The following is a 72,089-nucleotide window of genomic DNA, read 5'->3' as shown; positions in this document are numbered from 1 at the left end:
AGAGGTTGGCCCAAAGATTTGTGCCAATGGCTTACGCACCTGATGGATTGATTGAAGCGTTTTTTGATCCAGATGCCTATAATCCTGAAGAGGGTAAGTTTATAATGGGACTCCAGTTCCATCCGGAGAGAATGAGGCAGCCTGATACCGATCAATTTGATTATCCAGGATGCCCAAAGGCTTATCAGGTATCTATGAGATGTTTTTATATGACATTAATAAATTGATTTATTATTAGTCTACGTGTTTGGAGTAACATGAAGATGCATGCATGCAGGAATTTGTGAAGGCCGTAATTGTCTATCAGAAGAAACTTAATAGCACTACATCAGTGCCAAAGCCTATGAAGCTAAATCAAGAAATGGAGAATAAAAGAAAAGTTATACTATGGAGCTTCTCATTTGCAAGAAATATGTTTACTACTGGCCAAGAGCTGCACCCATCAAAAGAATCAGAGCTGAAAGCTGGAGCAGAATTTCCACAGGTATATAAATTCGATTAATTAGCTCCTCGTTCTTTTCAGAAATTTTAATCTTATTCTCCATATATCTCACTTAATCAATTTATCATTGCAGTGCAACACAGCTTTGAGCCAACAAGAGAATAGGCTAGAGCAGATAGGAGCAACAATGAGGAATGGTGGATCCTACATTGAGAGATTGCAGTTGAATGAGGAAAGTGAAAGCCTAGCAAAAAATGTGATGGGAAAAATGTCGAGGGAGCAGTTATCTGATCTCCTGTCTTTCTACCACGTGATGGGCCAGATTTGCTCTGAGGTCCTGGAAAGAAAGCTTAACGGCATTAATTGTCAGTGAGATGGCTTCCTGATATATGTGTCCTTTTATTCATCACAGTACTTAATTCACAGGAATCGCCTGGGATATGGATTCCTGGGTTTCTTTTCACGTGTGAATGATGCAAAAGAGCAATTATCTCCATTTTCCTACATGTGTGCTCAAAATGAGCAAAAGATCAATGTCTTTATTCATAAATTATTACAAAAGCTTGTTCTCTACTTAATTCAATTTTATATTTTACTGATTAATTATTGAACTTAACATGAATTGGAATACTGTTCAAAGAAGTGAAAGGGAATGATTTTACCGCTGAGGAATACATCCGATGCAGACCCATATATAGCTACTTTGTACGTGTTTATTGATGTCGTTTTTATCAACTAGGAATATTTTTAGAATATCTTATTCACCTAATTACACTAATAAACGTATATTTTATTACAGTTTTAACTTGATGATAATGGAGTCGTTTTTAGACTATAAAATTGTAACACCCTCACATTGGATAGTTCCGTACAGTCTATTATTCCGGTGACTGATGCCTGTTCGGACAGTCAGGATATTCAGAACCATAATTAAGTAACCTAGAAAAGTCATAGATAAAAATAAATAGCAATTACATGAAGGTAAAAAGGAAATGAAGAAAACAAAGCATAATGGGTTAAATGAGCCAAGGCCACCGCGATGGGTGACCGTACTGGGAAGTGACTGCGAGTTCAGTCGTTACCCTGATTTCGTGTGGGACCCTGTGACACTGCAGGCCTAGGAATATACGAAGCTAGGGGAAATGTTAAAACCGCAGAAAAGAATTGAGAACAAGCTCAAATAATTGGATCAGGGTTAAGGAAGCAATACAGTGTTATTAGAAAATCAGATCAGACCAGTAAAGGGCAATTTGGTCAATTCATCCTTAGAGGTGACTCTTGGCCTAAATGTCTATTAAAATATGTGAAATTAAAATTATGAAAAACATATTAGAAATGAAGAGGCTGATGGAAAAAAAAAAAAGAAAACAAAAAGGAAATTAAATAAAAGAATTATGACATCATCATGATGATGCAAACATGACATCATAAATAATTATAATTTAATTAATTAGTTTGAATAATTCTTCAACTTCATCTTCTTGTTGTCCCTCTCTCATGCTCTCTCTCGTCCATTTTGAAGCTCACCCAAGCTTGAATTCTCACTTATTTTCCATGAATTTTTCAATTAAATTGTAGAAAACTTCTAATCAAGCTTCAAAGTAAGGGTTTGGAGAAAAAGAAACAAGAAAGATTGAAGGGATTTGAAGATTAGAAGAGCTTCATAAGAAGTAAGCTAGCTTTCAAATTTATTTATGGTTGAATTTCTTGAAAATAGGTTTAATTGAGTAGAAATAACTAATCATGGATGTATGGGAGCTAAGGAATTTTCAGCAGTCATGGAGTTGAGAGGAATTGATGTGTTTTAATGCAATTAAAGATGTGTGCAAGCTTAGAGGATTGGGTAAATGTGATTAGTATGTTTTGATTGCATGAATTATGATGATTGGAAAAATTAGGGTTTATGGCACTTAGGGTTTTGGGAAAAAATTGGGGATTTTAGTAAATTGATGCCAATTGACCTAATTGATCCTTAAATTGGTCAATTGGTGTGCTTATGAGTACATGTGAATGCATGGAAATTGAATTGGGATTGAATGTGATGCTGCCCCAATCTGGACAGCTTGACCCTTGTCCCTTTAAATGGTTAGAACTGAAATTTTGTTGCTCCAATTGGTGTGAGGTCAATTGGAGATGAAAATTAAGACCTAATGCAACAATTTTCATACAGAAACCTTGCCCTAAAACTGACCACAAGTTAGTGTAAAAATTGGTTAAATTCGGATTAGGTACCCTGTCACTGGACAAAACTGACCATATGGACAGTACATGTTCAAATGGTCATAACTTGGAGTAGAAAGGTCCAAATGACCTGATTTTTAAACCATTAGAAAGCTATGACATAGTAGAACAACTTTTGTGAAGAACACAAACCCAAATTCTGACCAAAACCAAATCAAATTACCAACCAAAATTGGGTTACTAAACCTGCCAGAACCGTAAACTTGCCCAGAAATCTGGACTTTGTAAATCCAGCCAGTTATGGTTAAATCGCCATAACTTGAGCTACAAAACTCCAAATTGAGTGATTTAAATAGTGAATTAAACTAGACACACTAAGGAACAATTTTAATGGGGGAAAGTTGGCCAAATTTCCATTGTAGAGAGGTTCAATAGAATAGTGAACATAGGACACAAAAACTGAAATTTTGGAAATACTCTTAGGGAGCTTTGAATTCCAATTGACAACCAATGCCAATAAAATTGTGACCCAAAATGTGGTATGTGGGTGTAATTAGAACTAACATACCTATTAAAGATGAAAAAGTTAATATTTTGACTTGAATAGTAAAATGAATGGTAACCATAAATACAGCAATTGTAAAGGACCCAAAAGTGTATAAATCTTAGTGGATAAATTAAGTGTATAAAATTTAATTGTTAGATTTATTGGTTAGAAATAAATTGAATAGATATTGAAACACTCTAATTTTGTGTTTCAGTGAGAAAAAAACCTTCCAAGGAAGGAATTAGAGAAGATTGAATTAAGGCAAGGTAAAAAGGTTTGTGCACAACTAGTTCTTAACTATTAATTGTTTTACATATTTCAATTGATTTAAATGGTTTGATTTTCTTCATGTATTATGTTCATTAAATATTGATTTTTATTTCAACAATTATTGAAAATTATTATGGTGTGAATGAATTTGATTTTGAGAAATTGTGATTTAAATGGGGTTTGCATGGAAAATAGAAATTTAATTTGAATTGTGGCTTGCATGAAAAAACTTTGATTACTGAGAATGGCATGGAAATGATTTGTGTTATGATTTTATGCTCACAAAAAGGGGCAATGAATGTTCGGATGTTAGTTTGTATCTCACTACTAATGCTTGATATGGTTATTACCCGTCCCTCATTTATTGAGAAGACACTGGTGTTAGCTTTGTTTGATTACCATGGTATGTGCACATTGATGATTTGATCTTCCTCATATAAGAGGTTAGATCTACTTTGAAGATGGCCCTTTTTAGAAATTAAATTGTTATGGTGTAATAGATGGAACGTGCACGATTTGATCTTTCCGACCATAGGGAGTGAGAATCACTTTGAAGATGGCCCTTACGGATTAGTCTTGCATGAAGTTAGTGAGAATAAGAATAGTTTTGGAAAGTGAGCAATGGTGATTGTAAAAGGATAATTATGCATAAATGATTTAAAAGAGATTATTTATTTTAGTTGGTTTATGTTTTTACGCTTTTATTTATTTTGTGAAATTTAATATTTACTTCCATAATTGATGGAAATATTTCAAATGTCCATCTATGATTTGGGAAAATTTAATTATTGATCAATCTCATTTAAATACTTGCTTTGTACTATTGAAAATATTGGCTTTGATTTTATGGATTACGAAGAAATTGACATTTCTAATTTTTGTTATGGTTTGTTAATGTATATTTTGTATTACATTTTAAATTTATTAGTTGTGCACCATTGAGTACACTGCTCAGCAATAGCTTTGTATGCTGTCGCAGGTGAAAGTAAGGATAAAGCAGCTGAGTGTGATCACTAGAGGCTGTGACTTGAAGACGTATGAAAAATAAATTTTCAGTGTATTATAGGTATATCCCTGTGCATTAGATTTTGATGTAATCATGTAATTATATGTATATAATTTCTTTCGAACAGTTGTATAAACTCTTTTGTAATATTACTCTGAGATTTTATTTACTTGTATATTTTTGAAAAATTAATCTTATTACTCCAATGAATGAAATGTTTAAATTTCTTTCTAAGTTTTGCAAAGGATGAATTAGTTTCTTTATACTGAAATTTATGAGAATGTAATGAGATATTTTAGTGTTGGATTTAATGCAAATTGAGTTGCTTGTGTTGCATTATGGGATGATATTGAGTTTACTGGAGTTATGGATAAATAAAATATTGGAAGTGTTTTTCACAGGTTTTTGAAGAACTGTTTTCCCAAACTATAGACGACACTGTCACACCTTACCCCTTCGTAAGGCACAACATGATCCCGTAGTATACCTAATGAATCACCGAATTTCGTCTACCGATAATTCATTAAATACACTACAAGGAATTTTAAACCAATTTTCATTCCTTTTTAAGGTGGTGAGCAATTTTGGTAGATATTAAAAACCTTTAATTGGAGTTTAGCCATATATCAAATATTTAAGCAATTTTAAGTTTTCACAAATTTTATAAAAATTTCGACAGAATGCTGTCTATAATTAGGAAAAACCAGCTCTTCAAAACCTATGAAAACACTCCCAATAATTCATATTTCAACCCCAACCTCTAATAAAATCTCAATTCAACACAGTCCAACCAAATTTCAATTCAAAATTCACAACTTAAGATATTTTCAAAATAATTCAATAAACTCGATAACATTACATTGAATTTAATTTACATACACAAGCCTTAATATACAAAAAAAAAAGCTAAAAGTAATATTATTACAGATTTAAGTGTACAACTGCTCATTTACTACATAGATACATATGAATAATATCATATTTATATTAAACAAAATTACATTGGTATAAAATAATACCCGTACAAAAACTTAAGTGGGGTCCTTGTCAACTTAGCAGCTCACTCTGCTGCTTTTTCATTTTCCTTATCTGTGATAGCAAATAAAGCTATTACTGAGTACTGTTTACTCAGTGGTGCACAATAAAAATTTAAAGATGCAAAAAATAAAATATTCATTGATAAACAGTAATTCAAAGCCTTTCACAATCACATTTCATAAATTTCAAATCACATTTATAGTACCATTTTGTCAAATAATTTATAAAGCACATTATTGCCAATCCATACACAACTTAGGCCATGACACAAAATTTCCGATTAATATCGTGTTGTACACCATGACAAAGCAATCTCAACCCCACTAATCGAAATCAATGAGGGAGGTAGCTAGCTAGCTATATGAGTACTCATCCGATCTCGACCTCAACTGGTAAGCCAGAGAGGGAGGAATATAGTCGATCTCAACCCCGTGAGCGAAGGAGGAATATAATGATACTATCATGCTAAGTGTGTCACACCTTACTCCTCGTAAGGCATAACATGTTCCCGTAGTACACCTAATGAATTACTATACTTCGCCTACCAATAACCCATTAAATATACTACAATGGATTTTAAAATAATTTCCGTTCATTTTTAAGCTGGTGGGTAAATTTTTCACAAATATTAAAAACCTTTTATTGACACTAAGTCACAAATCAAATTTTTGGATATTTAAAACTACCGTAATTTTTACAAAAATTCCAGCAAAGTGCCGGCTGTATTTTAATAAAACAGTTTTTCAAAACTTGAAAAGAAACACACTTTCAATATGTTTTCTCAACCACAACTCCAATAAAAATCATTTTTATATCCTAATTCAACACAATCACTCAATTCAATTTTCAAGTCATATATGGGTTTCAAAACTCAAGAGGAAATTTGAATATCATACTCATTAGGATAATAAAATTACTATTACAAAATATACAAGTAAAGAAATTCTCAAATTAAGATTACAATAATTCGATTTCATTACATACCAAAATAATATTACAAGAGTTTTTGTACAACTGCTCAAATAATTTACATACATATAATTACATGCATACATCAAAATCTAATGTATAAGGGTATACCTCTAATATATCCAAAGCCAATCCCAATGAGTCTTCAAGGCACAACTACTGAAAATCTCATTCAGCTGCTTTATCTTTACTTTCACCTGTGACAGCATACAAAGCTATCGCTAAGTGGTGAACTCAGTGGTGCACAACTATAATTTAAAATATAATATACAATACCTTGCTAAAATTTTAGCTAAGAATTTGGAAATCTTGAAATTCAATCAAAATTCTAAAAATCAAAATATTCGTTGCCAATAAAATAAATCATTTGTTAAAATTACTCTGGTCAAGAATTTCAATTTATCAAATCATAACTGAACATTTAAAGCAATTCCAATAATTTATGGAAACAAATCTTAATTTCAATAAAATCAATTATGCATAAATTCCATTTGAAATCACAATTCTTACTATTCAAAACCCATTCTTTATCTCACTAACTATGCAAGACTAATCCGTAAGGGCCATCTTTGGGGCGATTCTAAGTCCTTAAGATCGGGGAGATCGAATTGGGATTCTAACTCCCTATGGTCGGGAAGGTCAAATTATCGTGCATAGTACACAACACAATAATGAAACTTCCGAAAGGGTCAATTAAAAACTTAGACCCAACCTTTAATAAGAGGAGAATCTAAGCCTGTGCACGTACCATAGTAGTCAAAACAAAGCTAACTCCATTGTCTCCTCAACAAATGAGGGAGACGGGTAATAACCTAGTCAAGCATTGGTAGTGAGATATAAAATAATATCATGAATTTCTTTGTCTTTTTTGTGAGCATAAATCACAATACAATTTAATTTAAAGTCAATTCCAATATCCTATAAGTTTTATGCTCATCACAATTCAAAACATAATTTGTATTTTTTTCATGCAAATCCCATTTCAATCACAACTTTCTAAAACTGGATTCATTCAATCCATATCAAAAATATAATCATAACTTAATCATTTTCCCACAACTAAACTCATTTATATCATAACACATTTCAATAATCATTGAAATAAATTCAATAATTGGTAAACACAATACATAAAGAAACTAAAATCCTTTAATCAAATAAAATATGCAAAACTTTAATAATGTAAAACTAGTTGTGCACAAACCTCTTTGTCGACTAGTTTACTCCAATTTTCGATTTTTTCTCGAAGATCCCTTTCCAGTTTCTTTTTCAACTAAAACACACAGTTTACAGTATTTCAGTATCATATCTCATAATAAGTTCATTAATTTATTTTATGCCTACTTAATTGTAGTATTAAATTTGCTTAAAATGGTATTCTTTAAATTTTGCATTTTTGGGTCACTATTCATTGCACTATTCAAGTCAAAATGTTGATTTTTTCCTACTAAATAGGTTTATTAATTCTAATTGCACCTATATACCACATTTTGGGTGTCAATTTTGTTGGCATTGTTTGCCAATTCAATTTCTAATTTCCCTAGGTGCAAATCCAAAAATTCAGTTTTGGGTCACTGTCTTTTATTGTTCAATTGGTTTGGTTACTATGAGAATTTGGCTAAATGTCCTTCATCAAAGTTGTTCCTTAATGTCTTAAATTTAATTTCTTTTTTGAATCACTTCATTTGGAGTTTTGTAGCCCAAGTTATGCATATTTTTCTAAGGTTGGCTGGATTGGTCCAAACCCAAAAATTCTGGGCAATTTCTGGTTCTGGCAGTTTTTGTGACTCAAATTTGGGTGACAATTCGACTTAGTTATAGGCAGAATTTAGGTTGGTATTCTTCATAAAAGTTGTACTACTATGTCATATCTTTCCAATTCCACAAAAATCAGGTCATTTGGACCTTCCTAGACTAAGTTATAGCGAAATGAACAAACATTGTTCATTTGGTCATTTTTGTACAGTGGCAATGTGCCAATTCCGGGTTTGACCGAATTGTTCACTAACTTAGAGTCACTTTTTGGGCATAATTTCTGCATATAAAATGTGTCATTATGTGTCTACTTTCATCTCCTAATGGCCTCACACCAATTAGAGTGGCAGAATTACAGTTTTGGTCCCTGAAAGGGACCTAGGCAGGCTGTCCAGTAGTGATCCCTCACCAATCCGAATTTGACTTAACTTCTCTCCATTCAAACACATTCTAAATTACACCAATTAACCATTTTAAACCTCACTTAGGTCAAGGTACATCAATTTACTAAATTCTCAAATTTTCTCCCCAAACCCTAAGGGTCGAGAACCCTAATTTTTCTAAATGTTGTAATTTATGCAATTCACACATACAAATCACCTATCCATCATCAATTCACTAAGAATTTATGTTTAACTGAACTAAGTACCATCACTTCCAGTTATCCCTAGCATGACCGAAATTCCCTAATGGTCCACCACACATGATTTTATTAAAATTTTCCACAATTTCAAGCTTAACTCATACACATAAACATAATTCTAAAGAGAAATTAAGTGTTTAATTATTAACCTTTGTATAACTTTTCAATCTTCAATTTCTTCAACTCTTTCTTCTTTCTTTCTCCTTCAATCTTCTTTCCAAGGCTCAATTACTAGTTTTCTTTAAGGAAAGTAGGGGATTTAGGATTGAAATTAGGGTTTAGGAAGCTTAACCATAAGCTTCCATGGTGGAAATTAAGAGAAATTTGTGAGAGAGAGAGAGACGAATGAAGTGTGGCAGCAAAGAAAGGTGGAAGAAGACCAAAATTATGCTTTTAATTTTCATTTTATTTTCTTTATACTTATCCATAATTAGTTAATTAAATTATAATTACTTTTTTGATGTCATCCATAATTTATTTTCTTTTCTTTTCTTTTCTTTTCTTTTCCTTTATTTTTCCATAGTTCTTTAATTTAATTCTATATTTCAAAATTTTCATTTCTCAGATTTTATTAGACAATTAGGTCGTGAGTCACCTCTAGGGGTGAATTGACCAATTTGCCCTTCGTCAGTCTGATCCAATTTACCAATAATACTGTATTTTCTTCCGGAATCCTAACCTAATTATTTGATCTGGTTCTCAACCTTTTTCTATGATTTTCACATTTTTCCTAGCTCCGCGATTTTTCCTAGGACTGCAGTGTCACAATGTCCCGTACGAAAATAGGGTTATAACTGATCTCGCAGTCACTTCCCGATACGTTCACCCATCGTTGTGACCCCCGGCTCATTTAACCTTTTATGTTCTATTTTTCTGATCTATATTTAATCTTTTAATAATCACTATTAATTCTTGTTCATGGCTTTTCTAGATGACTTAAACATGGTTCTAATCCTCTTAATTGTCCGGACCGACACCGGTCACCGGAACAGTGATTTGCATAGGACTATGCATATAGGGGTGTTATAATTCCCCCCCCCCCCCCTAAAAAGAAATTTCAACCTCGAAAATTTTCCCACTATCAGTCCTTAATCATCTGTATGTGTCGTTTTCTCATGTCTCTTTCACATTTCCATGTAGCCTCATAATCTGAATGATGGTCCGTAGCACTTTAGCCAATAATATTACAGATCGATTGCTCACCTCGTGTGTCAAGTTTCTTATGAGCTTCTGTCATAAGTTAGATTCAAATTCACTTCAATTTTAGAGCTAAGCAAATCTATGTGCTAGTGGATTTACTTTTTCTAGGACCTCGTATGATCCTATAAGTAAGAACTTAGTTTTACTCTTTTCTTATCAAATCTCTTGATCATTTGATGTAACCTTCAGTTTTGTTTGGAATATTTTAGTCTTTTCTTATTGTTGTTTTAGCAAGTATTTTCCTTTCTAGTCTCTCTCTCTTTTTTTTTTAAATGACCTTGCTGGTCATATATGAGCTGCTTATCTCTTTATTGGCCATAGGACCACAACCATTATCTTACCAATCTATTTATGACCCAGGCCTATGTGCCATTTTGCACTATCTTCTTTGCTTTTGTTTAACTTATTCTTTCTTGATAGAATAGTTCGGGATATCGTTATGCTTCTTAAGTCAGTTGTTTGCCCTGGTGGTAATTCCTCAACTAGTGTTTTTCTCATTGTTATAACTTAATTGGATATTATCCCCATACTACTTACTATAACTTGAATTGGGGATAACAGAGGTTGACCTTTATTCTACAATTTTAAACTCCATGGTAGGGCTATTAACACTGTCCCAAATTAACTTATTCCGATGTTTGCACTTTTATAACATAATGAATATTTTTCCTGATGTCATTCCTTTTTACCATACTCATCCTTACTTTCTATTTACTTCTCTTTCCATTCTACAGCTTAACTTAACTTTAATTAATTCCTTTATCAGTTTTATCTTCTTCCTTGACTCGACTGTAGAGTCAAAGTTTAGCACCTTTTATCGCCCCTAATAAATCCGCTATACTTCAATATTATTTTGATTTGGTCCTTTGACCATTTTAGTCAACACTCTGACTAATATTTGTAACATTTCTTTGTTACATTTAAGCCAATTATTCCAATTTTCATTTACACCTTTCTTTTATATATCTGTATTCTATAGCTTATTTTTCACTGATGTGTAATCATTACTTCCTTATGTACTGAACTATAACCTTTCGATAATCTAACTTTAGAGTTTTAAATCCCGGGTTAGGATTTTCAAGCTCCCTTCCAATAATAAAATTTTGTTCTGGCAGAACTCTATAAAAACAGATGTCATTTGTAACTATTCTTATCTTGGTGTACTATCGGGTAGTACGTAGCTCTACATAATAATCCTAAGTTAGTACTATAATCTGTAGCTTACAGTATAAATATTAAGAACATTGCATAATTACTATGATATATTCCAATAGTTCAAACTTTCCTACATTTTATTCTTTTCAAACTTACTAATATTTGAAACTCATTCTGATTAAAATATCCTTTAACAATTACTAACAGTAACATTTTTTCCCTCATCCAAAGCAATTCTATTACTGTAACTTACTTTTAGGTCCTCTTGCCTTACAGTAAATAGGCTCACCAATGAACTTTATAAATTATGGTGTGTTAGAAAATACTTTTCGCTAACAAACTCTTCCAAAATTAATGCTAATCACACTTGTTGTCGTAGTTTATATCTTAAAGGACTAGTTACTAATGCTTCAAAATTTATTCTTATGCAAAGGAATAACAGCAAAACATATAATTCTAACACTAACATACAAACAAGTAGTGCTGGGGTCAAATAATAACTAATTGTTTCTTCCAAAAATTAAGAACTTACCAGCCACCACATCGGAAGTTTCTGCTCTTTCTCCCTGGTGCCTAGAGTACACCCTGACTGGTTCACTACTCTGTTCAGGTTGATTTACTGTGCTTGGATTACGAGGAGTACCAACTCTATTTCTATCTCGACCTCTACTGACTGTCTGTGAACTTCGGAGAGCAGATCAAGGTTCTCTAATACAATCTCTAGCAAAGTGTCCAAGCTTTCCACAATTTTAGCAAGCTCCAGTGGCTTTACGACAAATGCCCCCATGTAGTTTGCCACAAGAGTTACAGATGCGAGGAGGATATGAGCTTCTAGTTGTTCGATGGCTGGACCTTGGTGGCTTCTGTTCTGATAATCCACTTCTGTCATATCCCTAAGCTCGAGGTTCCTTAAATTCTTTTTTCTTCCCTAAATTACTATTCGAGCTCTGACCACCTGGTTTCTCACTCTTCTCTATTTCATGTTGCCCTTGTGAGGGTTGGGTCTGTACTTGGGCTTGAGCTGACAGATTATCAACCATTTGTTGAAAGAAGATGGCCAGTTGTTAGGCCATTTGTACCGGTAGAACTGGTATAGTTAGGTCTGAGGAGCTGAGGCCTCCCCTTGTGCCTCAACTTTAACTGGTTGTTCTACTATTTTATCTCCCTCTTCTATTTCTATTCACAAAATCTTCTTTTCTCGGGACAACCTACACAAGGAGATTTCTCTCCATTAGTACATATTTATGATGTAAATATACTATATGTATCAAACATTTGAGTAGTTGTATTTATTAACAAAATATTTCAAATTCATAGTTCAAAATTTACTTTAAAACCATTGCTTTGATACCATTAAACATGTCACACCCTACTCCTTGTAAGGCATAACATGTTCTCGTAGTACACTTAATGAATTACCGTACTTCGCCTACCGGTAACCCATTAAATATACTGCAAGGGATTTTAAAATAATTTCCGTTCATTTTTAAGCTGGTGGGTAAATTTTTCACAAATATTAAAAACCTTTAATTGACACTAAGTCACAAATCAAATTTTTGAATATTTAAAACTACCGTAATTTTTACAAAAATTTTAACAGAGTGTCAGCTGTATTTTGAGAAAATAGTTCTTCAAAACCTGAAAAGAAACATACTTCCAATATGTTTTCTCAATCACAACTCCAATGCAAATCATTTTCATATCCCAATTCAACACAATCACTTAATTCAATTTTCAAGCCATATATGGGTTTCAAAACTCAAGAGGAAATTTGAATATCATACTCATTAGGATAATAAAATTACTATTACAAAATATATAAGTAAAGAAATTCTCAAATTAAGATTACAATAATTTGATTTCATTACATACCAAAATAATATTACAAGAGTTTTTGTACAACTGCTCAAACAATTTACATACATATAATTACATGCATACATCAAAATCTAATGTACAAGGGTATATCTCTAATATACCCGAAGCTAATCCCAATGAGTCTTCAAGGCGCAACTACTGAAAATCTCACTCAGCTGCTTTATCTTTACTTTCACTTGCGACAGCATACAAAGCTATCGCTAAGTGGTGAACTCAGTGGTGCACAATTATAATTTAAAATATAATATACAATACCTTGCCAAAATTTTACCAAAGAATTTGGAGATCTTGAAATTCAATCAAAATTCTAAAAATCAAAATATTCGTTGTCAATAAAATAAATCATTTGTTAAAATGACTCTGCTCAAGAATTTCAGTTTATCAAATCATAACTGAACATTTAATAATTCCAGTAATTTATGAAAATAAATCTTAATTTCAATAAAATCAATTATGTATAAATCCTATTTGAAATCACAATTCTTACTATTCAAAACCCATTCTTTATCTCACTAATTATGCAAGACTAATTCGTAAGGGCCATCTTCGGGGAGATTTTAACTCCCTATGGTCGGGGAGATCGAATCGGGATTCTAACTCCCTATGGTCGGGGAGGTCGAATCATCGTGCACAGTACACACCACAATAATGAAACTTCTAAAAGGGCCAATGAAAAACTTAGACCCAACCTTTAATAAGAGGAGAATCTAAGCCTATGCACGTACCATGGTAGTCAAAACAAAGCTAACTCCATTGTCTCCTCAACAAATGAGGGAGACGAGTAATAACCTAGTCAAGCATCTATAGTGAGATATAAAACAATATCTTGAATTTCTTTGTCTTTTTTGTGAGCATAAATCACAACACAATTTAATTCAAAGTCAATTCCAATATCCAATAAGTTTTATGCTCATCACAATTCAAAACATAATTTGTATTTTTTTTGTGCAAATCCCATTTCAATCACAACTTTCTAAAACTGGATTCATTCAATCCATATCAAAAATAAAATCATAACTTGATCATTTTCCCACAACTAAACTCATTTATACTATAACACATTTCAATAATCATTGAAATAAATTCAATAATTGGTAAACATAATACATAAAAGAAACTAAAATCCTTTAATCAAATAAAATATGCAAAACTTAAACAATGTAAAACTAGTTGTGCAAAAATCTCTTTGTCGACTAGTTTACTCCAATTTTTGATTTTTCCTCGAAGATCCCTTTCCAGTCTCTTTTTCAACTGAAACACATGGTTTACAGTGTTTCAGTACCATTTCTCATAATAAGTCCATTAATTTATTTCATGCCTATTTAATTGTAGCATTAAATTTGCTTAAAATGGTATTCTTTAAATTTTGCATTTCTTGGTCACTATTCATTGCACTATTCAAGTCAAAATGTTGACTTTTTCATAATAAATAGGTTTATTAATTCTAATTGCACCTATATACCACATTTTGGGTGTCAATTTTGTTGGCATTATTTGCCAATTCAATTTTTAATTTCCCTAGGTGCAAATCTAAAAATTCAGTTTTGGGTCACTATGTTATACTGTTCCATTGGTCTGGTTACTATGGGAATTTGGCTAAATGTCCTTCATCAAAGTTGTTCCTTAATGTCTTACTTTAACTCCCTTTTTGAATCACTCCATTTGGAGTTTTGTAGCCCAAGTTACGCCTATTTTTCTAAGGCTAGCTGGATAAGTCCAAACCCAGAAATTCTAGGCAATTTTTAGTTCTGGCAATTTTGGTGACCCAATTTTGGGTGGCAATTCGACTTGGTTATGGGCAGAATTTGGATTGGTGTTCTTCATAAAAGTTGTATTATTATGTCATATCTTTCCAATGCCACAAAAATTAGGTCATTTAGACCTTCCGAGTCCAAGTTATATCCAAATGAATAAATACTATTCACTTGGTCTTTTTTGTACAGTAGCAGTGTGCCAATTCTGAGTTTGACGTAATTGTTCACTAACTTAGAGTCACTTTATAGGCATGATTTCTACATGAAAAATGTGTTATTATGTGTCTACTTTCATCTCCAATTGGCCTCACACCAATTGGAGTGGCAGAATTATAGTTTTGGTCCCTGAAAGGGACCTAGGTTAGGCTATCCAGTAGTGACCCCTCACCAATCCGAATTTGACTTAACTTCTCTCCATTCAAACACATTCTAAATTACACCAATTAACCATTTTAAACCTCACTTAGGTCAAGGTACATCAATTTACTAAATTCTCAAATTTCCTCCCCAAACCCTAAGGGTCAAGAACCCTACTTTTTCTAAATGTTGCAATTTATGCTATTCACACATACAAATCACCTATCCATCATCAATTCACTAAGAATTTATGTTTAATTGAACTAAGCACCATCACTTCCACTTATCCCTAGCATGATCGAAATTCCCCAATGGTCCACCACACTTGATTTTATTAAATTTTCACAATGCATAATTAGTACAATTAATTCACAATGCATAGCTAAATAAGTTTTCAATTAGAAAACAATAAATTAAAGTTTATTGTGCACAAACCTGGAATGAGTCGCCTCTAGGCCTTGACTCACTTTTCCTTATCTTCCTTCTCAGTCTCTTTTTCAACTGAAACACACAATTTACAGAGTTTCAGTATCAGGTTTCATAATTAATCCAATGACTAATTTCATGCATACTTGAATGTACACCTAAACTTGCTTAAAATGGAATTCTTTGAATTTGGTAATTTGGGGTTACTATTTATTGTACTATTCAAGTTAAAATTTTGACTTTTTCATTCTTAATAGGTATGTGAATTCCAATTACACCCACATACCACATTTTGAGTGTCAAATTTGTTGGCATTGGTTGCCATTTCAATTTCTAAGCTTCCTAAGAGAAATTGTAAATTTTCAGTTTTGGGTCATTATTTTCTACTGTTCCATTGGTCTGGTCACGGTGGGAATTTGGCTAAGTGTCCTTCATCAAAGTCGTTTCGTATTGTGTCTAGTTTATTTCTCTTTTTGAATCACTCTATTTGAATTTTTGTAGCCCAAGTTATGCTTATTTTTCTAAGGCTAGCTAGATTGGTAACAACCCAGAAATTCTAGGTAATTTATGGTTCTGGCAGTTTTGGTGACCCAAATTTGGGTGACAATTCAACTTGGTTATGGGCAGAATTTGGGTTTGTGTTCCCCATGAAAGTTGTATTAATATGTCATATCTTTCTAATGGTTCAAAAATCAGGTCATTTGGACCTTTCTAAACCAAGTTATGGCCAAATGAACAAATTGTTCATTTGGTCATTTTTGTACAATAGCTATGTGCCAAATCCGGGTTTGACCTAATTGTTCACTAACTTAAAGTCATTTTTAGAGCAGGGTTTCTACATGAAAATTGTGGAATTATGTGTCTAATTTTATCTCCAATTGGCCTCACACCAATTGGAGTGGCAGAATTTCAGTTTTTATCCTCTAAGTGGACCAAGGTCTGGCTGTCTAGAATTGGACTCCTACCAATCCGAATTCAATGTCACTCCTCACCATTCCAACACATTCTAATTGGCCCCAATTGACCAAATTGAGTCTCAATTATGTCAATTTGTCTCAATTTCAAAAATCCCCAAAATTTCCCCCAATTTCCCTAAGGTTATAAACCCTAATTTTCTACTTGGTTCAATTAATGAAATTAAAGTGCATACAATCCATCTGCACACTCATTCAAGCAGGGTTACACCTTTAATTTCATCAAATTCATCAAATCTAACTTCTCCCTAAAGTGGCCGAAATTCCATAAGTTTCCCCAATGTTTGACTTTGTTTCATTTTCTTCAATTTCTACTTTATTTTAAGTGTATGTATATGAATATAAAGAGAAATTAAGTGCTTTACAACTAAACTCTTCGTTGAATCTTTGAACTCCCCTTTTCTCCAAATTTTCCTTCTATTTCTTGCTCCTCTCTTCTTTTCAAGATGCAAGAGTAATATTTAAGTAAGAAAATTGGGGAATTTATGGCAATTTTTAAGGTTTGGAAAGCTTGAATTTAAGCTTTAATGGTGGAGAAAATAAAAAGAGAGAGAGATGAAAGAGGGAAGCTATGGCTAGGAAGAAGAAGGGAGAAAAATAATGCTTTTTAATTTTGTTTTTATCCCTTATTTTGACTTTTATTTGGTGTATAATTATCCACAATTTCTATTATTAGTAATTATAATTATTGGGTCATGGTGATGTCACTATAGTGATGTCATAAATCTCTTTTATTTTCTTTTCATTTCTTTTCCTTTCTTTTTCCCTACTTTTTCAATTTAAATCTATATTTCAAAATTTTAATTTCTTATATTTTATTAGGACTATGGTGTCACAATGTCCTGTACGAAATTAGGGTTACAATTGACCTCGCAGTCACTTCCCGGTACGGTCATCCATCATTGTGACCCCTAGCTCACTTAACTTTTTATGCTTTGCTTTTCTTATTTCAATTTTTCCTTCTAGTAATTGCTATTAATTTTTATTCTGGGCTTTTCTAGGTAACTTAAATATGGTTCTAAGCCTCTTAATTGTCCGGACTGACACCAGTCATCAGAACAGCAAAATGTACAGAACTATGCATGTAGGGGTGTTATAATTCTCCCTCTGTCATGACCCAACCTATGGGCCAGACCGGCACTAGGACCTGGGCCCTCTATTAGATATTATGGAAGTAGGAACTCCATACAATCTGACTATTTCTCGAACATAGAGCCGAGAGTACTGTGCAACAGAATATGTAGTTTTCACAGACAAGAAATGAGCTGATTTAGTCAGAAGATCTACAATTACCTATATTGAATCATATCCCTGAATGGTATGAGGCAACCCAGTCACAAAATCTATAGTGATCATTTTCCACTTCCATTTTGGGATAGGGAGCTCTTGCAGCTTCCCTAATGGCCTCTAGTGTTCAAACTTCACCTTCTGACAAGTCAAGCACTTGGACACAAAGTCTGCTATGTCTCTCTTCATGCCATTCCACCAGTAGCTATCTTTCACATCATGGTACATCTTGGTGGAGCCTAGGTGGACATTATACAGTGTATAATGTGCCTCTCGCATGATTTCATTTCTGAGATTGTTCACGTCGGGCACACATATCCTGGAACCTTGCATAAGGGCGCCATCATTGGTAAATCCAAACTCACCACCTTCACCCTGCTGTACTCTTTCTATGATCTTCATCACCATCGGTCTCTATGCGGGAAACTCGACTGCCTCGCAGTGTCCGGTCTCACTGAAAAATGGGCTAATAATACCCCTCATCCGAAAGATCTAAGATCAGACCTTGATATGCGGGCCAAGTTGCTAGAAGATTTTCTACTTAAAGCATCTGTTACTACATTGACCTTCCCAGGTTAGTACTGGATGGTATAATCATAGTCCTTCAAAAGCTCCACCCATCTCCTCTGTCTCAAATTTAAATTCCTCTGTTGGAAGATGTATTTCAAACTCTTGTGGTCGGTGTATATTTTGCACACTTCACCATACAAGTAGTGTCTCCAGATCTTTAGTGTAAAGACTACAGTCGTCATTTCCAAATCATAGGTGGGGTAGTTCTGCTCATGCCTCTTTAGCTACCTTGAAGCATAAGCCACTACTTTTCCATTCTACATCAAAACACACCCTAAGCCAACTCTGGAGGCATCACAGTACACGGTAAATCCTTCACCGCTCATCGGTAATATCAACACAAGGGCGGTGGTTAGATACTCCTTAAGCTTCTAGAAACTCTCCTCACAATCATCTGTCCAAATGAATGGAACATTTTTCTGAGTTAACTTAGTTAGGGGAGCTACTATCCTGGAAAAATCCTGCACAAAACGCCTATAGTAGCCAGCTAGGCCCAGAAAACTTCGCACCTTAATGACTGTTGTAGGCCTAAGCTAATCAGTTACAGCCTTAATTTTCTTGGGATCCACTTAAATGCCTTTATTAGAAACCACGTGTCCTAAGAATGAGATGCTTTCTAGCCAAAATTCACATTATGAAAATTTGGCATATAGCTGGTGCTCCCTCAAAGTCTGCAACACCATCCTCAAATACCACATTTGTTCTTCCTCGGTCTGAGAGTATACCAAAATGTCATCTATGAAAACGATAAAAAAATGGTCCAGGAATGGCCTGAACACCCTGTTCATCAAGTCCATGAAGGCCGCTGGTGCATTCGTGAGTCCAAAAAACATTACTAAGAACTCATAATGACCATATCTTGTCCTGAATGCTGTCTTGGACACATCCTCATTCCTGATTCTCAATTGATGGTAGCCTGATCGTAGGTCTATTTCAGAAAATAATCTAGCCCCTTAGAGCTGATCAAACAGATCATCGATTCGAGGAAGTGGATACTTATTCTTCACAGTCACCTTGTTCAGCTGTCTATAATTAATATACAACCTCAAGGACCCATCTTTCTTTCTCACAAATAGAACAGGAGCGCCCTAGGGTGAAGTGCTTGGACGTATGAAACCCTCCTCCAAAAGATCCTGTAGTTGCTCCTTTAGCTCTTTCAATTCTGCTGGTGTCATCCTATAAGGCGGCATTGATATGGGGTTTGTACCCGGCACAACATCAATGCAGAACTCTATTTTCCTTCCTGGTGGCAACCCTGGAAGCTCCTCAGGGAAGACATCCATAAATTCTCTGACAACAAGAATATTTTCCATGTTAACACCTTCTACAGATATATCTCTCACCAATGCCAAATACCCTTGACATCCACGCCTAAATATTTTTCTAGCACTAATTGCTGACACCAAATTATATGGAGCCACGCTCTTATCACCATCAAAGCTAAACTCTTCCACACCAGGTATGTAGAAATACACCTTTTTGTTTTTGCAGTCTAAAGTGGCATAATGAGTTGCCAACCAATCCATTCCCAAAATTATATCGAAATCCATTACTGGTAGAGGAACCAAGTCTGCTAGGAGGATTCTTCCATCCACTACCACTGGGCTATCGAGAAAAACCATATCCACATCTATGTTGTCACTAAGTGGGGTAGCTATAGACAATGGGTATTCTAAAATTGTAGGGTTCCTACTCAATCTCATGGCAAAAACTGGGGAGACAAATGAGTGCGTAGCACCTGATCTATAAAAACACGAGCCTTATAGGAACAGACTAGAAGAATACCTGCCACAACTGCATTGAAAGCCTGAGCATCCTGGTGGGTCAAGGTGAAAACCCGAGCTTGACCTACCCTGCATTGCAGAACCCTGAAATTGACTTCTACCTCCTGACCTGTCTCCAAATCCATGTCCTCCTTGTCCTCGGCCTTGTTGGCCATTGAACTGACTGCCTGCCATGCTGGAAGCACCAGGATACAATTGACGAGGAACATTTGCAATAGAACCCTATGACTTTGGCTCGCTGAACACTGGACATTCTCTAGCAAAGTGACCCTGCTGGTCACACCAGAAACATACTCTTGAACCCATCATACAAGGTCCTGAATGTCCTCTTCCACACTGCGTGTAAGGTGCCAAGGAGAATCCTGAACCAGACCCAGAACTGCTATAACCCAAACTATTACCACTGCTGGATCCGTGCCATGGTCTGAATTTTAAAACCACCCTTCTTGTTGCTTCTGCCTCTTCCTCTGTAATGACTTTAGCCGCCACTATCCGTGGTACCCGTGTAGGGAACACCTGATGAACCCTTTGCTTTATTCTTCTTTGCCCTTCCACTGTCATCTCCTGTATAGCTAATCTCTATCTGTCGGGCTCGATCAACTACCATATCAAAAGACAGATCAGACATCATGGCCAGGTTTGCATACCTTCTGTCCAGCCCCTTTAGGAACCTCTTTACCTTCATACTTTCTGTAGCCACTGCTGTAGGGGCATACCTGCTCAGTTCCAGAAATTCTGTAGCACATTCATCTACGGATCTGCCATTCTATCTTAAGGCCTCAAAGGCCCATTGCGTTTGATCTCTAAAGCTTTCTAGCACAAACCTATTAATAAACAGTTCCACAAACTGAGTCTAAAACAAACCTTCAATCTGAGGTAATATGTAGTCATTCATCCATTGCCTAGGCACAGGCCCCATGACATACTGCACACACTCTATAAGCCTCCTATCAGTCAACTGCAACTCCATCCTTGCCTGTTTGCAGGAATCCAAAAATCGATAGGCATCATCTGACACATCATAAGTACCAAGCACCAACTTCTTAAAATTAATTATTTGTTTGCAAAGTTCCCCTCTTGGTGCGGTGGGTTGCTTCTATTGGGGAGGGTGGACCATATACTGTGCCATCATATCGATGGTTTTTTGCAACCCGGCTAAGGTAGCTGCCATTGGGTCCATGGGACCCTGGGCCATAAAAGACTGTTCCTGAACTAGTGGTAGCTACTCTTCTACTTGAGCAGCTCTAGGCCTCCTCGGGGTAGGCGCCTCATCCTGTGCTGACACCTCATCAGGCACATTCGGTTCTGGTGTGGCGGTAGCTCTTCTGCTTCTACGTATTTTCCTGAAATTCAACAGTATTAGCCCACAAAAATTCAAAACAGCATATTACATAGCTCTATAGACTCATATTTACACACAATTATACAAAGCAGAAACTAGAAACAAAGATGACAATGCAAGGACAAATGTGGACCCTATTCTCCACATGTGACTCCTATTAGACTCTTCCAAAACTTTAGACGTATATTCCCTATGAATTTGGAGCCTAAGCTCTGATACCACATTTGTCATCACCCAACCTATGGGCCGGACCGACACTAGGACCTAGGCCAGCCTAAAGCCCCCGAGGCCCATAGTAAGCCTAACTATTCCTCAACCCAACTCTAAGGCCCGTTGGGGTCAAATTTCAAGAATTCAACCAGACAAAGTCCGACCATAAAATAGACCATTCAACGGGGAGTTTTTAACTCGCCCGACCTGTAAACACAATATATAATAAATTGGGGAGCTCAGCTCACCCTCCACATAATCAAAATGTCATAACTCAAATGGGAGCTTAGCTCCCTCATCCAATCCCATCATGCATACAGTTAATAATTTTATAGGTCCAACATAACTTTTATAATACAGGTCCAAAATAAAAATAAGTGTTTCTAACACAGGTGGAGTCTAAAATTTAACTCAATTGTACAAAATACATTAAGTACTATTAATGGACCTGCAAAGAAGAAGAGCAGGTTAGCCACAAAAAATAATCCTCCTGTAGCTTGGAAAAATAGATGAACAGGAGTGAAAGTTCGACTCAGAGAGTAAAATACCAATTTTAATCATAATCTTTATAACTATCTGAAGCTAATGCACCCTATGGAGTGAAATGCAACATCGTTATAATTTTCATATCATAACAGTAAAAAGGCAATTTGGAGCACTCACACGCCCAACACTGTCAAGCAATACATATATGGGAGTTGATCCCCTATACAGCCCTCTTAATCCAACCTCTGCCAGCAAGTGTCTCCTAAGCCGGACTCTCGCTTAATAAACCAAATGCGGGGTCCCAGCGAGTGTCTCTCAAGCCATGTCTAACCCGAAGGACTAAGCCACAGCGAGTGTCTCTCAAGCCGTGTCGACCCATCCTGTCCATATCCAATACCATACCACACGCACGCTATGCATACACACTGCTCCAAATTACCACAAACAACATTCATGGCACTTTAACAATTATGAATGCAATATAAAACGTGTCTAGTATTTAACTACATAGATATATATTTATAAGTAATGCGTGGGCATACTTGAACATATAATAATATCGAAATTATAATTAAAATTAATATTTTACTCGCAGACTTAACTGAAGGCACTGCGGCGGCTGGGCGGAGGAGGAAGGCTGTCCTGGCTTATCTGACAATTTCATAGCAATTATTTAATATATTTGACTCGATACAAGCTTGGAAAAGATCAAAAACACCCTAGGTCGTGCTGAAAATCCGGCAGAGTCTCCCTTATACCTAGGACCTACCCACCTGCGAAAGGGTTCAAAATACACTTCTATATCCACAAATCACGCATCCACAACTCAATCACATCACATGGCCCCTTCTGGGCCCATCCAAACAATCAACAATCACAATGTAAAAAATTACAGTTTAGTCCTTATAATTAACTCCTTTTGCAAAAACTACCCACATGAGCTCTAAAAATTCTAAAACTTTGCCCCACGGTCCTTAGCAATATTACTAAGCTAATGCAAAAAGAATTATAATTTTCTAAGCTACCACGAATATTTTATAGATTTTTAATCGAATTCAAGCGCTAGATAATTAATAAAAAGTAAAGTTCGGGTTTACCTATACCAATTCCAACTCCGGGAAAGCGCTCGAGACATCTGACAATGGTGAGGTAGCCAAAATCTCGACCCAATTCCAAGACTTTTTCGGTAGCCTGTATGCCTGACCCGAAATTTACAAACCTGGGCAACCATTGAATTTCCGCAAATTGAAGGTACCTACATGAAGCCCACAACACAGGGGTTAGTACAAAATTTTTATAAAATTTTCTAAGCTCATTTAGTACTCGAAAAAATACTATGAAGTTTCTCAGGACCCATAGAAAAACGGCATCAAAAAATTTTGAAATTGGTATTGCCGCAAAGCTCTCGACGAGTGGAGCACTCTGGTACTCTCGGTTTTCTCGTGGGATTCACGGTTTGCAAGAAATTTAGCCCAAAAGTCGAAATAGGCTAAAACTTTCCTGACAAAAATTGGGCAAACCGCTCGATGGATTTTGGTGTTCTTAGTGTCTATGAAAAGCTCTCGAGGTGTAGATAGGTTTTGAAACAAGACCCATCCGATCGGTGGCCGGGAAGGCAAAACGGTGCGCACGCAATGGGTGGGCTTCGAGCGACATTTCTAGCAGCCTGGAGGCTTGCCGGCGGCAGGAGAGAGAGGTGCGCCGGAGTGTGGGGGAGGGCTGGGTGACGGCTGGCCGACGAGGAGGGGAGGGAGGAGAGAGAAAATAGGAGAGAGAGAGAGAGAGAGAGAGAGAGAGAGAGAGAGACATCGAGGATGCCCGAAAAGGAAAGAAAAAGAGGAAGAGGATTGGTCCGATTCCACCGGTCTGATCCAGTCCGATTTAATTCAGCCGGTCCGATTCTGGATATAAAAATTTGAATTTTTACTCTTCCTTGGGACCGAAAATGAGACTCAAAAATTCCTAAAAAATTCTAAAAAACTCAGAAAAATTTGTAGAGTCCAAATATATTTTTAATTTTACCACGTAGTCTTTAAATTAATTTTTAAAAGTCATCAAAGTTTTATATTTTCAAAAAATCAAACCCGATTTCTAAAATCTGAAAAATTTCAAATAATTTCCCAAAATTTAAATGAAAAAAAATATAAATAATTACGCATAAAATAATAAATTTAAAAATTAGGGGTGTTACACCCTCCCTTAAAATAAATTTCATCTCAAAATTTTTACCTGAGGTTTGTCTCTGAAAAGCTATGAGTGTTGTCTCCTCATATCTTCCTCACGTTTCCAAGTAGCTTCTTGTCTTGAATGATGGTTCCACAGCACTTTCACTAATGGTATCTACTTGTTCTTTAACTGTTTTACCTCATATGCTAGAATCTCAATAGGTTCTTCCTCATAAGTGAGGTCTGGATTCACATCAATCTCTTCTACTGGTAGCACATAAGAGGGGTCTGATCGATACCTCCTTAATATAGACACATGGTAGACATTATGTATCTTCTCTAGCTCTGGAGGTAATGCCAATCAGTGTACCAAAGGACCCACTCTCTCCAGAACCTCATACGACCCAATGAAACAAGGATTTAGTTTCCCCTTTCTGCCAAATCTCATAATCTTCTTCCAAGGAGAAACCTTGAGGAATACCTTATCACCCACTGCATATTCAATGTCTTTCCTCTTCAAATCAATATAGCATTTATGCCGGTCTGATGCAGCCTTGAGTCGATCTATGATCAGTCTGATCTTTTCCTCTGTCTGCTGAACAATCCCTGGGCCAATCATTTTTCTTTCACCCACTTCATCCTAACACAGAGGAGTTCTGCACTTTCTGCCATACAAGGCTTCATATGGAGGCATCCCTATTGATTGGTAGCTGTTATTGTAAGCAAACTCAATCAAAGGCAAGTGTGTATCCCAACTACCTTCAAATTCAATCACACAAGCTCGTAGCATATCCTCTAGTATCTGAATCACCCTCTCAAACTGGCTGTTTGTCTGTGGATGGAATGTCGTACTGAAGTTCAATCTAGTTCCTAGGGCTTTTTACAAACTACCCCAGAATCTATAAGTGAACCTTGGATCTCTGTCTGACACAATCGATACCGGCACCCCATGAAGTCTCACAATCTCATCAAGATACAGTTTAACCAATCTCTCTAGGCTATAGTCTATCTGGACTAATAGAAAATGAGCAAACTTGGTCAATCTATCCACTGTGACCCATACTGCATCATGGTTCTTCTGTGTCCTCGAAAGTCCCATTGCAAAATCCATTATTATTCTTTCCCATTTCCACTCAAGCACTGGCAATGGATGTAACAAACCAGTTGGTGCTTGATGCTCTGCCTTCACTTGCTGACAAGTTAGGCATTTAGATACGTACTCGGCTATATCCTTTTTCATCCCATTCCACCAATAGTGTTCTTTTAGCCCTCTGTACATCTTAGTGCCACCAGGGTGCATAGCAAAAGGAGACTCATGTGCTTCCTTTATAGTGACTTATCTCAATTCAACATCATTAGGAATGCACATTCTGCCCTGGTGTATTAATAAGCCATCATTTCTCATAGAAAATTCAGGTTTCTCGCTATCTTGAACTTCCTTTATCAATTTCTGATACTTCTCATTATTTTGAGCAGCTATTTTTATCTTATCAATTAACACTGGTTGTATATGCCATACAATTATCGTCTGTGCCTCATTATCAACCTCCAAATTAGCATGTAGTGCTTTTAACTCATGTACTATGGACAAAGGAGAAACTCTTAAACTTGCCATAGTCTTATGACTTAAGGCATCAGCCACTACATTAGCTTTCCCTGGCTAGTAGTCTATTAGACAATCATAGTCTTTTATCAGCTTTAACCATCTCCTCTGTCTCAAATTCAACTCTTTCTGGGTGCCCAAATATTTTAAGCTCTTGTGATCTGTGTAGATATAACACTTCTCCCATACAGATAACATACAGATAATGTCTCCATATCTTCAGAGTAAAGACAATAGTAGCAAGCTCCAGGTCATGTGTAGGGTAGTTTCTCTCATGTGGTTTCAGCTAGCGTGATGCATAAGCAATGATATTTCGATCTTGCATCAGTACATAACCTAACCCATTATGAGAAGCATCGCTATAAACTGTATATTCTTTACCCAGTGTAGGTAAAGTCAGGACTGGAGCTTCAGTCAAACATCTCTTCAACTCATCAAAACTCTGCTGGCATTTGTCAGTCCATTAAAATTTCACATATTTTTGAAGCAGTTTGGTCAGTGGAGATGCCAACATGGAAAATTCCTTCACAAACTGACGATAGTATTCAGCTAAACTCAGAAAACTGTGAACTTCTGTAACTGGGTGGCTTCCAATTAAGGATAACATCAATCTTACTAGGTTCTATTTGATACCCTCTGCTGATACTATGTGCCCTAAGAAAGCAATTTCTTTCAGCCAAAATTCACATTTAGATAATTTGGCGTATAGTTGTTTCTCCCTTAAAGTCTGTAGCACAATCTGCAGATGTCTGTCATGCTCCTCTGCATTCTTCGAATACACTAAGATGTCATCAATGAATACCACCATAAACTAATCTAAGTATGGCCTGAAGATAGTGTTCATCAGGTCCATAAATGCAGTTGCAGCATTGGTTAACCCGAATGGCATAACTAGAAACTCATAATGGCCATATCAAGTTCTAAAGGTAGTTTTAGGAATGCTCTGCTCTTGCACCCTCAACTGGTAATAGCTAGATCTCAAATCAATTTTGGAGAATACAACTGCACCCTTTAATTGGTCAAACAGGTCATCAATGCTGGGCAATGAATATTTGTTCTTTATTGTCACCTTATTCAGCTGTCTATAGTCAATGCATAAATGGAGAGTCCCATCTTTCTTCTTAACAAACAACACTGGAGCTCTCCAATGTGACACACTAGGGTGAATGAAGCCCTTGTTAAGTAATTCTTGCAACTGCACCTTTAACTCCTTTAATTCAGTGGGTGCCACTCTATATGGAGTAATTGAGATTGGGTCCACACCAGGCATAACATCAATCTCAAACTGCACCTCTCTTTCCAGAGGTAATCCTGGCAACTCATCAAGAAACACATCAGGAAAGTCACATACTGTAGGGATGTCTCTCAGTGCTGGACTCCCTACCTGGGTGTCTGCCACATATGCCAAGTATGCTTCACACCTCTTTCTGATCATTTTTCTAGCTAGTGCAGCCAAAATAATGTTTAATGGCAATAACTACCTCTTTCCATGTATTACCACATCACCGTATTGAGGGAGACCAAAAATGACTGTCTTCAATCTACAGTCAATCATAGCGTGATGTCTGGCTAACCAATCTATGCCCAAGATAATATCATAATGTCTAAAAGGCATTTCTATCAAATCAGACAGAAAGGTGTGTCGTTGCATCACCAAAGGACAATCCCTATACATTCTGTTGACCCTAACCTCGTGTCCTAGTGGACTAGTTACTGTTAGTAATATGCCCTAATCTTGTACATGTTTTATTAATAAAAGGCATTTTCACTTTTCCATTTAAATAATATATTTATGTGTAATAGAAAAGGTCCATTGATATTTTGTTAGAAATTCTATTCTTAAGTTGTTAAGAATATCAGTGACAGTATTTCTAGTACAAAGTATCATAAATTGGTTCACAATCGAGGATACTTCACACAGGACGTGACTTATCCAGAAAGATTGTATTCATGTTTGCTCCCAATGTATTTATATGTGATATAAATAAGATGGAATGGTGAGTCTCATGCCATATAACAAACATGATGGGCACTTATGCATGATAAGTAGGCCGAATCAGTGACACTTATGACAAGCACATGGAGTTTACTCTTGTCAATGCATTGTCATAAATCATATCAGTGCATATAATCTTTAGACCTGAGATAGCATTGTTATCTTGTATATAGGTGGTTTGAGTTTGATACTGCTTTCATACTTGTATTGTGTATGGGTATATGGGCATGTGTTGGCTCCTACTAGTTATATATGGAGGTAGGTGATGATCAAGATGGAATCTATTACCCTAAGTAAATAGGGATAAAATCCTATGTTCATTTAATTGTTCTTGATGTTTCAAGTTCCTGGCCAAGATAGATAGATTTAATCAGAAAAGAGTTTCTGATGAGAAAATTTTTTCAATCAAGAACTGGAATTAAAAGAGAACATAATATTCATAGCAAATGGAGTTTGACATAAACCATGAATCCAGCTAGAATTGGGATTTTGTAACAGAGAGATTCTAGTGCATGGTAACATATGATAAAAGGTTCATTTAAGGTATTCCTTATTACTAATTGGGTGGCCATGGCATGCTATGCTAGGTGTTAACCATGGTCTATGAGGTGCCTAAAATGATTTAGAGAAATCATTTATGGTAAGAAAGAGTTCTAATGATATTAAGAGTTAATATCATGTCTCATTGCCAATTAGTGATGAGCCTAATGAGTCACACACATACACAAGTAATCACCAAGTTAAATATGATTTAATTAATTAGTTAAAGAGTTTAATTGATTAATTAAATAGGTTTGACTTGCAATTAAATTACAAACTCCCCAGCATGACTTGAAACCAAATCTAGGTTATTGGATGTATAGTATAAATTAAATTTATATTTAAAGTGTTTAAATATGAATTTAATTATGAGAAATTAATTAATAGAGTTTAATTAATTAATTTATATTTGATATAAATTGATTAGAAGAAGAGAAATAATTATTTTGGGTTGAGAACTCAAAATTAAGACACAAAGATAATTTGATAATTTCACAGGGTGACATGTGGCACCATGAGATGGTGACACATGGCACTACACATATGCTTGCCATTTGTCTTCCAATCATGTAAGATGATCAAAGTCAAGATTAATCCTAGCTTTGACTCTTGGCTTAATGTGATTAGGTCAATTAAAATTATGAGCCAATCAGAAGATGACATGAGGCAAGGGTTTTAAGTGATGACCTAGCTATATAAGGAATAAGATGAAAGAACAAAATAGCATTCTGATTTTATCACAAAGCTACCGCCACCTCTCATCCTCTCTTCCTCTATTCTTCTTCTTCATCTCTCATCAATTCAAATAGAATTGCCAACATTCTCTTGAATTAAAATTGCTAGAAATCGTTTCCAGTGTCCTATATACATCTGTAATCTCTCTAAAAGGCAAAACCTCAATTTCTAATTGAATGGAAAGGCTTGAGAAGCTGTTCAAGGGGCTGCCATTGGTGATCTTGGTATGGACAAGCTAGAGGGACAACATTTGGTGTCCTAGGTGCTTCCCAAAGGTACAGAACACAACTACAGTGCATCAAAAGGTTAGTGCATATGTTATTGATTTAATATAGGGTTCTAATGAATTAGTCTGTTAATTCTAAAATCTTAAATGGCAAACATAAATTCAAATACATATTAAAAGAGTTTTAATATGCAATTGAACATTGATATCAATAGGTAAAAATTAAATCTTGCATGATGCATGAGACCCTAGAAGAAAATTTTTGAATTCAATATTCTAAACTAATAATTTTCATGCTTTCGCTCCTTCAATTGGTATCAGAGCCACTATATTTGCCATTTAGATTGTTCAATATATGATTTAATTGTGTGATTTGATCAAGAGTTGATTGAATCATTGCTGGTTGGACCAACAATGTGGTAGTATGAAGAAGAGTTCCATTGGTGCTCATGGTTTGGTGCATTCAACCATGCTCATGGCTTTTGGGCTTGAATGTGGGCTTGGTTTCAAGGCCCACAATTAGACCCATGACTAATTAAAATGTTTAATTAGGAGTTTTAATCACACAATTAAATTTTGATTCAAATCTGAATTTTAAATTTGTTTGAATGTGATTCAAATCTGAATTTTAAATTTGTTTGAATGTGATTCAAATATAAATTTTTAAATTTGTTTGAATGTGATTCAAATCTGAATTTTTAAATTTATTTGAATCATATTCAAATCTAGATTTTTAAGTTGAATATGAGATATTCAATTTAATTTAAGTATTTATGTTTTATTTAATTGTTAAATAGTGATATGCATGATGGATGATCATGGACAATAAAGGACCAATGTGATTGGATTTATTTATTTTATGTTTATTTGGGTTGTAAATTAATTTATTTATTTTAGTGGCATATATTATAAAGGTTTTAATATTTTTTGGGTTGTAATTTCATTTATTTGGTTCTTGTAAATTCGCCTTGGTATACCAAGGATTACTATGTAATTGGATTGCAAGAAGATTAAGGAAGTCAAGAGCAGTGGTGGGACCAGTGGGAGGAATTCAAGATCAAGTATTGATTATGTACTCCTTCAGCAACTCTTGTAATATGAATGAATGAAATGCACCTAGGAATGCTCTGATTCAATTCTTGGTGGCTCAGAATTGGATCCCTTAGAAAGTCCATGATCATACTATATTTATTGTTTATCCATGAATGCATGAGATGTATGGGATTGTATGCAAGTATATGATATATGCATGCTAAATGGATAATGTACAAAGTGAGACCATAATAATAATTAGGATGACCACAAAATCTTCCAAACAAATGATTAAGTTGGAAATAATATAATTAAAGTAATTATAACATGGGCCCTTCCATCGAGGCAATTATTTTAAGAAATTTTAAGTACTTGCATATGATGCAATTAATTTAAGAGATTTTCTTAAGAATAATTGTTAAGCATGAGATGTTGTAAATATGTAAATGATTTGGTGGCCAATAATGAATGTGCCTGAGGAAATTAAAATTATTTGCATGTTTACTGACTCAATGGGATCAACTTAACTAATGAAAGATAAGTCAATAATAGATGTGCCTGAGATTTTGAGCATTAGGGGCTAGATAAAGGATTGAACCTCACATGAGATGTGATGGGCAAGGAGTTGCTCACTTATAGTTTATTGTAATTCTAATAATGGATGTGCCTGAAGATGATCAATAAGATTATAAGAATTCAATCACTCACTAGAAATCCATCCAACTAGAATTTTCGCTTTTTACTTTGGAAGTGTAGGATTCACTAAGTTAGTGGAAGGACTAATTTGATTAAAAGACCATAATCATTTTAGTTAAATACATGATACATTTACTAATTAATCTGGTTATTTTCTACAGTTAATTTTCTGATAATAATGAGCACACCATAACCACAACCACAACCACAACCATCCAATATCCTTGCCAGCATACTTGATCGCAGTAGGTTGACAGGACCTAATCTCTCTGATTGGCTAAGAAATTTAAAACTTTTCCTAAACCTTGAACATATAGGATATGTTTTAGACTCAAATGTTCCTGATCCCTTACCTCCAGAGGCCACCCAAGAGGAACATGAAACTTTGGATAAGTGGAAGGAGCATGATATGAGAGCCAAGTGTTACATGCTTGCTTCTATGAGTAATGAGTTACAAAAGCAGCATGAGAACATGCAAAGTGCGAGTGAGATCCTCCTTCACTTACAAGAATTGTATGGTGAGCACAGCAGGAATGCTAGGTAAGAGATATCTAGACAGTTATTCCGCATGAGGATGTCTAAGGGACAGAATGTTGGGGATCATGTCCACAAGATAATTCGGCTGATTGAGCAGCTGGAACATCTTAACTTTAACATGGATTTCCAACTGTAAACGAATTTGATCCTTCAGTCCCTTCCTGAGTCATTTGGGAATTTTGTGACAAATTTCTATATGACTAAACAGGAATGTACCTTGGCTGGTTTACTCAACATGCTGGTTATTGCCCAAAAGAATATGCCAGGCAATAAAGGAAAAGAGGTAGCTTTGATTGCAACTTCTTTTACTAGAAAGTCCAACAAGAAGAAGGGCAATAAGAAAAAGAAACCTTAAATTCCTGGTCCTTCCAAGAAGATAGCTAAACTGAAAGGGAAGAATAAAGCTGATGGAGGCAAAGGAAAGTATTTCCACTGCCAGCAAGATGGGCACTGAAAAAGGAACTGCCCATGGTATCTTGCTTCACTGAAGGACAAGAAGGATACACCTTCGGAAGGTATGTCCTTATCTTGTTATTTAAATTCTGATGATACTCTTAGTTCATCTATAGCTTGGGTTTTAGATACTGGTGCCAGTTCTCACATTTCTTATGATATGCAGGAACTAGTAAACAGTAGCAGCTTGCGTTCTCAAGATGTTAGACTTCGAATTGGCGATGGCTTAACTGTTGAAACTTTAGCCATAGGATCTAAATCTTTTTACATGTCTGGACATGTTTTGTGTTTGAATAATATCTTATATGTACCTGATGCTTTTAAGAACATTATTTCGATATCTAGTTTGACTAGAGATGGATATGAATTTCAGTTCACAGATGATGTTTGTAATATTTATTTTTTAAATAAATATGTTGGCTCGGGTTATATATATGATGGTCTTTATTATTTGGATAATAATGATAAACATAAATTGAATGCAAGTGATCTAAATGAATGTAATGTCATGATGAAAATCAACTCAAGTTTAAAATATATTTAGCACTTATGGTTAGGTCATATTGCAGAAGATAGGATTGCAAAACTGGAGAAAATGGGGATTCTATCCTCATTGGGTTCTGAACCTACTCCAACTTGTGAATCCTATCTTCAAGGCAAAATGACCAAATCACCCTTTGTTGGACAAGGGCTAAAAGCTAAAAATATTTTGGAGCTAATACATAGTGATGTATGTGGTCCATTTAAAAAAATGGCTAGAGATGGTTTTTATTATTTTATTACCTTTACTGATGGTAAATCAAGGTTTGGGTATTTGTATTTGATGAAATACAAACATGAATCCTTTGAAAAGTTCAAAGAATTTAAATCTGAAGTAGAAAATCAAACAGGAAAAAGAATTAAAGCTCTTTGATCAGATCGTGGAGGTGAATACTTGAGTATTGAATTTGATGAATACTTGAAAGAGCATGGCATTGTTTCCCAGCTGACTCCTCCAGGAACACCACAGCTGAATGGTGTATCTGAAAAGAGAAATCATACCCTATTGGATATGGTACGTAGTATGACGAGCTATACTGATATGCCAATCTCCTTTTGGGGATTTGCATTAGAATCAACTTTGCATGTTCTGAATAGGATTCCATCAAAATCAGTATCTTCCACACCTTATGAGATATGGCATGGAAGAAAATCAAGTCTTAAGCACGTTAAGATTTGGGGTTGTCCAGCTTATATCAAAAAGCTGAACATTGATAAATTGGAAACCAGATCAGAAAAGGGTCGATTTGTTGGATATCAAAAAGAGGGTTTTGGATATTATTTCTATTTGCCTACATCGTAAAAAGTTGTGGTAAGTAGAGATGCCACATTTCTTGAACAACAATTTGTTCAAGAAGGAGGCAAAGGAAGGCAAATAGAGTTAGAATTGGAGAATTCTGACCAACCAACAGATCAGATGGATATAGATTCATCTAGTCAACCTACACCTGTTGATGAAACATCTACTGTAATTCCTCGCAGATCAACCAGGATATCTCACCCACCAATGAGATATGGTTTTCTTCATGAAGAAGAATAAGGATTGTCTACTCATGAAGAAGTAGATCATGGAGATGATCCATTTACCTATGAAGAAGCTAAATCAGATATAGACTCTTCAAAATGGATTGATGCTATGAAATCCGAAATTGATTCCATGTATAAGAATCAAGTTTGGGATCTTGTTGACCCACCTAAAGGTATTGTACCTATAGAGAATAAATGGGTTTTTAAGAAGAAAATTGGTTTTGATGGCAAAGTATAGACCTATAAAGTAAGGCTAGTAGCGAAAGGGCTTCGCCAAAGGCAAGGAATCGACTATGAGGAGACTTTCTCGCCTGTTGCCATGCTTAAATCAATTAGAATTTTATTAGCAATAGCTGCATACTATGATTATGAGATTTGGCAGATGGATGTCAAAACAGCTTTTCTCAATGGATACATTGAAGAAAATATTTTTATAGAATAACCTAGGGGTTTTGAATCCTAAGATGGTTCCAAAGTATGCAAGCTAAAGCGATCCATTTATGGGTTGAAACAAGCTTTGAGGAGTTGAAACATCCGTTTTGATGAAGCCATTAAGTCATTTGGTTTTATAAAAAATGAGGATGAGCCATGTGTATATAAAAAGGTTAGTGATAGTGTTGTTACTTTTCTTGTTTTATATGTGGATGACATTTTATTGATGGGTAATAACACAGGTATTTTTACAACTGTAAAGGTATGGTTGTCAAATACATTCTCCATGAAAGACTTAGGGGAGGCAACCTATATTCTTGGGATTCGCATTTATAGAGATAGAGTGAAAAGAATAATTGATTTATCCCAAAGTCTATACTTGGAAAAGGTGTTAAAGAGGTTTAACATGCTTGATTCCAAGAGAGGATTGTTACCAGTGAGATATGGGGGAACCAAACCAAACCGAAGAACTGCACCGAACCAACAGGAACCGTACTGAACTAAAGTTATTTTGATACTTTGATTCGGTTCTGGTTATTCATTAAGAATTGAATTAGAACCGTATCAAACCATAATCGAACTAAGAACCGAATTTATACTATATTTTTTAAGATGTATTATATGCTTTCAATATAATATATATATATATATATATATATATATATATATATATATATATATATATATATATATATATATATATATATATATATATTAATTCTTAATTACATTCGTATCTTATAGTTAAACATTATATGATTAATAAATAGTTAAAATGTATATTATGTGATATACTATTATATTATATAATATATTTAATCCTAAATTATATATGCACCTTAGAGTTAAAGATTATATAATTTAAAAATAACTAAAAGATATATTATATGATATATTATGTATTAATAACTCAATTTAAAAATTAAATGCTAATTCAAGTATAATTTTTTAAGGAAATAATTACGTAAAATTATTTTAAGAACCGATAATCGAATTGAAATCGTACCGAACCGAATCGAAATCGAAGAACTGATAACTGTATTGAACTAAAACTGAAACAATGAATAACCGAATTGAAATTATACTGAAATTTTTGTTCGATTCTAATTCTTAGGCAAACCTCAAACCAAACTGAAATCGAACATCCCTAAATGCAGCTAGTGGAGGTGCTTTGGTAGATAAGACACCTGAAGCAACAAAGAACTTGATATCAAATATGACTACAAATTAACAACAGTTTGGAGTAAGGAATGATCCACCTACAAGAAGAGTCAATGAGGTAAGTACATCTTCCTTAGAAAATCAAATAGATAATTTGACTTCTCTTGCTAGCTAGTTAGTTATAGGGAATGTGCAACAAGTGAGGACATGTAGTGTATGTGTAGCACAAGAACATCAAATTGATATTTGTCCTACATTGTAAGAGGATTCCATTGAGCATGCAAATGCAATTGGAGAATTTCCTTATCCACCACAAAGGAAGTATGATCTTTATGCAAATACATATAATCAATGATGGAGAAATCATTCTAACCTTAGCTATAGCAATCAAACATAAAGGAACACATTTCCTAATCGACTCCCTGATTTCAACAAAGTGCAACCTCAGTTTTAAAGACAATTATAATTAATAACTTAAGATCAAGATATGTCTTTAGAAGATATTATCAAATCTCTTACTACTAATACTATAAATTTTTAAAAAGAAATAAGGATAAGTATTTAAAAATTTATATGTTTATATTTTAAATTTATAATATATTAAATTTAAATAAAAATTAAAAATCATAAATATTTATGAAGATCGAGTTGAAGGAAGGTAAATGTAACGTGGAAGATTTTGTTTTTTTTTTTTTTTTTTCCATTTAAAACAATTGTGATCCGTAAGATTTGTAGTGGTGATTTCTGTACTTAGTAATTATATTGATATTTTAATATTAAATGGTAAACAAATCGTAGAAAATAATTTTTGCGTAAAAAAAAAAAAACAAAAGGCGCTATTTGCAAGAGTTGTCATTATCGTTTGTGAAAATTTCCTCTGATTTGCATGATCGATAGGACAAGATTGCCCCACTTCTTTTAAGCGGCTGCCCCCACTCCTTTGCATTCAACATATTTTTATGTTAATCATTGCATTCAACATTGATGATTACGAATTAATGCATATTTATGATGACAAAATTCCTTTCCCATTTTAAGTTTTATTTTAATTATTTTTTATAAAATTAAAAAATATATATATATTAATTTTTTTTAAATTTATTTTTATTTATTATTATTTTAATATATTTATCTCTTCTTATTACATTTTTTATTATAATTAAATAAAATAATATTTTAATAAATTATTAATATGAAAAATAAGATTATTTAAATTTTTATTAATTTTTATATAAAAATACTTAAGATAAAGGGAGTAATCATTATGAACGGTATTATTTTATTTTTGATCTAGATAATCTAATTTTAGTGTTTAATTATTGGATCTCACCAATCAAACTGTTACTATTACACCAAGATTAAAAAATAAAAAAAAAATATAAATCTCATTGAAAGTTATTTTATTTTATTTTATATTGGCATTGATCTTCTTAAAGCAATCAAATCTCAATTGAACCTAAAGTTGAATCAAAGAATTTTTCTTTGAAAATTAAACAAAAAAGTCTACCAAAATTGAAGTTGAATGCAATCAAAAATAAAAATCATATAATCAAAAACTCCCCAAATTATAACTCAATAAAAAAACGAAAATTACAAGAATTTAAACTCCCCAAATTAAAAGTTTTTTAACTTAATTATGAAAAATTTTAAAAAATTAATACAATAAATAATTCACATAAAATTTTGAATTTTTTCAGTTAATTGACCAAATTTTTATGATCGGGAGATGAAAATGTTGTTTACTATTTTATCCACCCGCTTCGAAGCGCGTAATTGTGGGATTTTGGCAAATAGAACGGTGCGTTTCGTCGTAGCACAGAAAGATATTTGGGCTCAGACTAATTAAGACAAGCTTCATATGAACGTCCAATATATGTGGGCTTCATCCATCTCTCTCTCATCCGTAAACTAAACAATCTTCTCCATTTTTTTTTTAAATAAATTATGAATATATATACACATATAACAAGGAGTTATTACTTAAAAAAATGATATGTAATACTTTATTTAAAAAATTTATCACATGTTATTTTTTTAATTATTACTATTATTTAAAATATTATTATATATTTATGATTTAAATTATTATTTTTTAATTTACTTTTTAAAAAATTAAAACATTTTGTAATTAAATCAATATGTAAAAATTATTTATATTATTTATAAATACTTATTTTTTAATTATCATTATTATTTATAATACTATTTTAATATTTATTATTTAAATTATTATTATTTTTAATATTTAAATTTTAAGAAATTAAGATTTTTTATGATTAAATGTAATATTTTAAAATTATTTATATTTTTTTTATAAATTTATTTATGTAAAAAATATTATTTACCACATATTATCATTAATAATAATAATAATAATAATAATAATAATAATACAATATCATTTATATCCTTTAATTTAAAGAAAATTGATCACTAATTTATAATTTAATAATCAATAATAAATATTCTCATTTATATTAATTATTATTTAATTCTTTTATTTCTTTTTAAATTATCATTATTATTTACAATATTATCTTAATATTTATTATTCAAATTATTAATTTTTTATTTAATTTTTAAAAATTAAGACATTTTATAATTAAATATAATATTTTAAAATTATTTATATTATTTTATAAATATTAATTATTATTTAATTATTATTTTTTAATTATTATTACTATTTATAATACTATATTAATATTTATAATTTAAATTATTACTTTTTTGTTTAACTTAAAAAAAATTAAGACCTTTTATGATTAAATATAATATTTATAAATTATTTATATCATTTGTTTTATAAATTTATTTATGTAAAAATATTATTTATCACATGTTGCCCTCCATAATAATAATAATAATAATATGTCATTGATGGTCATTAATTTATGATCTCATAATCAGCCTTCATATAATTTACTCAACCTTAAATTATTTGATATCTTTAATAGATATTTTTATTACATTGTTATATTTTTTTATTATTTTTATTTTAAAATCTTTATTAAAAAATTTAAAAGACAAAAAATATAGTTTATATTAAAAGTTATAAATATAAAATATAAAGACTTAGCTTATTTACAATCAATATATATTACTTTTTATGTTAATATTTAATATTTTTTTATTTTATTTTTTTAAGATTAATTAATATTTATTATTATTATCATTATGGCCAACTTATGACCGTTTAATTGAAATGGCCACGTAAATAATAAATATTTTACTGTTATAAAAATTAAATTTGAATGTTTGTTATAGTTTTTTAATTAAATAATATTTAATTATAAATTAATTTTTTATTTACATAATTTTTATTTATTTAACTATATGTAGTATATCATGTAAGAAATTTAATACATATCAAATACTCTTTTCTCATTAAATATTTTCATTTCACCTAAATGTTCTTAAATCTTTTTTTAATTTATATTATTTTTTATTATTTTTTTTCAAAAGTTATTAGTTATCATTCTTAAAATTTATTTATTTAAATATATTTAATTAATATTTATTTAATTATTAAATTTTTATAAATTTCTTATTTAATATTTCTTAAACTTTTGAATATTTTATTTTATTATAATTATACATCAAATGTAATGATAACTAATATTTTAATTATTTATTTTTCATTATTATTAAATTTTAATAGATTTATTTTTAAATTTTAATTAAATATCTAAATTTTTATGTATAAATTATCTTTCATAGAAGTATAATTTTTAGAATAAATTATAAATATAATTGCATAAAAAATGTAGCTACAAATAAAGATAATTGAAACAATTAAAGTTGCAGTATTAAAATTATAAAATTTATTTTTTTTTAAAATTAAGTATTTTTAATATTTATTATATTAATAGAAAATTATGATATTTTAAATTTTTAATTTTTATGAAATGTATTTATTTTATATTATAAATTTATATAAAGTGATAACCATTTTTGTCAAATAATTATTTTGTTAAAAATATATCATATTAATAAAAAAAGAATTTATATTTAGATATAGTATTTTTAAAAAATAATAATGTTATACATATTCATTATTATTACAATTAAATAATTCAATTCATTGCTATTAATTTATTTTTTTATTATATTAATAATTAAAAAAATTATTATATTTATATATTTTTAAAATAATATTATTTTCTTATTTATATAATGTATTTTTTGTAATTTACAAAAAGTAAATATTGATTTATATAAATTATGAGATAAAATATAAAAATTTCATAAAATTTAAATTAATTTTTGAATAAAGTATTTTTATTACATTTTAAATGAAATAATCGTAAAAACTATTATTAATATATGTATAAAAAGAATTAAATAGGTATTTTAATTAATTATATCATAAATTAATTAAAAATTTGTTATTATAACAAGTAAAATTTTATTTAAATTAAAATAAATAAGAGATAAATTCTAATTTAAAATTAATTTAATAATAATAATTTATTTTATTTAAAATGTAATTAAAAATTAAATTAAAAAATAAAAATTATAAGTTGCCCATTCACGGCATGTGCATTATGCTAGTTATATACTATTATTAGTGCATCCGATCAGGAGCCCTATCTCTCAGGATCCCTTCAATTCCTGAAATCTTTCCTCCTCCTTTTATAGTTTCTTGGATTCCTACTCCCCAAAGAGCTTTGAAATTAAAATCTGATGTTGCTTGGAAGGATAATTGTCAACTTACTTATATTGTAGTAATGGTTAGAAATTTCAAAGGTGAGATCATTGATAGTGTAGCAAAGAAATTTATTTAGACTAACCCTCTAGCCGAAGAAGCTCAGGCTCTTTTAGAAGTGGTTTTACTGGCTAAGAATATTAGTGCTACCTCAATCATCTTTGAATCAGATTTGGCATTGCTTATTTTAGCTCTATCTGATTCTCTATTCATAAATTGGTATATTCAAACTTCAGTTGCAGTAATTAAAAGTATCATATATTGTTTTAAAGAAGTGCATTTTTCTTTTATTAAAAGACAAGCTAACAAAATAGCAAATTGTGTTGCAAAATTTTTATTTAAAAATTCATTATCTTGTAATTGGATTTGTAATTTGTCGCTAGAACGTTGCTCTATTTTGTCTACTAATGCTCTTGTGGCTAGTTAAAGCAAAAGTTTTGCTTAAAAAAAAAAAGATTGTGGTTTATTTTTTTATTTAAAATATTTACAGTTTTTAAAAAGATAAATTATAATTTAGTTTGATTTAGTAAAATCTATAATTTTTTTATATTTTTAAATCTATTTATGTAGTCATACTATGTAAATTTTAGCCAGAGAAGCTCAGGCTTTTTTAGAAGTGATTTTGCTGGCTAAGAACATTAATGCTATCTTAGTAATCTTTGAATCAGATTTGGCATCGCTTATTTTAGCTCTATTTGATCCGTTGCTCATAAATGCATATTCAAACTTCAGTTGCAGTAATTAAAAATACCATCTTTTGTTTTAGAGAAGTGCAGTTCTTTTTTATTAAAAGACAAGCTAACAAAACAGCGTATTGTTTTGCAAAACTTTTATTTAAGAATTCATTATCTTGTAATTAGATTTGTGATTTGCCATCAGAACTTTGCTATATTTTGTCTGCTAATGCCTTTGTGGCTAGTTAATGCAAAGGTTTTGCTTGAAAAAAAAAAAGATTATGGTTTATTTTTTATTTAAAATATTTACATATTTTTAAAAAGATAAATTATAATTTGGTTTAATTTAGTAAAATCTATAATTTTTTTCTATTTTTAAATCTATCTATGTAGTCATACCATGTAAATTTTAATAAACTTCCAGATGAGTCCGTATCCCTAGAATCACAGTTAAGTCATACTAATTTTATTAAGAATAAACTATACTTTTTATCTGAAATAATTTAGTTAATTAGATTTAGTAAAACCTATAAATTAGTTTTATAAATTATAATTATTAAAAATATAGATAAATTTTTTAAAGACGTTAAAAATTTTGATAAATTATAAAATTATCTATACATTTTACAAAAATGATCCCAAAGCATTATAACTATTTATAAATTAGCACTTATATTTTTATAACTAATAAATATATAAGGATTAATATGTAAATAGTTATAATTATTAAAATTTAAATTAATTACTTTAAGGCACTTATATTTTTGTTAATTACAAATTCATCTTTACATTTTAATAATATAATATAAAACATAAATACAATTTAATAGTTAATTTTGTAAAATTTCACCTATTAATTAATAGTTAATTTTGTAATTAATAGTACTAAAAATTTTAACATGAAAAATTTGTAAAATTTAAATTTAAATAATTAAAATTTTTAAATTTACCACATTTGGGACTATTTTGTTAATAAATCAACACCTCAAGAACTATTTTGTATAGTGAAATTCATAAATGAAGAGCATTTTGATATATATATATATATATATATATATATATATATATATATATATATATATATATATATTAAATTACTAGTAATTTGGATGAAAAAATTAATAAAAGGACTGATCCATGAGTTTTTTAAAATATTAAGGACTAAATAAATAAATTTTAAAAATATAAAGATTAATATATAAATTTTACTAAATCACATAAACTAATGTGTAGATTTTGTCATAACTTATAAAATAAATTATTTTAGATATAAAATATGTAAAGGGCAATTTAATCATTTTTATAAAAATGAATGACGATTTAACAATAATTTTAACTGTCATGAACTAAGCAAGTGAATTTTAAAATTACAAAATCTAATTTATAAATTTTTCACTAAGTTATCAATTATTTATTTTACTTAGCTATTCCGGAATATAAAATGTTTTCAAATTTTTAAAAAGGAAGTATTGAACATGTTCTGTTGACTTGTTGTTATGCCCGTCGGATCTGGGCCCATTTGCGAGTTGTGTTTTCAAGCAGTTCATCTCCTAAGTTCAATGTTTGGTTCTTACAAGTCTTACGTTGGAAATAGCAGTCATGGTCGGTTCCTACACCATGTTGGAACATTATGATATGTGGAAACGGCAGTCATACTTTTCTGAGCAATCTGATACATAAGATTTTAGCCAAGTGTTATTAAAATTTTATTTTTAATGAAAATTGTTATATTTTAATTATAAAAATTTAAAAATACATCATTAAAAATAATATTTAAAAAATAAGTTAAATTATATATATATATATATATATATATATATATATATATATATATATATATATATATATATATATATATATATATTAAAACCAAGTCTTAAAAATGGCTTTACAAAAATATGTCAATTCATTAAATGAGATGACTTATCATATTGACATGTAACACACTTTTTTTTAATTTCATATTTTTTATATAAAAATTAATTTATTATTTTAAATATTATCTTTGATTGAAATATTTTTAAATTTTAATTATTAAAATTATATATTAGACATAAAAATAATAATTATTTTAAATTTATTTACTATATATTTTAAGAATTCTAAAATTAATAAGTTTACATGATGAGACATTATAAAATTCTACTCATTATATTATACATTTCTAAAATAAATTATTTTTTCGATTAGATAAAAAAAATAGTGAATTATTTTATAAAAATTATATTTATATATATATAAACAATTATTTATAAATTTAAAAATTATTTCAAAAATATTTATTATATTTAAAGTATAAGAATTTTGATAATAATATTTTAAAAATCATTGAATTAATTTAAATTTAATTAACTAATATAATTAAATTTAACTTTTAACTTTTTAACTTAAGGTTCTACTTGATTTACGATTCAAATAAAAAAAATCGTGTTTTTTTTTATTTTGTTCATTATTTTATTGGTATATCAATTAGTTTAAAAAATATCTATTAATCAATTTATTTATTTATTCTCACCTAAAATAAAATTATAACTATTTAAAAATTTTATTATTAACATATTTTTATATTATTATTGTAAAAATAAAAATATATATTAATTTATATTATTAAAATAAAATAATAAATAATCTGCATATTTAGATAAACAACATGAGAATTCTTTTAAATATATATATATATATATATAATTTTTTTTTCTTAAAAGAATTCTTATGTTTAATGTATTTGTCAACTAATAATAATAATAATAATAATAATAGAAGCACATTTCACGTGTTATTCTATCTAATTGGTCATAATATATTTTTCAAAAGATTTTTTTAAAAAATTATAAAAATTACGTTAATTTCAATAAAAAAAATTTACAATATTTAAATTAATGTTGAAATAGAAAGATATATACATAAAAATTATTTAGATAATAATTAATATAATAGAGACGGAGGGATTGGCGCAATCATGAAACATATGTTTTTTTGAATTAATTTAGTGTCCTGTAACTCGTGTACTGTGCACGTTCAATATTATATGCCGTGATGTTTTTTTTTCTTGCTTCATATAGTATGTTCTTCTCTCTCTCTCATTACAACTAACCATCCATATTCTCAACGTTTTTATTATTTTCTTCTATCGAAAAGTTTAACAAATTTTAAAATGAAGCTCTGAAAATATACTTTTTTAGCCTAACTTTTACTCTACACGCCCACATCATTTTATTTCAATCTTTATCCAAAAAAGAAAAAAAAAAAAACACTTTATTTCCAAGCTATTAGCTGTAATCAATTTCCTTTTTCTGTACTACTTATCACTGTGATCATACAAAATATATCTACATGTGTTGCACGCCAACATGTTAACACATATATATTAATAAAAAAAATTAATTTTTAATAGTATAAAAAATTAACCCTTAATAACATAATTTACGTAACGAATAGAATGAGTATATTGTTGTCCCAAAGAAAGTGACCAAGAGGGGGGTGAATTTGACACTTTAGACAATTTTTCAGTCCTTGCTCAAGACTTAATGAAAAATTGAGGCTTTGCACTTCTATGTATATGTATAACTCTGTTCCTATGATGTAATTTAAGTAATCAATCAAGTTATGCACAAATACTAGGTCATACACAAAATAATTACTTGATATCAAGTGTATTTTCTCACATATAATTCAAAGTTTGCAATATTAGCTCAATAAAACAAATTCTCAACACATTCAATATATAATCAGAAAATCAAAGTGCTGAAAATTAAAGAGTTAAGGGAAGAAGAGAATCAAACACAGTGTTTATAGTGGTTCAGCTCTGTTAGCCTACATCCACTCTTCCCAAAGTCCCACTTTGAGAGTCACTCTACTATTTGATCTTTTCAACAAGCAAGATTCAAAGCCTTTACAATATCAACAAGCTTCCCAGGTGCTTGAGGACCTTTACAACGTCTTTGCTTCCCACAAAAGACCACAAGCTTCACAAGGTGCTTGAAAACCTCCCACAAGCTTCACAAGGTGCTTGAAAACCTTCCACAAGTGTGTCCTCACACTTACACAACCTTAAATAGGTTTTGGTGTAGAAGAAATCACTCTCAATAACTCTCAGATACAGAATTTAATGCTAGAAGATTGAGAGAGAAGATTTGCCACTCAAGCTCAAGAGTAATTGAATGAAAGCTTCAAAAATACCACAATAAATTCACTATGAATAAGAGCACTTTCATTAGTTAGAATTGTAGTAAATGATGCCTTTTATAGGTGCTTTTCATTGCCAAAAACGTCTGCTGGAGAGTGTGTCCAACGGCTCTTTAATTTTCAAAAAACTAGCCGTTATTGCTTAGAAAGTCGTGCAGCAGAGTTGAGTCAGGTCAGGTCATAAAAATAGTTAACTAAAATTTTCACCGGTTAACTAGTTTTGTAAGATAGAGAATTTTAGACATCAAAACCGATTAACTAATTTTCGTAACGGGTTAACTAATTTCGCTCATCGACTTAAAAATTGAAATTTTGAGTTTTTGAAGAAAGGTTGTAAAAATTATTTTGACCATTCAAAAACCTTAGGAATGATATAAAAACACTTTCTAAACCCTTGAATCTAAAAATAAAATTGATTTTAGGTCTCAAATGGCATAAATTCTCCAATCTTGTACAATGGACCTAAGAACTTAATTTCTATCATATTTCTTCATGGACTTTGATTCGTCTTGTGTTATACAAGATGATAAACTCCTTTTATATCAGCAATGTCAATAGAATAGTCCTTCCATCAATGTCTTTGCATATCATGACCTATAAAATCACTTCAAACACTTATGCACAAAAGGTTAATGTATATTTCATTAAGTTTTGTTATTATCAAAATCAAGCTCATTTTAGCTTATAGGGCCTACATATATCTCATCCATCTTTGTTTATATTAATTCTTGCAGCTATGTTGCTTTGTATTAGTGTAGATAAAAAAATGTTTTAATGGACCTTTTATTGTAGCATTGATTTCAATATAAACATTATTTTAAACAACTTTGAAAGATAAAATTTTCAAATAAAAATTTATTTATTTAGAAAATTAATTGAAGTTAAAAAAAAAGGTTAATCTATCATTAGAAAAGAAACTGACTTATACTATTATATAATACAAGTAGTTGTTTATATTTAGGTTATAAGAGATGACGGATTTAGAAAAAAAAAAATAATATATAATTTTCTTTAAGAGATAACTATTTTTTTTTAATAAAAAAGTATCAAACCTCTATTACAGCTATAATTATATATATATTAATGTTAGATTTGGAAGATTAAAAAAAAAAACCACTAACAAATTTTTATGAAATATTTAATCGTGCCTGTCAAACCCTAGTCCTTGGAAATATTTGTTTTATGCAGTGCTAGGAATATGTGCACGTGTATCACATTCCCTCTGTACATAGTATTTACGGCTAATTATTAAATATATTAAAAATATTTTTCCTTTCTCAAAAAAGTAAATTCTACATAATTATAAAACATATGCATGTATACTGAGTTATTAGGTGTAAGCTTTATCTTCCTCTGTTTGTAGCGTATAAATAGCCAAGAAAGCTTAATGATTACCAACTCATTAAGCTTGGATCCACCTCTACTTCAGTACTAATTGATCATACAAAGTTTAATAATTTACTTTCTTCACTTTCATGGCTTCCGATCTCTCTGTCATCCTTCCTCGTGTCCTCATCGTCTCTAGACGCAGCGTTCGCAAGAACAAGTTCGTAGATTTTGTGGGTAGGTTGATTTTCCTTTTTTGAATTTCCCTTTTCAGTCTTTAAACGTATAGTATATAACCAACATGCATTTTCTGTGTAAAATTTTCAGGTGAATATCACCTTGATCTTATAGTAGGCTACGGTGCCTTACCCGTTATTGTGCCTCGTGTTAGTGGGGTGCATATGTTGCTGGACAGTTTTGAGCCGATCCATGGTGTTCTTCTTTGTGAAGGAGAAGATATTGATCCATCTCTCTATGAAGCTGAAACAACTAATCTTTCACCAGAAGAGTTGGAACAAATCAGGAGGCTGCACGCAAGCGATACAGCTATCGACAAAGAAAAGGATTCAATTGAATTAAGGCTTGCTAAACTTTGCCTGGAAAGGAACATACCTTACTTGGGAATTTGCAGGGGTTCACAGGTTCTAAATGTTGCCTGCGGAGGTACCCTTTATCTAGATATAGAAAAGGAGATATCAAACAAGTTCGTGGAGTCCCGGAGAGTGAAGCACATTGATTATGATAATTATGATGGGCATAGACACGTGATTAAGGTAGTTGAGAGCAGCCCTCTGCACCATTGGTTCAAGGATTCTCTGGAAGAGGGTAAAATGGAAATTTCTGTTAATAGTTACCACCACCAAGGCGTTAAGAGGTTGGCCCAAAGATTTGTGCCAATGGCTTATGCACCTGACGGATTGATTGAAGGGTTTTATGATCCAGATGCCTATAATCCTGAAGAGGGTAAGTTTATAATGGGACATCAGTTCCATCCGGAGAGAATGAGGCAGCCTGATACCAATCAATTTGATTATCCAGGATGCCCAAAGGCTTATCAGGTATCTATGAGATGTTTCAATATGACATAAATAAATTGATGTATTATTAGTCTATGCGTTTGGAGTAACATGAAGATGCGTGTATGCAGGAATTTGTGAAGGCTGTAATTGCCTATAAGAAGAAGCTTAATATCACAACATCAGTGCCAAAGCCTATGAAGCTAAATCAAGAAATGAAGAATAAAAGAAAAGTTATAATATGGAGCTTCTCAATTGCAAGAAATATGTTTACTACTGGCCAAGAGCTGCACCCATCAAAAGAATCAGAGCTGAAAGCTGAAGCAGAATTTCTACAGGTATATAAATTAGATTAATTAGCTTCTCGATCTGTTCAGAAATTATGATCTTATTCTCTATATATCTCACTTGATTAATTTATCATTGCAGTGCAACACAGCTTTGAGTTTCCAACAAAAGAATAGGCTAGAGCAGATAGGAGCAAAAGTAAGGAATGGTGGATCCTACATTGAGAGATTGCAGTTGAATGAGGAAAGTGAAAGGCAAGCAAAAAATGTGATGGGAAAAATGTCGATAGAGCAGTTATCTGATCTCCTGTCTTTCTACCACATGATGGGCCAGATTTGCTCAGAGGTCCTGGAAAGAAAGCTTAACGGCATTAATTGTCAGTGAGATCGCGTACTTAATTCACAGGAATCGCATGGGGTATGGATTCCTGGGTTTCTTTTCACGTGTGAATGATGCAAAAGGGCAATTATCTTCATTTTCCTATATGTGTGCTCAAAATGAGCAAAAGATCAATGTCGTTATTCATAAATTATTACAAAAGCTTGTTCTCTACTTAATTCAATTTTATATTTTACTGATTAATTATTGAACTTAACATAGTTGGAATACTGTTCAAAGAGCTGAAAGGGAATGATTTTACCACTGAGGAATACATCCGATGCAGACACCATATATAGCTACTTAGGACGCGTTTATTGATGCCGTTTTTATCAACTGAGAATACTTTTAGAATATCTTCTTCACCTAAATAAACATATATTTTATTACGGTTTTAATTTGATAGTAATGGAGTTATAATTAGACTATAAAATTTTGAGTTTGAGTTTTAGTTAGAGTCAATTGTATAAAAATAAATATATATTTTAATTATTTTCACTTTTTAATTTAAAATGAGTAGCTTTTTTTTTTAAATTAATAAGCGATGAGAGTTAAATATTGAAAATTTAATCTTAATTATTAATGATTAAAATTATACAAATATGATTTATCATATTCAATAATATAGGAATATCAATCCCTAATATACTATTTGAGTAAGAGTAATTTACTTAAAGAAGCAGGATGTTTCTCATGTTGTTAATTAGAATATTTTGATAACGAAATATGTTTTCATTATTTATTTATTTTATGAAAAATAATTTATATATATTAAAAACATTTTTAATAAGAAATAATTTTGTAAATGAAAATATTTTTCGACTGTAATTTTAAATTAATGATATGTATTTATATAATTATATATAAATATTTTTATATTTTAATAAGATTATTAAAATTTAAAAAATAATTTTTTATTCTGAACAAAAGTAATTATTTTCTTTAAAAATTATTTAATTTTCTTTTTTTATTAAATAAATATTTTTTATTAATTAATTTTTTGAGTGTCTTAAATATTAAAAAAATAAAAAATATTTTTCAATAAAATATTTTTCACAAAAAACAAATGTAACCTAGGTCATAATTGATTAAAAGCTCAATAACATCAAGACTTTGAGCAATTTAAAAATAAAAAAATCACTTGCACAATATTTTACTAGAGCTTGAACTACTGATGAGTGATTACTTCTTTATAGCAAAAAGCAAGTAAATGCGGCAGTGCTTGCAGCACCCTTATATTATTGATTTTTTTTTTCACATCAATAAAAATCATATATAAAATATTAATAAAATATATTTATATGTCTCATTATTAAATATATAATTATATATTATTTATAATATATCTCTATTGCATTGTTTTTCATAATAAAGGTGTAAGAATATATGCATTTTCTTAGCATATAAAAAAAATATTTATTCATCATTTCTTAATACTTTTAATTTAGAAAAATAATAAAAAATCATGAGTGCATTATATATAAATAAATTGTGCATACCAAAAGAAAAGTATAATGCATGATAAAAATAAAAAAAATCATGACAAGATCGAAAATAGCAATGCGTAATAAGAACGAAAAATGATAATAATGTTTTATTTTTAATTTTGTTTGAATTTATATATATTTTAATTTTTAATTTTTTTATTACTTAAATATTCATTATTGAAAAAATTAATAAAAATATGTTTTATACTAAAGTTGATGATCCCTTTTATATTATTTAAATTTTTTTTATTAAAATATCTAAATAATAATTTTACACAAATTTTAAATAAATCCAACAATAAATTTAATAACTAAAATTGAAAAAAAAAAGTTTTAAAAACAATAAAAAGAAATGCATATTTGTATGATGGTTTCACAAAAATACTCCTATAATTCAATAACTTGATATTAAAAAAATGTAAATCACAAAAAAAAAATAGTGGTATGGTAGTAATAATCATGCTAGTACTAAAATTGAAGTGTTTAGAGTTTGAATTATAACAAAATATTTATCTTTGTTAGCTCCTTGGAGAAAAAAAAAAATATATTGTTTATCAATTAATAAATCTTATTATAATTTAATCTTTTAAATCGAGTGAAGGGTTGACATTTTAATAAAAAAAAAATAATTTAAAAATTTTAAACAATATATTTTAGTTTAACTTTTTAAGTTCGATGAGTGGAATAAAATTTTAATGTAAAAAGAGTAATTTTTTTAAAAAAAAATCTGAAATAATGTCGTCGTGATTAGGGCTGAGCACAATACGGTTCAAACCGAAAAACCGAACCGAACCGATTCAATTCGGTTCAATCGGTTCGGTTTTAAAAGTTAATCGGTTCGGTTCGGTTCGGTTTTAATTTATAAAAATTTCGGTTATTTCGGTTCGGTTCGGTTTTGAAGATAAAAAATCGGTTAAACCGAACCGAACCGAATAGTGATTTATATAGTCAAATCGAACTAAATCGAACCGAATCGATTTTTGAATTAATTTATTTTTATGGAAAGTTTATGAATTATATTTAATTATATATATATTAATTATTTAATTTCATTGATTAATGGTTATTAGGTTCAAACCAAAGTTAAAATTAGACCAAATAACTTGAAAATCAAGTCTAAATTAAAAAATCAATCAAAAATCAAACCGATCGGTTTAAATCGAACAGAACCGAATTAAAACGGTTCGGTTTGATTCGGTTTTTCACTAATTTCGGTTCGGTTCGGTTCGGTTCGGTTTGAACCGATTGCTCACCCCTAGTCGTGATTACCGTTAAACTTAAAAGATTTTAAACAAATTTAAAAATAAAATCTAAAAAAATTGATGCTTAAGAGTGGAGGAAAACTACATGGTAGAGTAGAGGAAAAGGGGCATTGGTTAGTATTCCAACGGTACACTCCAAATTCTTATTAATTTAAATATAGATATATAAATTACTTTTAAATAATTATTTATAATTTTTAGTTTCTAGCTAATTCAAATAATTATTTGCCGGAAATTATAAAAATATCAAAATGTAAATAAATAATTGGATTTTAATTATATATGGCCCTTATTCTATTCAAGTTTTCCGCTTGAGATTTTGATTTGGGCTTCCAATGCAACTCGCCTATTCAAATTAAGAATTATGACCCAAAACTTTGGCATAGTTTTAAGTCACAGTCCTAAAAATTCTTTACCTTCTTATGGTTTCCATTAGCTAGAATTTATAAAAATCTTTGCCTCATTTTAAAGATTTAAAAATTTTCAACGTTCTTTTCATCCACGAATTGGACTCCATTAATACGATATTTATAATACTCAAGTTTGAAAATTCAATTTAACTCAACTTAATCATCACTACTTAAAATTTACAAAAATTTATTTGCTATTAACCAATTAAATCTTGAAACTTAAATTAACTTTGGTCAAACTTAATTTTTATAAATCATTATTTTAATGTTTATATAATATAAAACAGAAACCAATTAAGGATTGTAATACAAATTTATCTGAATTCACTATTTGAAATATTTAAATTTGAATTTACCTCATTTAATATCAAAAATCTCTACGATTTATGTGCCTGCAAGACTTTTTGTAACACCTCCTTACCTAGTGTAACCGAGTAAAGGAATGCCACATTTCGTGTCAAAATACCTAATCTTATTTTATTAAATGGATGATCAATTTAATTCCATCATAATTTAATTAAAAAAATTTTAAATGGAAAATGCAAGAGTTTCTCCTTATTTTTAATGTTTTACCTGTTAAAGAGTTGTCCTGTTAAAATAATCTATATTGGAAAGTCACAAATATTTAACAATTTCAACATCACAATTCATATTTCATTTTCTAATCACATCCATTTCTATACATAAATTTTCCTTCATTACATTCATTTACAAAATATGTACATTTATCATACATCTCAAAATTTATTTATAAACTTTATGCTTAATTACAATACATATGATTATGCACTACTGTGGGTCAATGATTTCTATCAGAATGATGTGTGGAGGTGACAATGACCACTACTATAGATAAGTACAAAATCCATATTCAAAATCTACTGGGTCTTATCGCCTAGACTTGCACTAGGAGAAACATCGCGCTAAGCATTTTTTACTTAGTGGTACACTAACATAATAGAAGTATAATATACAAACAAAAATAATTTTTATGCTTGCATGAAATAAGGAAAATGCACATTTAAATATTCATAAATCATTTAAAAATATTATAGAATTTATAATATCAAAATTTTGTAGTCATTTCATTTGTTCAACTATATAATATTTTGGATATCTTTCACAATATTTTTCTCTCGTTTTCTCTCCCTTAGGCAAATCCCACATCGGCAAAGTACGGAGATGGTATTGGGTTCAAAAAGTAATGATATATAAAATGGGGAAACTAATAACTAGAGGCGCTTTTTGGTGGAATGGCCTGGAGAGTTGGAAGAACTCTAGATTAAGCGTGCTCGCTTGAGAGAAATCCTAGGATGAGTGACCTATGGGAAGTTCTCAATTCCACCTATAGGAAAACCGTGAGGCCTATGGCTAAAGCGGACAATTCCTAACACATGTTAAGTTTTTTTTTTTAAATTTTAAATTAAGTTCGATGAAATTTAATTACTTATAAAAAAAAATCCAAAAACTCATTCATAACTTGATTTATATACATTCCTAATAGGTAAGTTTCAATATTTTTAATAATATAAAAGTTAACGGAGGAAATTAATTAAGAGTGCTGAAAGTTGGGGTCTAGTAGGATATTTACTTGTGTTAGGGATCTCCAATGCTTGACATTAGTTGTGGTCTATTCTTGGGAGATTCAAGTCTGTCTAAATTCTAAAGTGCTGAGATGCCATGGCCCCAAAGCTGCTTCCCCATCTTAAGCAAGGCAATTATGGCTTTTTATTTATTTTATTTTATCATATGTATATGTAGTTTAGGGTGCGTTTAGTTTGACTAAAGTAAATTAAACCTACTTAGTTATAAATAAATTAGTATTTGATTTGTTTTATAAATTAAAAATTAATTAAAATAAGTTATAAATTATAAATAAAATACCTATTAATTATATAAATAAAATACCTATTAATTACTTATAATTTATATATTGATCTTAAAACTACTATGTATTTCAACTTTATCTTCATTTTAATAATTATAATGTTAAATTATATATTTTTTTATTATTTTAATAAATTAAGTTATTTTTAAATATTTTTTAATTAAATATTTAAAATAATTATAAATTAATTTCAAATAATTTTATTAAATAATTAAAAAATTAATTTAAATTAATTTATAATTTAAATAATATATTTTAAGTTAAAATTTAAAAACCTGATAAACTCAAACATCCTTTTATATGTTTTTATTTTTATTTTTGTTACAAAAAAATTTATATACTTTAGGTGATGATTTATCTAATAGGTATTTGATGGAATTCTTTCCTTTTCGAAACTCTTCCAAAGACAAGTGCTGACCCCTTGCAAATTCGCAGGTGATATGGGGCCATGTGTTTGCTCTGATTCAGCTATGGCTATTTCAAAGAAACATCAAGATGTTTGTCGGAGAATTAATCAGCAGTTGGTCAGCCATTTATTGAAAATATAATCAAATATATTTTTCTTCTGCTTTTCCAGGATTAGATCAATTTTGATTGATTTATGGCATGTTAAATAATATTTCAGTAATTTCGTTCATCAAATTAAATTCTTTTAATTTTATTGGGCATGGGTTAGAAATAAAAATTTCATTAGTTTATAATTAGTTATGATGTTTGATTAACTATAAAATGAATAATAATACAGTAATATGAAATATATTTCATAGAGAGTGCATGTCTCATCATAATGCAGGAGATGAATTAAAGTTTAAATTTTTTGATAACTCTCATTTTCTTTAAAATTTTATAAGTATTAAAAAAATATATTTTTATTTATTATATATTTTCATGACTATTTAATTGTTTATTTTGACAAACTATAAAAAGCATATTCCCTGATTAAGTAAATAATTTCTGCAACAAAAATACTTTCCCACTCATAGAGGAAGCTTCGCGGAACGTACCAAATGCGCAAACGGTCACAAATTGCCATCTTCCACTTCTAAAACTTTCTTTTTTTTTTAATTAAAAAAAAAACTTGTAAAAATCATAATTTCTAGATGAGATGACTGATTATCGGACTTCCCCTTTCCACATTCAATAAGCAAGTTGTTAAATCGAAAGTAAATTTTTTTAAAAATAAATTTATTTTTTTAAAATAATTTTTATGCAGCTAAAAAAATAAATTAAAGTGATTGATTTTTTTATAATTTTAGCCTTTATAAATTAATTTAATTAAATATTTTATTATAATATATTTATTTAATTTTTAAAATTTTATTACATATTTTATTTTTATCATTTTTAGTCATCTTACAAATTATTTTTATCAAATATATTAATTATTTATTAATTAATTAATTTTAAATATTTTAAATAAATATATAATTATTTAAAATTTTAAATATTTATAAATTTAAATTAATTTATAAATTTATAAATTAACTCAAACGCCCTGAGTTTTAAAAAAGACCCTGAGTTTCATGGTAATTGGATAAATGATGAAAGACCCTCATTATTGGTGTTGCGTTGTTTTTCTGAACTGAGTCTGAATTGACCTCTATGAGATGTAGATATGAGCATCGTAATTATGGGCTTCAGCTTGTTAAAATGGATTTGCAGGGCCTCCATATTTAAGCCCAATTTTTTTTTTTAATTTTCATCTATGCCTCCATTCATCCCTTCTTTCAGGTACAACCTTGTTGAGACCGAGTTATCACTTGCATCATAGAATAGAAAATTCCTATCCTATTACTGTTAAACTTGAGTAGAAATATGGTTACACGCATTTGTAGTCAACTAAGCATTCATTAATCTCGAGTCTCAAATATCTTTTCCATCAATTCCTTTCAATTTTATTATTTTAATTCCTAGTCAAATGTGCCATTTCTATATCTCCTGAAAGCTGAAGCAACCAGACTCTGATTCACTCATCTCATATGTATCTCCATTTCAGGCCTGAAATGAATCCTTCACCTTTCCCATTCCCTCCTTTTCTTTCTCTTTCAGTTCTTGTGCTCTTCTTTTCTGTTTCAATTCCTTTGTGTTCGAGCAACACTGATTCGTACACTTCCTGCAGTACTACTCAGTTCGTCTGTGGAAATATCACGGCTGGTTTTCCTTTCTGGGGAAATAACCGACCAGAATTCTGTGGAAATCCTGGTTTGGAGCTCATGTGTGAGAATGATAACCCCACAATAAATATCAATGATGTGGTGTACCGTGTTCTGGAAATTGATGAGAATGGTCAAAGTCTCAGGATTGCAAGACAGGATTACACAGATGGAATCTGTCAACCTCAGTTATTGAATACCACGCTTGATCCTCAACTTTTTGAGTATGCTTCTGGTTACAGGAATCTTACAATTATTTATGGTTGCACAATTCCTGCTCTTTTAGGAGTCCCAGCACTATTCAATTGCCTCATAACTGGGACCGGGTTTCAAAATGGTTATGTCGTATATGATGCTGTTGGGCCTGGATTGTGTTATCGCAGCATCTTTGTGCCGGTTTCTGAAACGATTTTGGCATCAGCAATGGTCAATTTGTCGGGTTTGGAAGAAAGCTTAAAACAAGGATTCCAGGTGAAATGGAAGGTGGATGATACTGCATGTACGAATTGCATCGGTTCCAAGGGAGTTTGTGGTTATTATCTCCTATCTAATGAAACAACTTGCTATTGTCCCGGTCAATTTATAGCAACAAAAACATGTCCTTCTTCACCGGACGTTGTTCCTGCTAATCCAGGTATGTATGTATCCATCTCCTTTAATGGACATTGCTATAAGAAAATTATAGAATACAACTTTAATGGCTGCTTGATGTTCACACTTTATTAGTTTCTTTCCAGTTTTCTTTATTCACTTTAATTCTATCGAGACTATTATGGAGATTCAGACTGCGGAACTAGACGGAATTAACAACGGGTATTTAGAGGCAATGGTCACCCCTCCACTACTAAAATTATAGTTGTTCAATTTTTTTCAACGGGGTCGCTATCACAACAACCAGTCGTAAGAAATTTTGGTTGCACGTTTTTGTCAGCGTCTAGAACAGCAGAGAAAAATGAGTTTCTGGTATGGTACTTACTTGGGCACAGCCAAGCATTTTCTTGTTGCTAACTAGGGAAAATTATCCACTCCCATTACCCTTCAACTCAGTAATTCGCATACCTAAGGTCAAATAACATGTTTAAACTAGCTAGAACATCTAACAAGACTCTTTATTAGGTTTTAACGTAAAGTTGGATTCCTCATCTCCTCCATGAATTCCCATCCACCAAATGCTCTGTCAACAAATTTAACTAGTTTGCGTTTTGGAAATACACGCTTAACGCAAATTCTTCCAGTGCTTGCCTATTGCCATTTCTTGGATGTAAGGTAGCTTTCCATTGTAATAATTCAAAATTATGCAATTTAAAAATTCAAGGTTGTATAAATTTAATTGACTACTATATTTTGATACACTGACTAGGATGCAAAATTCACTCAGCCATTTGAATGTGGAAACATTCAAAATATTGCGTATCCTTTCTTGGGTATAAACCGAGAAGATTACTGTGGTCAACCTGGATTTGAGCTGAAGTGCCAAGACAATGTCCCAATTATCAAAATAGCTTCTAATACATTCTGAATTCTTGAATCAGCTCTGAAAATCAGGCCCTTATAGTAGCCAGAGAGGATTTTTACCCCAAATATATTTGTCTATAACAACTCCCTGAACTTCACTATCTTCAAATATGCCCCAGAACTCAGGAACGTGGCCCTACTCTATGGTTGCTCTTCTGTAACCAAAGGTTCATTCTCAGAAATTCTTCGTTAATCTGATTACTTCATAAATGGAACAAATATCAAAGTTTTCTGTGTGACCAGAGATTTCTCAGTCAATGCATTCAATAGCAGTGTCGTTGTCCCGATTCTAGAAACAAATGCTTGGGCCTTAGAGAACAACAAAATAACAATCAATGATGCATTAAAGGAGGGTTTGAATTGCAGTGGCAAATAAGCAATGATCAATGCAGTAAGTGCATTTATTCTGGTGGGAGTTGTGGATTCAACAGGACTACAAATGAATTTGCTTGTTTTTGCCACGATCAACCCACTGCAACTTCATGTTCTTCCAGGCCAGGTACGTGTCTTCTTATCTTGATGTTTCTTATAGCCAAAGCCAACGTCTCATTTATTACTAGTAGCCGCTGACTGACCTGAGTGCAATGGGATACCTTACCTCTACAAGTAGTGATTAATTTGGCATTTCGTTTTGCATATATTTGTCGCTTTTCGCACCCTGAAAATTCCTACCTTTCTTTTCTAATAACTCAAGGTTTAGCAATGCTATGGCTTATAAGTTGTTTCAACTCCTCAGAACTTTATTTAGCTCTCTAAAAATGTACTTTTCTACTAAAATTATTGTCATGCTTAACTCGACAGAGGCAATTCGTCGAGTGGCTTCAGAACTTGAAATTTGTCATGGTACTTACCCTTTATAATAGGTTCAAATTAGGCTTTTAATTTTTTTTTTATTTAGGTTTAAGTAAAATTAGAAATCGAGGCTGTTATAAACATTTAATAAATATTTGTAAAATTATTAGGCAGGACATAACTAAAAAGGAGAGGGAGCCAAGACCTATCATGTAGACCAAGCTTATTGCTCCTGCATCAGTAACCTAGCCCCCTCTATTAGTGTTTGGTCGAGACTCGAGACACCCCCAGCAAAAGTGTCGTTGCTGGGCAGCTCCGGTTATAGAAGGAATCAAGTTTAATTTGGCAAGTAAAGATGCAACTCGTAGACGGTGTTTTTGTGGTGATCTCTATTTTTATAATATATATATATATATATATATATATATATATATATATATATATATATATATATATATATATATATATTTAGTAAATAAAAATTTTTCTCAATGAAAAATAAGAATATGGTTTGCAATGCGGTTGTAACCCAAGTCCACATTATTAGTATAATTGTCATTGGCTATTTGATGGGATCAACGATATATTCTAGGCCAACCTGGGAGTAGGAGGTTTGCTCTTGTCCTGTTGGAAATTACCCTATGCTCTATGTGCACATGTATCCTCTCTTATTGTTGTATAACTCACATTTTTATAGGAGATATTATTTTTTTTATATGCATAGAAAATATTATATAATTTTCCTTATTTTTTTTATGCTTGGGGAACGAGGCTACAGTACCACTTGCCAACCTAAATTATTTTGCTACCTGTCTTTGTTTCATGCCCTGAGTCGAATAAACTGCAGCTTCCATTCCATCTCATTGGAATGTCTTGTGTCTTGACAATTCCTTTCACATTAGTCTTACCATTTCATATTTCCCCATCTGGGAAATTATTACATGCATGCTCCAAGAATACCATGTCATACGATTGAGTTGATGTTCCCAACTAATAAAAATATGACATATGAAAAAAAGAGAGAGATGAGTTCGTGAAGGAGGAGAGGGTTACACACATTTCAAAAATGTTTTAACCGCAATAATATTTATAACAAGGCTAATTATACAAAACATGTCCTATATTTTTGTTGGGTGGAGTACCAAATCATCAAGTAAACCTGGTGCACTGGTTAATCTAATAATTTTCCTACTGGTACATACGAAACTTTTAGACAACAAACAAAAATTATTACCTGCATAGGTGTAATTTTATAGCAATACTGTGATTCCATATAAGGGGATTATATGAAATAACAAGTTAATTTTATATTAATATATATACAAAAGTAATTTTTTTTGAAATTATTTGGTAGTTATTATATTTTAGAACTTATTTATTCTTGTATATTTATACGCTATTGATTTATCGTTCTATATACGATAGTTTACATGAATTTATAAGATATAATATAATAGAGTACTTATATATATATATATATATCTATAAAGAATAGTTATAAAAATCATTTCAATGTGTATTTGTAAATTTTTAACTTATGATCTTGCTAAATTTTCTATGAGAAAAAGTGGGTGTTTTATTTTGACTCTTCAAGAGGCTCAATGCGCCATGCCTTCCGCGTATTGAGTTTTGTAGCCAACTTGGATGATTCCTGTGACAAAAGCTTAGAAAATAAGGTGCGCAGTCATTACAGCAAATATTTTTTCCAATTTGTATATCAACTAAATTGGCCTTGACCGCCATTTCAACCGTTCCAATAGAAGGTTCCTTGACAAATTTCACCCCCTTAACTTGGTCAAATGCAGCCGAGTTCATTATGTTTGGGAAGATGTGAAATTGCAACCCCCTTCTTGTCATTTTGTCAATTGTCAAATGTCAAATTAGATTTCCTCCTCCTGTTATAATAAACTACTTTCAAATTCTCTCTCCATTTCTCTCATCACTTTCCTGTTTGTCCCTCTTTCTGACGAAATGGAACCCCATCTCTTCCCAACTATGCCTTTGATTTTAATCATGACAATAATCTTCCTCAGCCCTCCTTCGTTTGTGTCTGCCAATGATGAGCGATATCAAAACTGCAGCTCAACATTTCAGTGCGGAAACATTACAAATATTGGCTATCCTTTCTGGGGTTTGAACCGACCTGATTATTGTGGCAACCCCAACTTCAGGCTTAATTGCACTGACCAAACGGCCGTGATCACCATCAAGAATTTAACTTACCAAGTGCTTGAAATCGATAGCGGGGCAAAGAATCTTATGGTTGCCAGAACAGATTACATAGGAAGCATCTGTCCTAACCTCCTTATCAACACCACTTTGGATTTTGTCCATTTCAGCTATGCTTCTGATATTCAGAATGTAACTCTATATTACGGTTGCTCCTCCCCTTCAACCTCGATTGGCATTACAGGGTTTTCTCAGTTTAATTGTAAATTAAACGACACGGATATCAATAGTTTCTACGCGACGAGGAACATTGATCTAGGTAATTCTACAATAATCAATCTCCTGGGGTCGTGCAACAATAACGTTATCGTTCCAGCAACTGAATCAGCTATTAAGTCTTTAGAGAATAATCTAATAAGTCTAAACGAAGAGAATTTGGTTACAGCTCTAGAGCAAGGTTTTGGATTGCAATGGGAAGCAAACAATTCCGTTTGCGAGACGTGTACAATTTCCGGTGGGTCGTGTGGTTACAACACAACTACTAATTCATTTGCTTGTTATTGCACTAATCAGACTGAGTCTGAGCAGTACAATTGTGGAGGATCTACAACAAATCAATCCGAATCATCATCAGGTGTGTCTTCTTTTCTATTTGTTTTTTCTCGAAATATATCAGTCAATAGATTGCCTAGTTATGGCTATTCTCATAGATGCTTTTTAATGGGAACTAGAAACCGGAGACGACGCTGCTCATGAACCCATGTAGATCCACTCTTCCAGACTAGGTGATGCAGAACTAGGATCTAACGTTTAACTTGTTTCTGGGTATAGCATCCTTGACTAGGTTAGGATGTTCTTCCATCCAAACACCCCAGAAATGAAATGGAAGTTAGCTAGAGCCATTCCTTTGATTAATAAATTAATTACTTATTAGAGAAAGCAACAGATTAGGCATTATTCAAAGGTCAATCATACTTAGGAAAACACCTCCCTTCAATTCCAAATATTATTTGACCATTTCCATTCTATCAAGTCATATAAAAACTGCTATTGTTGAGAATTTGATCGATTATGGAAACATGTTATTTGTCTCTAATATATTTGACAATTGGAACTCTCTTATGATTTAATTAATTAAAACTCTTAAAAAATGAATTTTACAATAAATATATATGTTAATGCAGATGTTATCATTGGTGTATAACTTTAAAGCTACTGCTAAACCATCAAAATAATGTAAACGAATTAATTCAGCAAGATAACAAATTTTACCAATATAGAATTTATTTGTTCAGAAATTTGTTTAGCTATTCTAACTAGAGGATTTTTTTTTTTTTTTTTTTTTTGCCTTGATTAGCTATGATAAATTCTTTTTTACTTTATACTGTTTTTGTAATAAAAAATTTAATTTGATTTTCTCTTACTTTGACTAATTAATAGACTAGTCTTTACAAGGAAAAAAGATTGAGAAAGATGTTGAAGGAAAAAAAATTACTAAAAGAATGTTGGAATTAAAAATTAACAATTTTCTTTTCTGTAGATTTTTTTTCAATAGAATCCTTCAACTTGTTAATCCTAAAGTAATTTCTTCTTATATATGTAATGTTTATGCCTTGACAAATTTAATAATCAAAGTGGAAATGCAAAAATTTATTTGTTTTAGTAATAGAAGCTAGAGTTCTAACTGGATAGGCATTACCTTCTGTCTTTTCTTCTTGTGTAATTTAATTGTATTATTAATTAACTTGACTGTTTACCAGAAGACTTAAAAAAAAAAATTGATGATGATGATGTGTTTTCTAAATTAATACAAATAAAATTGCAAAAAATTATTGCTGATTCGGTACTTGCCAGCATTATTTATAATATAATATATTGCATTTTGACGAAATCAATATTTTTACTCTAAAACTAATAAAATTTCAACCAATTCTACACTCTTCAGGTGGTTAGGCTGAACAGGACATGAAATCTAGCCTTTAAAACTGATATATCAGGGACCACTTCAATTAATAATACAACAATTACTTGTAGATTTCCCATTATTGTTTAGCGAAAACTTTTTGCTCAAAAAAAACCACGCTTGAGAAGGTTATAGTGGGCATGGAAAAGTCAATTTGGGTATCCAAACACGGCAGGATTTCAACAACCATTGAGCTATAGGTACTTGTGTATTCCAATTACTAATATAAAAATATCCCTAAATTTTTATTCCTCGTAAGTTGAAGAAATTGAGGATGATATGGTACCCTTCATCATTTAAAAAAAAAAAAACCAGACAATGTTTGCACACATCTGAATATAAGTACACCTAATTAATAAAAATTTAACAAATTATAATTTTAAATAAACCCTATCAAATTTTAGATGGTGTATACGCCCGCACGTCTCAAGTTGGTGAGACTTGGCGTTACAACTCTAAAGCTCCAAGCCCCTAGCCACCCCACCATCTCCCCACTACCTATTACTCTATGCCTTTTCCCACCCAACTCTTGTTCCTTCTCCTTCTCCACCAATGCACCCCGTTACCACCACCACCCTGACGTTCACCATCATCGTTTTCGTTTTCTACGTCGATTTTGCGACGTCGTTTTCATCAATGATAATACTCTTTACAGCTGCGACCAGACCTTCTATTGTGGGCATATCACGAAATCTACTACCCTTTCTCTGGCGGCCCACGTCCTGCCTCCTGCGGCTTTCCTGGTTTCCAACTAACTTGTGTCGACGATTCCATCACTCTTCTAACGATTAACTCGCTGAGTTATAGAGTCATCCAACTGGACCAAATCAGCCAGACTATGGTTCTGTCGCGGTCGGACCTCTCAATTCTACATGCACTCAGCAATCAGCCAACACCACTTTCAATCACACCCACTTCACTCTCGGCTCCAACAATGAAATCCTTTCTCTGTTTTATGGGTGCAACGATTCTTTCATGCCAATTAAGCCTCATAACTTATTCACTTGTGAAATAAACGGGAAGAAAGACGCGCATTACTTGCTTGGTCCGGTTCCCAGTGATCCCACTATGAACATATTTCAGTGCAGTGTTAGTATGACGGTGCCAATTCTCAATAGTTTAGTCCATATTCTTGAGGGCAATAGGTCCTTACTTGGGAGGTTCTGAGAGAGGGGTTTAATGTGAGTTATACTATTCCTTATGCTGGTGATTGTGCCGAGTGTTATCGCAAGGGCGGGTTTTGCGGGTTTGATTCAGGCTCGGAAAGTTTCCTTTGCATTTGCGGTGATCGGCGTTGCCAAGGTAAAAAATGAATTAGCTTTTCACTGAATTACATTAAGTACCAAGGTATTGACTCTTTTAATTTCCTAGTTGGCTCGATAATGGAACATCTTAATCTTCACCGGTAAGTCTTCTTCGAAATTAGCTAGGTTTCATCTCCTTAGGTCTTATGTTCATTCTGCCCCTACCAGTCCCAGTCTTGTTAGGTCAGAGCATCTTGTTCATTAGATGTTGTCAACTACTCATCCCATTGGGAAGGACATAAGAAATTGCTTCATTTAGTGGCTAGGGAAAAAGATAAGTGGAGGATTCAATTTGCTTGTACCATTTTACCCTGTCATTGGAGGTTGAAATCTCTATGCATCTTGAAATTTGCTGTGGATGCGCCAATTTTCTGTCTGTTTTTGGAGATTAAGTTAGACCTTTGTTGTTTTCTTAAATTCCTTGTTGATTCTGAAGATCACCTTGAATTTCACATTTGGTTTGCCATTTTAATCAGTCAGAAAGTGTTGATAGAAGCGAGTATGTTCATAGATTGATGAATTAATTGAAGAACATCACTCTAGTAGAAAGTTTAGAGTTCTCTTTTGTTTCATTTGTCATGTATTGACTTATATGCCCTTCTCTCTAGTACAACCAATCGTCTTCTTCTTTTGCAGTGGCAGGCTATTTGGGCCAATGGCATGTATGTAATCTGATTGAATTCAATAATTAATTTGTATTAAAAGGAAAAAACAGCAATCAACAAGTTCGTTTTAGAAGGAATAATTATTGCCTGCTGACCAGTTAATTCCTTACTAAAAATTTGTTTTTGTGTGGTCATTGATGTCTTAACTGATTTTTTGATCTCCTGAACATTGCAGGGGGGAAATCTAGCAACGTTGGACTTGGGTAGGTATAATTATGTTCCATTGCAAATGCAGTTTACATTCTTATGAAGGTTAGTAATGCAGAAACAAAATCTGAGCAATCATTTTGTTTTCTTAAATTTCAGGACTTGGTATAGCAGGTGCAGCAGTTGTTGGTATTGGTTTGGTATGTTGGGCTTTGTTCATCATACAACGTAGGAAAAGAATTGCTGCCCAGACACAGAGTCAAGACCTGCCTACACCTCCTTCAAGCAAAGGCCAACCTGCTCCTATAATTAATTTCTCTCAAACCACCCCTTCTTATCCCTCCTCGAAGTCTGACCTTGAAAAGGGAAGTACCTACTTTGGAACTCAGGTATTCAGATATGAGGAACTTGTGGAAGCCACAGACAATTTCAGTCCTTCCAAGGAACTAGGCGACGGAGGCTTTGGCACTGTTTACTACGGTTAGAAGATGAAACTGATTCTATGTTATGTTACATCAAATGCTTTATCTCCCTTTCTCAACTCTTCTTCTGGATTTTTATTGATCAGGTGTTCTCAATGATGGGCGTGTGGTTGCTGTCAAGCGTCTGTTTGAGAACAATATGAAGCGTGCTGAACAGTTCATGAATGAAATTGAGATCCTAACTCGTTTACGGCACAAGAGCCTTGTGTCACTCTATGGATGCACCTCAAAGCGTAGCCAAGAGCTAATCCTTGTTTATGAGTATGTGCCAAATGGAACTGTTGCTGATCATCTTCACGGAAACCGGTCGAAATCTGGTTTTCTTCCTTGGTCTGTTCGGTTGAGCATTGCCATAGAGACAGCCGATGCTCTGGCTTATCTACATGCTTCAGATGTCATACACCGTGATGTCAAAACCAACAATATTCTGCTAGACAACAACTTCGGGGTGAAAGTCGCTGATTTTGGATTGTCACGGTTGTTCCCTAATGATGTAACCCATGTCTCAACTGCTCCCCAAGGCACACCTGGCTATGTTGATCCAGAGTATTATCAGTGCTACCAACTCACGGACAAGAGTGATGTTTACAGCTTTGGTGTGGTATTGATCGAGCTTATATCATCTTTACAGGCAGTGGACACCAATAGGCATAAGCTTGACATTAATTTGGCCAACATGGCTGTCAACAAAATCCAAAATCATGCAATAAATGAGTTGGTAGATCCATGTCTTGGGTTCAAGAAGGATTATGCAGTGAGGAAGATGGCAACATCCATTGCAGAATTGGCTTTCCGATGCTTGCAACAGGAGAGGGATATGAGGCCTACCATGGGAGAAGTCTTAGAGGCACTGAAAAAAATTGAGAAGGAAGATTACGGATCAGAGAAAGCAGAGATTCTGGATATAAAGGAGGATGATGTTGGGCTTTTGAATCATGTCCCTCCATTTTCACCAGACTCAATTGAGACAACTGACAAATGGGTTAGCCTTTCTACTACTACTACTACTAATAATACTTCCTTCTAGTAGTTGAGATTTGGTTATCCTTTTTTTTTTTTCCTTAAAACCTGAAAATAGGTGGTTGAATTATCGTGCACTTACTATCAAATGCCGTTGAGTATGTTGAAGTGTCACTATCTTTCCATCTGCTTGGTGTTGTTTTATTTTGTTGTTAATAAAGTAGGTTCAGGCAATGTACATATTAAATCATCCATCACTACTCACACTGTTGTTCTTCAGTGGGATGCATTTATACCTCTTCTATGGTGGTTTTGAAGATAATGTACTTTTGAGTTTCAACTCCGAAGTCATTTGCACTTGAAACTGGTGGAAGACATTCTAAAATTTTTACCTTTCTGTATCTTTTGTAACAGGGGAGGATGATGAGAACACTGTGACCTGAGGTCTTGCGAGATAGGATGGCAATATTTTTCAGTAATTTTGGCTTTTGGGATTCAAGAGAGCATTTGCTCAGATCTGGAGATGAAACTTTCAGCCTTGTCTGCAACAAAATTTGCTTTTTTTCGTCAATAAACAGCTCTACAAGACACTAACATTCCTGAACAATGGGAATCCATCCTTCTCGCTGGTGTAGGATGCAGCATTTGGGAGATGTATAATTTTTTTTTTTTTCAGCTTGCAAATTTCTGTATCTGTGTATAATTATGATTAATTAATTTTGCAAAGTTCGTCCCTTGACGTGAGGAAGATTCTGTTGCATTCTCATACCTGTCCATCAATTGATCTGATTCTGTATTTTACACCAAATACGTGAGATCAGTAGTTAGGTTTGCAACTTCAATTGCCAGTTTGATTTTACCATTAAATGATTTAAGCTTTCACTAAAGGTTTTTTCTTTACAAAAAAGATGCAAAATAAAATATAAAAAAAGAATTAGTAAGCCAAAATCTTATATCTATTATATGAAATTGAATGTAAATAACACCTCAACAAGTAGATGTAGCCCGCCTGGCTTTGGTCCACTGGCAAGGTAGCTTTGGATAGGCATTGCACTGCTTTCCCTACGTTAAACGTGTTTGTAATCCTCTCTTGCTCTTGCCTTTCTTGTTTCCATCTACTAACCTAAAACGATGACAGTGTGTTTGTAATCCATTCAACACCATTATGCTGTTCTTGTTAATTGGTTTATGGTAATGGGTTTTGCTGGCTTCTGCCTGCTTTACTTTTTTTTTTCTTTTTTCCTTTCTTTTTCTCTCCCTATCTCTCTTCCTACTTATTTTCTTATTTTGTTAATTTTTCCTTAGTAATGCTAAATGTTTTATTTTCTTTTATTATATATGTATGAATTTTTAATTTTAAATAAAAAAATTTGTCTTAAAATTATTATTAATTTTCCATCAACGTTACATAATATATGATATTTCATCCAAAAATACAATATCATATAAAAATTTTAACTTTTTATATTATTAATATTTGGTGGGCTTATTCGGCAAAAGTTCCAGGTTCCCCACACTATGTCACGTGTGAAGCACGCAATAAGAACTCAAAGACCCATAAGCCCGTTTTTATTCTTATCGCTGGCTTTTATTTTCCAATCAAAATAATAATTAGCAAATCAGAATCAGATGGCCAATTCGTTAATCTCTTTCAGATCTCACTTCCTTTGCTAATCAGGTTGTGAATTGGTAGCGAGTAATCAACGGATTCAATGGCGACTCTTCAGAAATTCAAGCTTCTCGCCACTCAATGTGCAGTAGCCGGAAGCCCTACGCAAAGTCCCACGACTAGCCCCGTCGTCCACCTCCGCCGCCGCAAGACACTCCGCATGCTTCTCTCCCGCTCCGCTGACCACCACCGCCGCCGAATTCCCCGCCGTAATGACCAATCTGAGCTCCAGAACGGTCCTCCAGAGAAAAAGAGAGTTAGGAGGAAATTGGAAGGACCTGTTCGTGTCATCGCCGCCTTTTGAAGATAAGGAGAATGATAATCCGGATGATAGTGATGATGCAGTAGAGGTGTTACCGGTTGCCGGTAGTGCCAGTGGCACTGGTGGCGGTGGCGCTGGAGGTTTGGCTGCTCGGCGCGGTGGAGGTGGTTCGCTGAGACCGGTATCTGGTACGTTTAGGTTTAGGTTACTGAGGAGGCTTGGCGACCGGTGTTAGTAACCATCCTGAGTAGTGAAATATCTGGAAAAAATAAATGTAATGTTAAATTGATAAATAATTTTTCCATTTTGTTAATTTCGTAAAGCTTTTTTTTTTTAATTTTTAGCGAATTTCGTAAAGCATTTTAGAATTTAATAGTCCCAGTTCTCTGTTAATATTTATTTCGTGTTTACTTAATGTGTGTAAAAAAAATCTACAATTTCCAAGTGAATAATTCTTTAGATGTTAATATCATGCTAATGTGCACCGTGGGCCGTTGCTAGCATATGCATCTAACTGTTAGCGTAACGGCCAGAAAGAGTCGGTGCAGTGTTGACTGGATGCACGTTAGCATAGGCGCTAAATTTCTAGGGAGCAGTAAGCTCACTTAGGAGTTATTAAGGGAGGTTGAAAATCCTATGGGTATAGATCATATTAAGAGACTTAGGCTTTTAGTGTTCGTTAGAATAATAGAAAGCATTGAAATAGGTTTAAAGTGGTTTAACTATATTAAAATTGTAAAAATAAAAATTAAATAAAAAAAGAGATTGGATTAATTGCGTAAGGAAGAGATCCTATATTGCAATGGCTTAGTAGTAGATAAGAAGGAAAAGGCAGAAAGACCAAGGAAGTGCTTTTGTTCTATACAAATTTTTAATAGAAAAATAGAGGATTTGAAATGCTGAGATTGATTCATTTATTTGTGTATATAAATATTTAATATTTTTGGGTGGGGTAGAAGCATTGAAGGTGCTATAGATGATGAGGACAAGCAGAAAGACAGAATGCAGAGACAATTAATATGTTTTAATAAAATGTCTGTCTGATTGCATCCACCATGTGTTGGTGCTCAGGGATGGACGTTCCATAATTGTGTTGAGGATTTTATGTGGTTGGCAAGGGGTGGTGTATGCCTGTTTTGTATATCTCCTCAATTATTGTAAAATTTTAATTTGGGTACATATACATTTCTGTCATTATTAGTGGAGTCTCACATTTTGCCAATTTGGGGTTTTAAATGATGTTCATCATTTCACACAAAGTTAAATTGTAATCATGGTCTTTGAATTTGGGGGTGTAGAGATGCTAATGTAGATTTCATTTAATTTTGGGGTTAGAGGTGCATTAAGATAATATTTTGGGTTAACAATAAAAAAAAAAAATTATAGCATCAAGAAAAAGTCACATTTAAATCATGATCTCTGATATTATGACATATGTGCACTTTGTCATTGTAATACTAATCTAATCACACATTAAGATGCTAACAATCACTCATGAGAAGAGTTCACAATTTGAATATATATATATACGCACACACAACAATTAATAATAATAATTTGAAGGGAGCCTGTTAGGATTTCAAACTTATAATAATGGCAAAAGTAAAACATTGTTTGAGAATCCCTGTTATGTGATAATTTCATGGTCCAGTCAATGTCAAATATATTTACATTATTAATATATTTTTTCTGTCTTTTCTCCAAAACAAATGTTAGTTTTATTTTTATTTTATACAAGACAAAAACTGTTGCTATTCATTTAAAAAAAAAAAAAGAGCATGATTGAACTTGGAACGATGTTCTTCTTTTTGGCAATTGAGCTCCTGTATTTAGGGTTATTTAAGGTCCACTTGGACTTTGTAAATCGATCTTTGTTGCTTTGAAGCATAAGCTAAAAAAGCTTTTGCTTTGCTTGTTTTACATTCAAAGGTCATTAGATTGCTAACCTATCTTGTCCTAGCAGCATTCCACTAGCTATATAGTTCTAGTATTTATTGAATTTGCTATTAATTATGTCAATATGTGATACATAATACATGAAAATGACTAAAATAAGCTCGTGATAAGGCAAGAGACCAAAATCACTATCCATTTTCGTCTATTTTTATTTCAATATTAATTTGGAATCTAATCTTTAAATTCTTTTGCTATCCGATTCTTTATTAATTTCAATAAAGGTTTAATATCTTTTTTTTTTAAATTATACATAAATAATTGTAATGCAGATTTATTATTTAAGGGTATAAATACCTATGATAACATGATAGCCAACTGAAAGGTGATTTAAAATGTACTTATTAAAATTAAAATTAAATATGCTATATTAAGTAATTTCAACTGCTGATTCAGCTTTTTATAGTATATTTTCAGTTTTCAGGAAAAAAATATTTCTTAAAAATATAATTTTTATTCAAATAAAACCTATTATTTAACTCATGAGTCTATAGAAATATAAAAGAATCTTTAAATTTTAATTTTTGTTTAATACTATTATTAGTAATTTTTTTTACATAATTTCATAAGATATTTAAAGATAAATTTTTTTATACTGAAAAATTACTTAAACCATAAATATGCAGAAAAAGAAATGTCTAATTTGTATTAGTTCATTCACTTATTATAGTTATGTTTCGTGAAACTTGGGAATGATATTATAATGCATAAATTACTTAAAAATAATACCTGTCCTTCGACGGTCGGATGGATGTAATAGTAATTTAATTGGTTTAAATAATCCTACACACTTAATATATTGATAAAATCATACATGAACACATTAAAATATTTACTAACATTTTTTTTTGCACACACGGGTGTGGATAGGAGTGTAAAGAGAATTCATATTGCTGCTGATATTGATAAGATAAGAGCAGATCATAATCACTTGGACGTAGAATGATAGGAAGAGGGCTATCTGATTAATCCACAAATACTCTTCAAAAAACTACAACTTATTTGTTTTCTTTTGCTATCAAAAATAAGTCAAAAAAATTTTTTTAATGTAGAAATTTACAGCTTTGTGTATCTTATATGGACGTACATACATAGTCAACGCAGATCTAACACATAAAATAAAATTTTCATTAAATAATAATAATAAAATAATTTATTAAAATAATAATTTTATTAATACAGATAAAAATTCAATGTACAAGCCCAAAGACCTGGAAGCCGTTATATTATATTACAGCAGTTTATAAATAAATTATATATATATATATATATAAAACCCTTGTAATGAATGCTTTACGCTATTTAAACATTTAAGACATTCGATCTTGTCAAAGTCCATCCCAATGCCATAATCACTCCAAACTGTCAGCGAGAAGCCAAACACTTATGACTGCTTTACAAACACAATCTCGAGTTTTTTTTTTAAGCCTTCAGCAACCAAATCAAGCCACACATACTTCTCAAAGCTTGATCTTTGGTTGAGTAAATTAACTTCTTTCTCTTCTGTCAATTTTTTACTCCACATACATATCTACTCTAAAGCAAAATTATTTCTGCACATGCTGATTGGGTTTGCTTTGGAAGGACACCATTAGTTTCTAAAATGCTTTGTCAACATCAACAATCATTTTCCCATCCTTGGCTTAAGAAGAATCCATGCACATTTTTTTAAAACGAAAAATTATTCAGCGTACACCCCAAATACCAAATTTATAATCTCTTCAGTTAGTTTACAACTAATTACTTGTGTAAATATGATTAATTATGCATTTTACCATGTAGAGCCTTTGGCGCGCACCAGGCACGAGATGGATAATTTGCCTTTAATTACTGATCAGGTCATGCTAGTGAGATGTTATAGTGTTGTTGTGAGAGGCCATGCGCATCTTGCTGGATAGAAAAATTCACAGGAAATTTTCTTTTTAACGATTCTTTCACTATTCAGTTTGTTTTAGAAGTTCAATTTCAGTTCAAAGTAACGATTGCACAAGTGCAGCAACTCTGCAGCATGGCATGTGTAATATCTGCTCATCCTCTAAACGGTATAGTGCCGGCTTGGCCGTTGTTAGAAATTGAAACCGAAATGTGTCAACTGTGGTATCCCAGTATTATATCTCAGTGCTGGTCAAACTAAGTTGACATTTTATCTGAAGTTGCGTCGTATCTAATATTTTGAAAAAAATAATTAAAATAACGGTTTTTTAGTTCCCCGCCAGTAGAAGCTTTTTGGCGTATCTTCCTAATCGAGATATTATTATACATAATATTTAAGATTTTAGGTGCGAGAATATTACGTTGAGTTTGCACGGCAATGTTTGACTCTACGACTGCTCCTGTATTCTGCAGGACGTCGACTTTCCGCCCCTCTACTCTCCATCTTCTGCAGTGTGTTCTGTTTGGTTTTCTGCTGCCATGCGATGCGGGTCCCATTTGCAATTTTCCTTCTAGCGGCAATCCTCTTGATCAGCTATCATAAATCTCCAGTCTTCAACTGGGTGTTACACCGTTCTCTCTCCCTCGTTGCTGGTCAAAGATGGCAGATCTCAAGTGTGTAAAAATTCTAAATCGATAATATAAACTGTGAGAAAAACTAAAAATGATGTGCAGTTGGTTTAAGGAGAGAATATTACAAAGGTAATCCTTGACAGAGAGCCCCTGGATCATAGGTGTCCCAGAAGATATCCACAAAGATCTGTGTGAGAGTCTGTTGCTGTTATCCAGAAATATGTTTAACCTTCAGTGTAAAGCCCAGTTCTATGCATGAAGGAGCCTGTGATTAGTTAATATCCAAAAGAGAATTTAGTTTCTGTAATCAGGAAAAAAATAATATAAACAAGATTTTTGGGTTGTTAATTACCTCTCTGTATGTGGGTTTTTCCCAGGTTCCTCTACAGTAACCTGTAGCTGTTTTGATGACTCCATCTACACGACCAAAGGCAGCTTCAAGATACCAGAAACTACCTGCAATGCCCATGTGTTAATTATAGTAGAAAAAAGCTAGAATGTGAGAAAGGAGA

General features: G+C 31.9%; 4 protein-coding genes across 4 annotated transcripts in view; all 4 read left to right on the top strand.

Annotated features, from left to right (window-relative positions):
- LOC110666828 (putative glutamine amidotransferase GAT1_2.1) overlaps positions 1-1,025 on the top strand; it is a 1,826-nt gene extending 801 nt beyond the window's left edge. The window contains exons 2-4 of the mRNA XM_021827465.2: positions 1-188; positions 278-484; positions 576-1,025. The exon at positions 1-188 is cut by the window's left edge and continues 543 nt beyond it. Of these exons, the coding sequence (XP_021683157.2) occupies positions 1-188; positions 278-484; positions 576-815 (635 nt within the window). The 3' untranslated portion in view covers positions 816-1,025. The remainder of the gene's footprint in view (positions 189-277; positions 485-575) is intronic.
- Positions 1,026-46,368: 45,343 nt separating this feature from the next.
- Positions 46,369-48,002, top strand: LOC110637850 (putative glutamine amidotransferase GAT1_2.1). Its single transcript, XM_021788205.2, has 4 exons — positions 46,369-46,546; positions 46,637-47,367; positions 47,457-47,663; positions 47,755-48,002. Exons 1-4 carry the CDS (start codon positions 46,459-46,461, stop codon positions 47,995-47,997), a joined length of 1,269 nt encoding a protein of 422 aa, XP_021643897.2. The 5' UTR covers positions 46,369-46,458; the 3' UTR covers positions 47,998-48,002.
- Positions 48,003-54,868: 6,866 nt separating this feature from the next.
- On the top strand, positions 54,869-57,226 carry LOC110637889 (LEAF RUST 10 DISEASE-RESISTANCE LOCUS RECEPTOR-LIKE PROTEIN KINASE-like 2.4). Its single transcript, XM_058142267.1, has 2 exons — positions 54,869-55,825; positions 57,138-57,226. Exons 1-2 carry the CDS (start codon positions 55,018-55,020, stop codon positions 57,224-57,226), a joined length of 897 nt encoding a protein of 298 aa, XP_057998250.1. The 5' UTR covers positions 54,869-55,017.
- Positions 57,227-59,409: 2,183 nt separating this feature from the next.
- Positions 59,410-65,596, top strand: LOC131177303 (LEAF RUST 10 DISEASE-RESISTANCE LOCUS RECEPTOR-LIKE PROTEIN KINASE-like 1.3). Its single transcript, XM_058142266.1, has 4 exons — positions 59,410-60,301; positions 63,775-63,802; positions 63,901-64,226; positions 64,315-65,596. Exons 1-4 carry the CDS (start codon positions 59,470-59,472, stop codon positions 65,253-65,255), a joined length of 2,127 nt encoding a protein of 708 aa, XP_057998249.1. The 5' UTR covers positions 59,410-59,469; the 3' UTR covers positions 65,256-65,596.
- The last annotated feature ends 6,493 nt before the right edge of the window (positions 65,597-72,089 follow it).

Source organism: Hevea brasiliensis, unplaced genomic scaffold (assembly GCF_030052815.1).
Source record: "Hevea brasiliensis isolate MT/VB/25A 57/8 unplaced genomic scaffold, ASM3005281v1 Scaf398, whole genome shotgun sequence".
Taxonomy (NCBI): domain Eukaryota; kingdom Viridiplantae; phylum Streptophyta; class Magnoliopsida; order Malpighiales; family Euphorbiaceae; genus Hevea; species Hevea brasiliensis.
Note: the sequence above shows the minus strand (reverse complement) of the source record. Positions and strands in the feature narration are given on the sequence as shown.

Excerpts from the sequence above, each read along its gene's own strand:
- LOC110637850 (XM_021788205.2), top strand. The coding sequence starts at position 46,459 with ATGGCTTCCGATCTCTCTGTCATCCTTCCTCGTGTCCTCATCGTCTCT. Across the intron at positions 46,547-46,636 it reads CAAGTTCGTAGATTTTGTGG|GTGAATATCACCTTGATCTT; the intron begins GTAGGTTGATTT and ends TAAAATTTTCAG. Across the intron at positions 47,664-47,754 it reads CTGAAGCAGAATTTCTACAG|TGCAACACAGCTTTGAGTTT; the intron begins GTATATAAATTA and ends TTATCATTGCAG.
- LOC110637889 (XM_058142267.1), top strand. The coding sequence starts at position 55,018 with ATGTATCTCCATTTCAGGCCTGAAATGAATCCTTCACCTTTCCCATTC. Across the intron at positions 55,826-57,137 it reads CGTTGTTCCTGCTAATCCAG|GACTACAAATGAATTTGCTT; the intron begins GTATGTATGTAT and ends TGGATTCAACAG.
- LOC131177303 (XM_058142266.1), top strand. The coding sequence starts at position 59,470 with ATGGAACCCCATCTCTTCCCAACTATGCCTTTGATTTTAATCATGACA. Across the intron at positions 60,302-63,774 it reads TCAATCCGAATCATCATCAG|GGGGGAAATCTAGCAACGTT; the intron begins GTGTGTCTTCTT and ends TGAACATTGCAG. Across the intron at positions 64,227-64,314 it reads CTTTGGCACTGTTTACTACG|GTGTTCTCAATGATGGGCGT; the intron begins GTTAGAAGATGA and ends TTTATTGATCAG.